Source organism: Triticum urartu, chromosome 7A (assembly GCF_056163025.1).
Source record: "Triticum urartu cultivar PI428250 chromosome 7A, HENAU_Tu73, whole genome shotgun sequence".
NCBI lineage: Eukaryota > Viridiplantae > Streptophyta > Magnoliopsida > Poales > Poaceae > Triticum > Triticum urartu.
The window spans coordinates 59,617,623-59,689,711 of NC_141879.1; the positions used below are offsets into that span (position 1 = coordinate 59,617,623).

A 72,089-nucleotide genomic window follows, 5' to 3' on the forward strand; every position below is an offset into this window, starting at 1 on the left:
TCTTTGCTGAAAACTTGAATGCTGGCTTTAAATATTTACAACAACAAGAGCAAACAGAGTTTGTAAAAGTTTTTTATTTATCACTTTCAGTTTATCAACTGGATTGCTTGAGGACAAGCAAAGGTTTAAGCTTGGGGGAGTTGATACGTCTCCATCGTATCTACTTTTCCAAACACTTTTGCCCTTGTTTTGGACTCTAACTTGCATGATTTGAATGGAACTAACCCGGACTGACGCTGTTTTCAGCAGAATTGCCATGGTGTTATTTATGTGCAGAAACAAAGGTCTCGGAATGACCTGAAACTTCACGAAACGTCTATTTGGAAATAATAAAAAGTCCTTGCAAAAGATGAAGACCAAGGGGCCCACACGCTAGCCACAAGGGTGGGGGGCGCGCCCCCTACCTATTGGGCCCCCTGGAGCTCCTCTGACCTCAACTCCAACTCTATATATTTGCTTTCGGGGAGAAAAAAATCAGAGAGAAGGATTCATCGTGTTTTACGATACGGAGCCGCCGCCAAGCCCTAAAACCTCTCGGGAGGGCTGATATGGAGTCCGTTCGGGGCTCCGGAGAGGGGAATCCGTCGCCATCGTCATCATCAACCTTCCTCCATCACCAATTTCATGATGCTCACCGCCGTGTGTGAGTAATTACATCGTAGGCTTGCTGGACGGTGATGGGTTGGATGAGATTTATCATGTAATCGAGTTAGTTTTGTTAGGGTTTGATCCCGAGTATCCACTATGTTCTGAGATTGATGTTGCTATGACTTTGCTATGCTTAATGCTTGTCACTAGGGCCCGAGTGCCATGATTTCAGATCTGAACCTATTATGTTTTCATCAATATATGAGAGTTCTTGATCTTATCTTGCAAGTCTATAGTCACCTACTATGTGTTATGATCCGGAAACCCCGAAGTGACAATAATCGGGACCACTCCCGGTGATGACCGTAGTTTGAGGAGTTCATGTATTCACTATGTGTTAATGCTTTGGTCCGATACTCTATTAAAAGGAGGCCTTAATATCCCTTAGTTTCCGCTAGGACCCCGCTGCCACGGGAGGGTAGGACAAAAGATGGCATGCAAGTTCTTTTCCATAAGCATGTATGACTATATTCGGAATACATGCCTACATTACATTGATGAATTGGAGCTAGTTCTGTGTCACCCTATGTTATGACTGTTACATGATGAACCGCATCCAGCATAATTCTCTATCACCGATCCATTGCCTACGAGCTTTCCATATATTGTTCTTCGCTTATTTACTTTTCCGTTGCTATTGCTATCATCACTACAAACTACCAAAACCATTACTTTTGCTATCATTACCTTTTGCTACCGTTACCACTACTATCATATTACTTTGCTACTAGACACTTTGTTGCAGATATTAAGTTTCCAGGTGTGGTTGAATTGACAACTTAGCTGCTAAAACTTGAGAATATTCTTTGGCTCCCCTTGTGTCGAATCAATAAATTTGGGTTGAATACTCTACCCTCGAAAACTGTTGCGATCCCCTATACTTGTGGGTTATCACTCGTCGACGCCAGCTACGGCGTGTGGGCGGTCAAGATGAAGATTATTCTCCGAACCCTTCGAGTGTGGGAGGCCATCACGGATGACGACGTCGACCAGGAGTGCGACAAAGGTGCCATGGCCGCCATAGCCCAGTCTGTGCCGGATTTCGTGCTGGTGACATTGGCGGAGTTCGAGCCGGCAAGAGAGGCATGGAACGCACTCAAAGAGATGAGGATTGGAGAAGATCGCGTCACGAAGGCTCGGGCACAAGTGCTGAAGCGCCAATTTCACAAGTTGCAGATGGATGAACTGAATCGGTAAACGACTATGCCATGCATCTGACTACTTTGGTGGGAGAGATCCGTGCGCTTGGTGCAAAGCTTGACGAGACCGAGATTGTGGAGAAGTTTTTCAGTTCGGTGACTGATAAATTCACGTACATCATCGGCGCGCTCGAGCAGCTTTAAGACATCGATGACATGACCATAACGGAGGCGATCGGACGCTTGCGGACATGGGAAGAGAATGCTCGTGGCTGTCGAAAAGGCAATGGAGGAGGAAGTGACCAACTCATGTACTCACGCGCAGATTGGGAGTCCCCAAGTAGCAAAGGAAGGCGCAACGTTGGTGAAGGCTCAAGCAACGCGAAGCGCGGCGGACAAACCGAAGAAGGCAAAGGAAAAGGCAAGCTACAAGGTCGTGGTAAGGCGGACCGATCTAAAGAGCGGAAGCCATGGAACTTGGATATGTCCGAGGTCAAGTGCTATAACTACAACGAGATGGGTCACTTTGCGAAGGATTGTCCGGAGCCTAACAGGCGGGAGATGAAGGAAAATTTATCGAAGCAGGAAGACGAACGTCCAGGTCTTCTAATGGCCGAAGTTTGTGATCTCGTCCAAACAGCGGTTGTGAAACCAAACCGGAAGGTGCTACTTCATGAGAAGAAAGTAATACCGAAGTTATCCGGAAACCAGAATGTGTCATGGTATCTAGACACGGGTGCCAGTAACCACATGACGGGGTGCAAGGAGAAGTTCCTCGAGCTAGAATATGTTGTTTAAGGCTCGGTCAAGTTCGGTGATGGTTCAAATGTGGAGATTTGCGGGCACGGCTCTGTCCTCTTCGAGGGTCTCACAGGAGAACATCGCATACTCACTGGAGTGTACTACATCCCAAGGCTACGCAACAACATCATCTCTGTCGGGAAACTTGACGAGAATGCATGCAAGGTGGATATTGAGAACGGAGTGATGACGATCTTCGACAACCTCCAGAACGTGCCAGCCTGTGTAAATCGCACACGGAACAGGCTCTATATCCTCAACCTTGATCAATCTCAACCGGAGTGTTGGCTCGCCAAGAGTGATGATGATTCGTGGTTATGGCATGCTAGATTTGGACATGTCAACTTCTACGCCTTGAAGAAGATGTCGAAGATGGAGATGGTATCGGGGATGTCGTTTATCGACCATGTTGATCGAGTATGTGATGGGTGCTTGGTTGGAAAACAGCACCATAGGCCATTCCCTGCTCAGTCTACCTATCGCGCAAGTGATGCACTCGAGCTGCTTCATGGTGATCTTTGTGGCCCTATCACCCCTGCAACTCACGGAGGAAAGAAGTACTTCTCTCTTGTGGTAGATGACTACTCAAGATACATGTTGGTTGTTCTCCTACGATCTAAAGATGAGGCGTTTGAAGCGTTTAAGAAGCTGAAGGCTGCAGCGGAGATGGAACACAAGCTGAAGGTTCGCGCTCTACGGACAGATAACGGCGGAGAGTTTACGTCGAACGAGTTCAACGACTACTGCGAGAAGATTGGCATAAAGAGGTTCCTCACGGCACCTTATACGCCGCAGCAGAACGGGGTTGTTGAAAGGCGCAATCGAACCATCGTTGACATGGCAAGGAGTTTACTCAAGAGCAAGAACCTGTCGGGGAGTTTTTGGGGAGAAGCTGTCTCGACGGCGGTCTATCTTCTCAATCGGGCTCCAACGAAGGTAGTGATCGGTAAGACTCCATATGAAGCAATTTACGGACGGAAGCCGAATGTGTCTCATCTACAGACGTTCGGGTGCGTGGCGCATGTGAAAACGGCGGAGCCGCATCTCTCAAAGCTTGCTGATCGTAGCACCAAGATAGTGTTCATCGGATACGAGAGGAGTTCCGGCACCAAGGCATACCGCTTCTACGATCCACGAACCAAGCGTCTACGGATTTCACGCGGCGTCGTGTTTGAAGAAAACCAAGCGTGGAATTGGAGCGCAGCAGCCGACGATGCTCCAAACAGTAACATATTCACAGTTGAATTTCCAACTAATGATGATGCAGGGGAGGACGTCCAGGTGGTTGGTAAGGCGCCCAACCAAGGTGACCACAATGGTAGTGATCATCATGGTGCCGACACCAATGACGACTCGCATGGGTCGCAAGGTGATAGTGACAACGACGCGCAAGACACGGGTAGAGATCTCGACAACGAGGCGCATAGTGACGACGACAATCAAGATGATAGTCACGGTGACAACGACTATGTCAACGAAGTGGATGTCGACGACGCGGATGCCAACGACCCGGCATCTACCACGGCCGAGACTCAACCGTCTTCCTCAAGTGCATCGACGCTGACACAATTTGTGTCGCCTCCTTCGCAAGCCACAATGGATTCTTCCGGGCCTCGTCGCTACAAGACCTTCAGGAAAGTCTACAAGTACGCAAAGCCAGTTACGATTGAGTACTCCGATTTGTATTTACTCAGAGTTGAGGAGCCAGCGAACTTCGTAGAGGCGAGCAAAAATTCAAGTTGGATGCACGCCATGGATGAGGAGATGAAGGCGATCGAGAGCAATGGCACGTGGACTTTGGTAACCCGACCTCTGAACCAAAAGGCCATAGGTTTGAAGTGGGTTAACAAGTTAAAGACGGACACGAAGGGTGCCATTGTGAAGTACAAGGCAAGACTCGTTCCAAAGGGCTATGTACAACGTCAAGGAGTTGACTATGAGGAGGTGTTTGCACCGGTTGCTCGAATCGAGACGGTGAGAGTGCTCCTAGCTTTGGCAGCACAAGAGGATTGGAAGGTTCATCATATGGATGTGAAATCCGCTTTCCTCAACGGCGATCTCACAGAAGAAGTGTACGTGGAACAACACCTCAGCTACGAGAAGAAATGCGAAGAAGGGAAAATTTACAAACTCAAGAAGGCATTTTACGGGCTGAAGCAAGCGCTAAGAGCTTGGAACTCAAAGTTAGACAGAAGTTTGGTCTCGCTCAGATTCAAAAGATGTCTTCAAGAGAATCCAAAAGACAGTCTATCAAGCATGGAAGAACAAATGAAGGTTGAAAAAGACACAACCAAGGAGGAGCACTAGCGTCAAGCTACGGATGAGCCGACAATAGCAAAGTCGGTGACTGGAATGCTACAAGAAATGGCAGAAGCAATGCCGAAGCTAAAGACTACGAGTAGCAGCAGTCGCATTTGGGATCCATGTCGAGGAAGTAAGGACATCATGATTAGAGGGTGAATATTAGAGTAATCACGTGTCTGTCATGTAAGTATACGTGTCCATGTGGTATACGTGTTCCTACTCGGTTTGGGTTAGGTATAGCCTAGCAGTTCCTCTGGTAGTATATATACGTGTATACCCCCGTGTAAACGATAACGAGTTCAGAGCAATAAAGAGAATATCAGGCTCGAGACGAGCCTGTAGCGATCCACCGATTTGGTGCCTCGTATCTGTTTCGTCGAGACTGTTGAAGTTAGCTGTCTACGTATACGTGCATGTGCTGTGGTTAAGGAATTGATCAAGCTGCTTGCATGGTCGGTTGGCTAGCTTTGCACATACGTACGTGTATTTGTCCTTGGCAATTTGGTCTAGCGATCAAAAGCCAACAGCGGCATGGCGCCCCTCCCCTACTCCGGCGGAGGGTCTAGGCTAGAAGGAAGCCTGGCCCATCATAGACCTCACCAAGGAAGGCATTTAGGCCAGCCGGAGATGCTTCGATTCGGCGGCGGCCGAAAGTGTCGGCGGCTATGGATGAAGATCCGACAAGGCAGGTAGTGGGGGAGGGGGGGGGGGGGGTGGGGGGGAGGCGAAGTCGTGGCGGGGCCGGCGGCCTTTGGGCGGGTGGCAACGGTGAGTGCTAGTGGTGGCGACTGCCTGACACAGGAGATGGCCACAAGTTGGCAGAGAAGGCGGGAGGTCAGTGCAGGCGGGCGGGCGGCTTTGCACGGCCGAGGTTCGCGGCCTTCGGACGGGCGGCATGGTGCGCCTCAGCTACTCCGGCCGGGGAGGGGGGGGTCTAGGCTAGGAAGAAGCCTAGCTCATCGCAGACCTCGCCAGGGAAGGCATTGCCGCTGCCGCCGGAGATGCTTCGATTCGGCGGCGGCCAAAAGTGAATCGACGGCTGCGGGTGGCGAGGGACAGGGGACCGGTAGGGGGGAGGGGGGGGAAGTCGTGGCGGGCCTGATGGCTGTCGGGCGGGCGGGCGGTGGCGGTGATTTGGTGCGAATACGACCGGCGACGGCTGGTCGCGTGGAAGACAAATGAACGACAGTTGGGCAATTGGCGGACGGTTGCGTTTTTATATCTTCTAGAGGTGAAGATGCAAATTTGCACCATGAAGTATGGTAGTTTACATTTCTCGGAGGGGCGTGGAATTTCTACACCCAGGAGCAAATGCTCCTGGTGTGAACGGTAAAATCAAATAAATTAAAAAATAATTCAAAAAAATTTCAAATTTATTTGTGCCATACTTTTACAAATGTTTGTTGTGCCTGCAAAATTTCATTGCAAAATCACATTGGTGGAAGGCGTGGTAAAAAAACAAAATTAATGGTCTGAAAATGTTACTTATAAAAGCATTTTGGAGCTTTGATTTTGTTTTTCTTGGCACAGCTTTCATCAATGTGATTTCACAATGAAATTTTACGTGCAAAACAAACATTTGCGAAAGTATGTCACAAAAAAAATTCAGAATTTTTTAAACATTTTTCCTATTTTTTTCTATTTTACTATTCATACCAGGAGCATTTGCTCCTGGGTGTAGAAAGGTACTTCCGCTCTCGGAGGTGAAGATGTAACTTTTTTACATCTACGCCATCTATTATGAAGGTGTTTTTGGGCCTGTTTTTGCATATACATTTTCTATTGAAGATGTTCTAAACGGATCAGCTTTTGTTAAAGAGCACATGAAACTAATGCATGCATGGCAATCACCATACAGTTTTTGTATAGTATGGGAAGCAGATTAAGAGCACTTGGCGACGCATCTCTTCGAAATCACGTCGGCCCACCCGCTCTCTTGGGATCTGTGTAACTGAGGAGCAAATGATTGTTGCGTGTGAATACGCAACCCAGACGTACAAGGCAACAGTAGGTACCTGTGCTTCGGCATTTATTATCTCTATTCCTAATGAAGCAGTTGGTAGTCTTCGCCGGTCAATTTTCGTCCCACCTCCCTTAACTTTTTTAATACTTCGTCCCACCTCCGGCTTTCCACCGTTCCCCCGCATCTTACCTCCCAACCGATAAAAAAAACGTTAAGATACAACTACGTCAATCTGAACCGCGCCGGTTCACAGCTAGAAAAAAGACCTAAAACGAACTAACACAGTTAACCTACGAAATTACGCCAGACGCTCGCACCCTCGTGCCCTCGATGCACTTGCCCGCACGAGTCGCCGCCTTCATTCGTTCCTACGTCGCTCAATCCCCTCGCAGCCAACGCCGATCCCCTCCCCCATCTCCCTCCCTCAAACGCCGCCGCCCGTCGCTGCCGCCCCCGCCACCTCCAGCCGCGGCCCCCACCCCACCTCCAGCTCGACTCCACGATCCCCTTCCTATCGATCGCCCACGCCCCCACCGCTTCGCATCTGATCGCCACCAGCGCCCGTGCTCTTCTGGCCGCCGGCCGCCATGCAGTCCTCCGTGCCGGACCTTTGCGTTGTGTTCTTCCGCGCGAGACCGCCGCCGCTGCAGCAGTCTCTCGGATCCAACACGAAGCTTGCAACGAAGGGCTTGGAGTTGGCCGTGAGTGCTCGAGGTGAAGTGGCGGCATGCGTTTCTGTAGGGGGGGAGGGGCGCACATTAGGAAAGTCAGCGGCCGGATCCGAGCGCGGATGAGGCCAGGTTGCCACTTGGGGCCCATGTCGGTCAGATCCAGGCAACACATGGGAGTCGGCGTGGCGGCAGCGTAGTGCCGAGGCAGGAAGGAGGCACGGGACGACACATCGGCGGGTCGTGATGCACTGCACGAGATGAGTGACATGATGTAAACAACGCTGTAGGCATTGATGCCACACATGCGTCATTTTCTACTGCCGATACTGATTCTTGAGGGCTACTGGCACTGCCGCCGGGTATGAGCAGGAACTGCCTCCATTGAGAACTCTGGGTACTGCCGCTGCCGACGACCATCGAGCACCGAGTTGGAACTGCCACCATCAAGGATGACAGGCCGCCATTGAGGTTGATTGTTTTGGCGGCGCCTTCCCACTACCAGTCTGCACCATCACTGTTGTATTCTGAGCAGCCGGAGAACCCCTACGGTTGCAAGATTCCTGTAACTTGTATTTGAGATGCATGTCCTAATCGTCTTGGTTGTGGTCAGGTGTGGTATGCAGGAATCCGTCAGAAGAATGTGGCACATAATAATAGTTTCATCATCTCATCTTCATGCTACTTCCAGTTAAGTAAGCTTACTTCTCCTTTTGATCTGTAGTTCATTTCTATTATCGGAAGCGATCTTAACTAAAATAAAATTCATGTGGTTTCTTAGCATTTTCTATCTCAAACTTTGCATCATTATGTCAGGTGCTAGAAAAATAAATGCCCGAGACATGTTTTAAGGAATTCAAAGACGAGTTCCCTTTGAAGAGCAAGCAATCATAGTACGGAGCAAGATGATTCGAAATAGAGGTTCCCATAATTAGAGGCAATTGAATCATATATGATGATTAGCCTAATGTGCTGCTATAACATTTAAAACATTTTTTTGACCTGGGAGCAATCAGCAAACTCTGACCTCTTTGTAATGTTTGATTACCATTTATGTAGGGCTCTGTACTGCAGGACAACATATTCACTATCAATATATGGTCTATTTCCAATATAAGGTGTATGTCAAGTTATACACTGACTACAGAAAGTGAGTGTGAGTGGTAATGTCACTCTATCATGGTAGACTGGAAATTAAAGATTGTAACTTGATAGCATCTGGATAAATGTTAATAAAAATTGTAGCAAAATAAAAAGGTTAAGTCTGCTGGTTCGAATAAGCAGTCACCTGGTTCGAACAGGTGATGCTCGACGACGAACATCTGCTCGAGGACACCCTGCTCGACGATGCTCCTCTTCGCTAGCATCTCCATTGCATGGTGAGCTCCCCCTGTCTCCTCCCTTTAAATTTAGAGTACTGCTTGGGTACAGATTAGGAGTAGGGTTCAGTTTATTTGTATGAGTATGGGTACAGATTATGAGTACGAGATGTAGTCGTAGGCACAGTTTTAGTAAAATTTCAGTAACTTCAATTATCCTGCTTGAAGTACTTTGAAAATATACTCAAAAAATGTACTGTTTGTACTGCTGATCTTGCAGATAGGGGGAGAGTTCTTGTACTCAGAGCAGCTGTTGATCTGCAGCAACTCTAGAAGTAGGATTTAGGATAATCATAGGTTCAGTTTGCCAAGCAGGGAGTATAATTTAACTGGAAATCAACCAACTATTGCTTTGAACTGGAGTATAATTACCGAAGCGGGTCGAAGTGGGACGATGTGGTTCGGTGGTCAACGGCGGCTGCGCGGGATGCAGTATGGTATGGCTTGAGCATCTCGAGGAGGGGCTCTCTCCGCAAGGCATCCTCTACGCCAGTACGTTCTCTGATCCGAACCTTCTTCTCTTCGCTCATGCACGCACCAACGCAGCTGACCTGTCGTTGACCAGCGGCGGAGGTGTTCGAGTAGTCTGTCCCGGGGCTGCGCGTGGAGCATGTCGACGTCTCCGTCTTGCCATTGCTCAGCACCGCCCTGCCGGCTGGGGTTCTTATTTGCCATCGAGGCCTTCCGCAACTGGGACCATGGTGCCTGATAGCTTCCTCTCCGGCTGGATCGGCAGTCTATCCACCCAGTAAATTTTTTCTCTTCTCTTAAATTTCTATGTTTCTTTGTCTGATTCTCAATAAAGAGCTCAAACTCGAGATGAGTTTTTGGTTATGACCTGGCCTATTTTGTTGATCTGCCGCTGGTTAACATGTTCAAGAACAAGAGGATCCTCATGGAGAGTATCCACAAGTCCGAGGCTGAGAAGGAAAGAGAGAAGACCCTCTCTGACCAGTTTGAGGCTTCAGTTTGAGGCCAAGCGTGCTAAGAGCAAGGCTAGCTAGCAGGGAGAGGAATATTGCGAGGAGGCAGGAGAGATTGGCTCAGGTAAGATGACTTTCACTTGAGCCCTGTCTATTTCCTCACATAGTTTGATTTGTGCTGCATTATATTGGTACTGAAATACATAATGCGTGCACATGTCTTCTGTTGGATGTTTCAGAGATGCTTATGCAGGGTTTCTTTAATCATTTTGGTTCATGGTACCAGCTAATGAAATTTACGTGCTCTGATGATGAATTCGTGCCATGTCGAGTTGGATTGGCGGTGGCGTATTTTTCCTCTTGGTAGTCAAATTAGTGAGATGCTTCGTTCTCTTCTTTATGTGAACGTACATGTATGACCAGTGTAATTAGGTGCAGTAGTTTTGGTCAATGTCAAAGCAGAAGAGAGCTACATGTATGACCAGTATTGAATCACGGCGAGAGAGTAATGTAGCTTCGTCCCTCCCTGATGCTGCTAATGCAAGATGCATAGAATCTTATTCAATATCAAAAATTGACATACCGTGCAATCATGATGTCTTTCATTAAATCTCCGCGGAGGTGCCGGCCGGCTGGTACATATGTCAGTGCATCATCTATCTCAGACTCTCAGTCACAGCTATCTAATTGGTGTATATTCATCTCCAATTACAGCCTCATAATTTTTTGGACATTCATTTACAGCCCGATCTACTTGGATGTGCAGACCTGGGAGTTGGAACAATTCACCAAGAGAAGCCAGTTCGTGTATAACAGAATGGGTGAGGAGTAAAGGCGTGTCATATTCCATATTTTCATTCAGATTTCAGAGAACGCGACAGTAATTTTTGATATTTTACTCTATAGGTGGAATTTATCATGAGATCCTACCCAAATCCGAGTACTTCTCCAAGGCACTGTACACCTTCCATTTCGCTCAAAACAATCTCTTTGTAGGCTACTTCACCAATAAGACTACCAAACATATTGAGGCCTATGACCCCAATCCGAAGGAGCGGTTCACTGTGGCAATGCAGGTACAATTCAAGCTAATTTGCTGACAATCTCGCTCACAACCAAGGAAAATTTAGTTCTTGACACAATTAACATTACATGATCTGTGCTGGCTATAGTTTATTCCTGCTTGCTTCGAAGTCTTGGTTCATGGAAAGAATTTATAATTTTATCTCTGTCCAGTCATCTGTCTAATTTCCTGAAAGTTGTTAGTCTGTCGGATGCATTTATTTTCCTAGATGCCCCGAGAAGAGGTAGTAGTGGTGGTGCGGGCGCGCCGTGGGCGAGGTGGGCTTCGGGTGTAGCGGCGGGTGCGGCTGCCCCATCGATGGCAGCGCGATGCCCCCCGCCGTCGGGCCCACACCGCCGGACATTGGCGGTGACCGGAGACTGTCGCGATGATTGTTGGTCGGTTGCGGAGCTTGCAACACGAGCTGGTAGCGCCAGCGTTGGCGAGAGAGTGAGGTGTCCCCAGTGCAGTAGGCGGGGGAAAGCTTAAGGCAACCAGTGCCCTCCGGTCCTCGTCGCTGCACGTCGAGGTCAAGTCTGAGGCTGCAAGCTGATGCATCCACAGACATCATCGTCGACTGCATCTTCAACCTCCGGATGCCGCTTCCGTACACTGCTTCGTCAACCTCAGCCGTGACCCTTCCTCCCGGTCGCCGTGTTTAATATCCTATTCGTCGGCCGCCTATCTCGAGCACCGCGAGCGAAGGTGGATGCCCTGACTGCCAATCACCAAGGTGAGCTCCAATTTTTGTTGATGTGCAGTTTGTTTGTCGGACGCCACCTAAGCTGTGAAGTTCTACACAATGTGAACTGTTTGTTGTGAGCTTTGTAGTGTTGTGTCCTTTAAAAATGGGCATGTTAGGCTTGTTGTAGACAGTGCTATGCTTGTTGCTAGCGATTGATTGCTAGATGTGCTATGATTGTTACAGACAGTGGGAATGGTAAGTACTGACGAATTTTGATTCAGTTGGTTAGTTACTATAAGCAAGAACACGCTATAAGCGCCAAAATGCTAGAGAGAAAAGTTCAAGAGCCAAGAACACAACAGGGTCGTTGACTTGGTAAGCCTCTTTGATGTAATAAATTGGTGTTGGTGGGTCCATGTGGCTGGAGAACCCTTTTTCTCCAAAACGTCGGCACTGCCGTGCTCATCGTACACGCCGGCATGGTGGTGCTCAACTTATGGGAGTAGCCCACGCAACCACCGCCTCTTGGGACATCTAAATAATCACATTTTGCTGATATTTTTCTTCTAATTGATGATTGATTCAATTTGCACGGAGCAATTCTGGAGGAAATAGTACAAGCTAACTCTAAATCATTTCTTAGCTGGTCAACCATGTAATTAGAAAGCACAAATAAGCTACCAAAATGATATAGCTTGGTAGAGAAGTTTGGAATATTAACCTCCTGGTTTAGTTACCCAGGCAATGGAGATCCCACACAATTTTTTGAACTCCCATGCAAATTATTATGACAAGTTGCTTGGTATCTGACAATCTGCTTGTCCTTCTGCTATGCATTTTCAGAAACTCTGCGGAAAGCTGCTGCAGATAGGTGTTATGCTGGTATATTCTTTCTGTAGCCTTTGTTCAGGTAAATCAGACCAAGACTTGGAGACTATAGATAGCCACTCTTTTTTTACCAACCTTTGTTTTTGTTAATAATGAGTCTGACAATGAAGTGACTACATCTCCATCTTTTCACCTTTGTTTCTACTGGGCTTCTCAAAGGTCCATTCCTGTAATATTTTGGAGGACATCTCCCATTACAATCGTTGGGGGTTTTCAATTTATGAGTAAGGCACGCGAAGCTCCCTTACAAACCCGACAAATCGTACTTCGGAATCATTGCATTTTTCTTCATCGGCTTCGTCACATCAAACACGTAAGCAAAAGGCAATATATATACTACTGGACCCTGAAGCCCCAAATCATCTTCTGTTTTCTATGTACTCCCATGATTATTTAGCAAATGCCAAAAATAGTGTTTCTTTCATGCGTACATCGTTTCGTTTGGAGTTTTGCCCACTTGATCTGAATATGAGGAAGGACAAATATCTTGTAGCAGATCAGATTCAGGTCATGTCATGATTCCTTAAGGGCGTCATTACTGATGGTGTTTCTTTCTTCCATGGTGATTCCTATTTTTCATAGTTGTACTAGCAGGATTATCATAACAACTAAGCAAATGCCTAGCTGGAAATTTGAGAGGCGTGTGATCAGGTGTCAATACTTAAAGAAAGAGCCTTTAGTTTTTCTTAATCAGAATGCAGAAATTTAAGCATGTAGATCTTTGATGAAAACATAATTAAGATATTGCTGAGGTAATCTCATGTTACCTTTGTATTATGTTAGCCTACTAATTTACTATATCCAGGTCATAATATTGTTGCTATTTTCATGAACTACGTAATGGTTAATGACACAACTCAATGAACTAAGTATTGAGAGCATGGGCTGTTGCGGTGGACCGGTGGTAACGACAAGCTCAGAGGGTTTTGCCACTGTGATCATGTTGGTCGTGCTAGCACTGACAACGTATAGTATACAATATACTGCTGGGACCAGTGACACTTATTCTACTTCCTTAACAGCGGGCAAATTGGTAATTTTTGGTCGATATAGCAAGTTTGAGAAGACCCAATTTTGTTATACTATGTACGTTGATACACTTTTTATATGTTCGATTGGTGATATTGGAAATAGCTAAGCTTACTGGTGTGATCCATCTAAGAAAATCTCACACAATGACATAAACCTATATCTAGAATGATACGAGGACTGTGAAATAAGAAGGATGTGATGCTACTATGTTCTGGTGGATTGTAAGATGGCATTTGAGGATTTACTAAGTATTTAATGATTGGAAACATTACTCTTGGTATGTTTATAGGCGAGGCTGCTGGCGCCTTGCATGGATTTCTTTCTTCTTTCTTTCCAGCTCCCTGTAACTGTTTTCTTCTACCGCTTCATAAGTGAAAATCAGCAATCTGCTGCTTTTTCATCAAGAAAAACTCTTGATATGTTTTATTTTTCAGGTCTTGCATACTGTTGTCGGTAATATGTTAGCAAAAGTTCAATGATATTTGTTTAAAGCGAGAATTCTTCACCGTGTTTTAACTTTTACATGCCCTAAAGATAGAAACATCTAATCTTATGAATTTGAATTTGCGCTTCAAGAAAACTTGAATTGACTTGTCCACGACGATTATTTCCAAGTACATCAGTTCAAGGCAGGGGGTTGGCGGGTTCAACTAGGGGCTGCGAGGGCCATCAGATCAGTATGTTCGTGGGTATGGGACGGGCCCACACCAACATCGGCGTTGCAGTGGCGAGCGACAAGGGGCGAAGCTGAGCAGGAGCTGTTGCCCGTGTCAACCCGCGACCGCTATAGCGCGATGTGGAGGGCAACTCCTCCTTGTCCCCCTCCACCTCGAGAACGAAGGCATCCCAGTCATCCTCTTTGCCGGATCTGTCACCTCTGGCATCGTCGATGTCGACATTGGGACAGAGAGGGGGAGGGGAATGGACGTGGAGTGGAGGTGAATCGATGGAGTGCGGATTGAAAGTGAAGTGGACTTAGGGTTTTCTTCGGGTGGGGATTTTAGTGGGGACAAAGTGGGGTCGACGCGGGCTAGCATGGGCTAGGCTAATGTGGCGGATGCGGCCTTCCTATATCTGCCCCAGATTTTGGTTAGATATGATGGGTGCGTGACAACCCATGCCTATAGGGTTGTTATGAGTCATCGGTCTGCGTCGGTTTTTCTGACCGGTTAGTGACTGGGCCTTTCGACCGGGCGTATAGGGGCGGTTTTTGGTGCTCGGATGTCGATGCTCTCTATCGTGGCGTAGTGAAGGTGGTTGGATCGACGGGTGAAGAAAAAGACAAACATTTGGAGGAAGACCAGCGACAATCGAGCTCGACTAAAACACACATTTCTTTTTAGTTAATTGCAAAGGCACTCCCTTCAAATTTCCATGCATTGTGACCATACGAATATATTTTACTTCTATTATATATCACTATATTCAAAATAATATTAATTTAGGAACCGAGATTTGTCTGGCTATTATTTCTTTATGCTCTGGTGGAATGGTAAAGAATTACTTCATCCGATTTGTATGATGGGTATTCTCTGTTAGACATTTTAATCCCTTTGACGTGAAGTATTTTTGCTAACTGCATATATTGCTTGTGCATAATGGGTATGAGTTCAGGTCCTTCAGGAAGATGTTTTTATTATACTTGCTCGAATTTCATGCCAGTGAAGATAAAAACAAAATTTCTGATATTGTGCGAGATTTCTTAAGTACATAAAATAGTAGATCTTAATTTGTAACAATTTTTTAGAAGGTCAAATTTCCTTTTTGCTATCAATTAACATTGCAAGTGAAGTGGATTTAAATTGTTACTCGATTGGGCCCATGATATCTATTCTCTACACATGAAATTTAACATGCTTTATATTTACATAGCTCCAGCAAAATATTTCAAAAGCCCATGGCAACGCACGGGCATTCTATTATAATAACAGAGGATGGTGCTTGCAGTTGTTGTGGGTGCTGATGGTTCCCCTGTCTTGGTTTCTTGGAATGGTGATTCAAGAAGGGACACCATCGTGTGGATGGACCATAGGGCTCTTGACCAAGTCGAGTGAATTAATTCTCACAGTTCACCGGTATTGCAATTTTATGGTGGGAGTGTCTCCCCAGAATACAGATAAATAGTTTTGAATTATTTCGTAAGATCGGTAGACAACATTTGCTGTGTATTTTATAGTTACCGGCGTTGATTGTATCGTATTGATTTACCTTTTAAAACATTTATGGGTAAATGAAAATATACAAAAATCTTGGTTTAGTTATATAGGTGAGTTTCAACTCACAACCTCTCTAAGCCTGTAATAAGCTATGAGCTGAATTTCTAACAAGTTTACTTTCTAACAGCTAAATTAACTACAGCCCAAAGGCAGCAGCCTGTTACTATTTTATATCATTTGTTGTTGATTTGTTTTTTTTCAGAATTGCATTGGCACACTAGTAGAAAACAGGGCTATGGTCCAGGCCGGCTCAGCCCATTAGTCTCGGTTCAGTGTAGAACCGGGACTAATGTGGGCATTGGTCCCGGTTCGTGAACCCAGGGGGGCGGCCGGGCCACGTGGGCCATTGGTCCCGGTTCGTCTGGACCTTTTGGTCCCGGTTGGTGGGACGAACCGGGACCAATGGGCCTCGCTCCTGGCCCACCACCATTGGTCCCGGTTGGTGGCCTGAACCGGGACCAAAGGCTCCCCTTTAGTCCCGGTTCTTGCCACAAACCGGGACCAATGAGGTGCCTATATATACCCTCGCCCGCGAGCAGAGCACTCCAGTGCTCTGTTTTTCTCTGGCCGGCGAGGGGAGGGGTTTGTGGTGCTCTAGCTCACCTCCTATGCACATGAGGTGTTCGATGGAATGCCCGAGCCATACTACTTAAACTTTCTCCTCTCGAAGCTCGACCTCCAAGCTTCATTTTCCTCGAGATTTGTCTAGATTTAGCGGTCCGTCACGCCCCGTCCCCGTCTTCATCGCCGTCGATCACCCGCGCTGATCTCATCACCGACACCACCGTGGTGAGCCTCTTGTTCTTATCTTCTTTCTGAAAGGAAAAATATTCTTACTTGTCTGTTTAGATAGATACTTGTATCATTTTCTTACATTTATTATTGCATCTTATATAGTGCGATGGTTTTGGTATCCGCCCCCGTCGGCCCTCGTCCTGTCTATGATTCGGATTTGGTATGTATATTATCTTCATAACTATTGGTTCATTTATTGTTTATGAAAATTATGCCGACCAACGTGACATAGATTTTATTTATCTAGGATGTATGTGAATCGGAAATGCCAACCGACCCTATTGTCGAGAAGTTAAATTTAGTTGAAGAAGAAAACAATTTGTTGAAGGAAAAAATAAAAAAAATTGAGGAGGAGAAGATGATATTGGAGTTGCATGTTGCGGATGTCGTCGATGATCACAAGATCAAGATGGATGCAATGCGCTTGAAGATTAGAAAGATTAGAAAATATGCCATTCATACCGAGGCTTGGTATCATTATGCCGTTGGATCAATTGTTACCTTGGTTGCGATTATGATCGCATTTGTTTTCGCATTGAAATGTTTTACATAGTTTCAATGTATGGTTTAATTAATTAGATGCTCTGGAGAGCTATATGTTGTTAGATGAGAACTATGTATGCACTTTGGTTTTAATGTGATGATGAACTTCTATTAATTTGGACACTTAATTATATATAATGCACGCAGATGAACCGGCAATGGATGTACGGTGACAGACACACCCGCGAGTACATTAAGGGCGTGCATGAGTTTCTCGATGCGGCTGAGGCAAACAAGCAGAATGGTTTTATGTGTTGTCCATGCACTGAATGTGGGAATACGAGGTCTTACTCTAACCGGAAAATCCTTCACTCCCACCTGCTTTACAAGGGTTTCATGCCACACTATAATGTTTGGACGAGGCACGGAGAAATAGGGGTTATGATGGAAGACGGCGAAGAAGAAGAGTACGATGACAACTATGTGCCCCCTGAATACGGTGATGCTGCAACGGGGGGAGCTGGTGAAGATCAAGAGGAACCAGACGATGTGCCCAATGATGCTGCCACGGGTGAAGCTGCTGAAGATCAAGAGGAACCAGACGATGTGCCCGATGATGATGATCTCCGCCGGGTCATTGTCGATGCAAGGACGCAATGCATTAGTCAAAAGGAGAAGCTGAAGTTCGATCGCATGTTAGAGGATCACAAAAAAGGGTTATACCCCAATTGCGAAGATGGCAACACAAAGCTCGGTACCGTACTGGAATTGCTGCAGTGGAAGGCAGAGAATGCTGTGGCTGACAAAGGATTTGAGAAGCTACTGAAAATATTGAAGAAGAAGCTTCCAAACGATAACGAATTGCCCGACAGTACATACGCAGCAAAGAAGGTCATATGCCCTCTAGGATTGGAGGTGGAGAAGAAACATGCATGCCCTAATGACTGCATCCTCTACCGCGGTGCATACAAGGATCTGAACGCATGCCCGGTATGCGGTGCGTTGCGGTATAAGATCAGACGAGATGACCCTGGTGATGTTGATGGCGAGCCCCTCAGGAAGAGGGTTCCTGCGAAGGTGATGTGGTATGCTCCTATAATACCACGGTTGAAACGTCTGTTCAGAAACGAAGAGCATGCCAAGTTGATGCGATGGCACAGTGAGAACCGAAAGAAAGATGGGAAGTTGAGAGCACCCGCTGACGGGTCGCAGTGGAGAAAAATCGAGAGAAAGTACTGGGATGAGTTTGCAAAGGACCCAAGGAATGTATGGTTTGCTTTAAGCGCGGATGGCATTAATCCTTTCGGGGAGCAGAGCAGCAATCACAGCACCTGGCCCGTGACTCTATGTATGTATAACCTTCCTCCTTGGATGTGCATGAAGCGGAAGTTCATTATGATGCCAGTTCTCATCCAAGGCCCTAAGCAACCCGGCAACGAAATTGATGTGTACCTAAGGCCATTAGTTGAAGAACTTTTACAGCTGTGGAATGGAAACGGTGTACGTACGTGGGATGAGCACAGACAGGAGGAATTTAACCTTAAGGCGTTGCTGTTCGTGACCATCAACGATTGGCCCGCTCTCAGTAACCTTTCAGGACAGACAAACAAAGGATACCACGCATGCACGCACTGTTTAGATGACACTGAAAGTATATACCTGGACAAATGCAGGAAGAATGTGTACCTGGGCCATCGTCGATTTCTTCCGACCAACCATCAATGTCGAAAGAAAGGCAAGCATTTCAAAGGCGAGGCAGATCACCGGAAGAAGCCCGCCATGCGCACCGGTGTTCACGTGCTTGCTATGGTCAATGATTTACACTACGTAATCTTTGGAAAGGGTCCCGGTGGACTAGTTGTTCCGAATGACGCTGAGGGACACGCACCCATGTGGAAGAAGAAATCTATATTTTGGGACCTACCCTACTGGAAAGACCTAGAGGTCCGCTCCTCAATCGACGTGATGCACGTGACGAAGAACCTTTGCGTGAACCTGCTAGGCTTCTTGGGCATGTATGGGAAGACAAAAGATACACCCGAGGCACGAGAGGACCTGCAATGTTTGCACGAAAAAGACGGCATGCCTCCGAAGCAGTATAAAGGTCCTGCCAGCTACGCTCTTACGAAAGAAGAGAAAGAAATCTTCTTTGAATGCCTGCTCAGTATGAAGGTCACGACTGGCTTCTCGTCGAATATAAAGGGAATAATAAATATGCCAGAGAAAAAGTTTCAGAACCTAAAGTCTCATGACTGCCACGTGATTATGACACAACTGCTTTCGGTTGCATTGAGGGGGCTTCTACCGGAAAACGTTCGATTAGCCATTGTGAAGCTATGTGCATTCCTCAATGGAATCTCTCAGAAGGTGATCGATCCAGAAATCGTACCAAGGCTAAGGAGTGATGTGGCGCAATGTCTTGTCAGTTTCGTGCTGGTGTTCCCACCATCCTTCTTCAATATCATGACGCACGTCCTAGTTCATCTAGTCGACGAGATTGTCATCCTGGGGCCCGTATTTCTACACAATATGTTCCCTTTTGAGAGGTTCATGGGAGTCCTAAAGAAATATGTCCGTAACCGCGCTAGGCCAGAAGGAAGCATCTCCATGGGCCATCAAACAGAGGATGTTATCGGGTTTTGTGTTGACTTCATTCCTGGCCTTAACAAGATAGGTCTCCCTAAATCGCGGTATGAGGGGAGACTGACTGGAAAAGGCACTCTAGGAAGAGACTCAATAATATGCAGGGACGGATATTCTTGGTCTCAAGCACACTACACAGTTCTACAGAACTCTACCTTGGTGACCCCGTATGTCGATGAACACAAGAACAGTCTGCGCTCCAAACACCCGGAGCAGTGCGACGACTGGATTACATGTGAACACATCAGGACTTTCAGCAGTTGGTTGGAAACACGTCTCAGAGGTGACAACACTGTTTGTGATGAGTTGTACTTGTTGTCCAGGGGACCATCTTTGACTGTATTGACTTACAAAGGATACGAGATAAATGGGAATACATTTTACACGATCGCCCAGGATCAAAAGAGCACCAACCAAAACAGTGGTGTCCGCTTTGATGCAGCAACCGAGAGCGGAAAGGACACATATTATGGTTACATAGTGGACATATGGGAACTTGACTACGGACCTGATTTTAAGGTCCCTTTGTTTAAGTGCAAATGGGTCAATCTGTTAGGCGGCGGGGTACAGGTAGACCCACAGTACGGAATGACAACAGTGGATCTGAAAAATCTTGGGTACACTGATGAACCGTTCGTCCTAGCCAATGATGTGGCACAGGTTATCTATGTGAAGGACATGTCTACCAAACCGAGAAAAAGAAAAGATAAGGAAGCGAATACATCATACGATGAGCCAAAGCGCCACATAGTTCTTTCAGGAAAAAGGGACATCCTGGGAGTGGACGGCAAGACAGACATGTCTGAAGATTATGAAAAGTTTCATGAAATTCCTCCCTTCAATGTCAAGGCTGACCCAAGCATCCTAATAAACAATGAAGATTATCCATGGTTACGGCGCAATAAGCAAATGATACAAGCGAAGAAAAAGTGAAGACTTTCTCCCGCAATAAGCAAATGCTATGTGGGTGAAATTATGATACCATCCCAACTTTCAACTTTTTTAGAGTTCATTTGAAATGCTTTCATGTCTTATGGTTCGAAACTTTGATACTTCGAAAGTGATTGTCCATTTTGTACACGAAGTGCATCAAGTTTTTGTCGTAACCCTCTCTACTTTTTGGAACATGCTATGTGGGTGAAATGATGAGACCATGCCAACTTTCAACCTTTTCAGAGTTCATTTTGAAATGCTTTCCAATTTCAGAGTCATTTAGCTCAAAGAATGAATTAATAGCAAACATAATGAACTACAAAACTATAAGTATTTAATTGTAAGTATAAATAAAAAATAAATAGCAAAGAAGAAAAAAATTCTAATTTTATAGTAAAGTTATTCATAAACTAGTGATTCACACAAATTTTAAAAATTCAAATTTAAACTATTTAAAATTTAAAACTAATGGCACTAACAGAAAGTTTATAATTTTTGTGACCTAAAAGCAAAAAGAAATCACTAAAAAACTATAAGTATTTAGTTTTAAGTAGAAATAAAAAATAAATAGAAAAAAAATTCTAATTTTATAGTAAAGTTATTCATAAACTAGTGATTCACACAAATTTTTAAAAATTCAAATTTAAACTATTTAAAATTTAAAACTAATGGCACTAACATAAAGTTTATAATTTTTGTGACCTAAAAGCAAAAAGAAATCACTAAAAAACTGTAAGTATTTAGTTTTAAGTAGAAATAAAAAAATAAAAAACCAAAAAAATATAGAAATAAAAAAGAAAAAACCAAAAAAAATGCCACCTACTGGGCCTCCACGGCCTGAATACGACTAGAAACCCTACATGGGCCAGGATTCAGGCCCGCAGAAGGCCCAATAGGCCCACAGGCAAAGCAGTGTCAAATTAGGCCCATAGGCCTGCTGTTCAGAGAAGTTCGAGAGGGAGGAGGCAGCAGAGCTTATAAACTGGTGTTGGGCGCTGTCAACTAGCGATGTGGGACTAAACTTATGGGCGCGGGGCAGCACAAGGGTATTGGTCCCATTGGTGGCACCAACCGGGACTAAAGGTGGCATTGGTCCCGGTTGGTGGCACCAGCCGTGACCATTGCCCCCCTTTAGTCCCGGTTGGTGCCACCAACCGGGACCAATGGGCTTCGCTTCCCGCCCTTTGGGCTGCTGAAAAGAGGCCTTTGGTCCCGGTTCGTGTCACCAACTGGGACTAAAGGGTGGCATTAGTCCCGGTTGGTGCCACGAACCGGGACCAATGCCCTTGCTATATAACCAGGACTTGTGAAAATTTCACATCTCCCTCGCCTCCCTAGCCAGTTGCCCCCGCCGCCAGGCTGCCCAAATCGCTCGCGCGCTCCTCGTCGCCGTCGCCGCCGCCGGCCGCCATCCCCGTCTCCCCGTGCCCCTGCCCCGCGCCCGAGCCCACGCCGGCCGCCGCCCCGTGCCCCTGCCCCGTCCCCGAGCACGCACGGCCGCACCCCTGCGCCCCGGCCCGCCCCCACCATTGTCGTCGTCGCCGGCGCCCGCCCCCACTGCCGCCCCTGCCTCGACGCCGCCCCTCCTCCCCGTTCGGTCCGGCTCCGGCGACCCCCTTTCCTCCCTGTCCCCTCGATCCTCTTCATATAATTTTTTTTCATATAATTTTTTTTCATATGCATATGTTGATTATATGGATGGATGGATGATGTATATGTTCATTATATGGATGGATGGATGATGTATGCTTTTTTCATATAATTTTTTTAGGCAGATTTTTAGATTTTTTTGTGTATGTATGTTATGTTTATATGTATGTATGTATGTTCATATGTATGTATGTTTATATGCAAAGCATATGCAAAGAAAATGTATGAATGGTCATATGCAAAGAAAAATGTATGTATGGTCATATGCAAAGAAAATGTATGTATGTATGTTCATATGAAAGAAAAATGTATGTATGTATGTTCATATGCATATGCAAAGAAAATGTATGTTCATATATATGATGATATGTTCATATAAAAAGGAAAATAAGAAGAGGAAGAAAGGAGAAGAAGAGGAGAGGAAGAAGAGGAGAAATAAATAAGAAGATAGATTTTAAAAAAAATAGTATTTTTTTTCTGTTCATAGATTTTTTTGGTGATATTAATTATTGTAAATATGCAAATGTTTGTATATTCATATGAACAATGAATTAGGCAAAACCTTTACTTTTTTCTAAAATTTATATTTGATCATTATTTAAAAAAAACCAAGCAATACTACTTCATGTATTTTTAAGAAAGGAAGAAGAAGAAAAAGAATGAGAAGAAAAAGGAAATAAGAAGAGGAAGAAAGGAGAAGAAGAGGGGAGAGGACAAAGAGGAGAAATAAATAAGAAGAAGAAAAAAGAAGAAAAAGAAGAGGAGAAGAAGAAAGGAATAGAGGAGAAGAAGAGAAAAAGGAATAGAGGGAGAAGAAGAGGAGAGGAAGAAGAGGAAGTCTTCTCCTCTATTCTTTCTTCTCTTCTTTTTTCTTCTTCTTCTTCCTCTTTATTTTATCGGGAACGAGGGTCGTCGAGAGGTCGAGGAGCGGTAGAGGAGAAACCCTAAATAGAAAGTATCGTCGGTGTGAGATACATGTACCGTCGGTGTCGGACACTACACCCACATCCCACAAGTGGCGCGGGCTTCGACGCCCACGTCACTTGTGGGACGTGGATGTAGTGTCCGACACCGAAGGCCACATGTATCTCACACCCACGATATTCTATTTTCTCTTCTTCTCCACTATTCCTTTCTTCTTCTCCTCTTCTTTTTCTTCTTTCTTCTTCTTCTTCTTCTTCTTCTTCTTATTCTTATTAGCCGGAAGTAGAGAGAGGTTTCCTAGTGTCAAAGTATTGAAGAAATCCATGCCTTCATCATTAGCCGGAAGTAACCAGGGCATGTTGGTACGAAGTTCTGCAAAGTTGTTTTGGAATGGAGTCCCGGATAGAATAATCCGCCTTTTGGTATGAATTCAGCAAAGGCCTTCCAAATAGCGATATTCGGAAGGCTCTTTCTGAACTTTGTACCAAAAAGCGAATTATCCTATCCGGGACTCCGTTCCAGAACAACTTTGAAGAGCTTCGTACCATCTTGCACATGTTACTTTCGCCTAATGATGAAGACATGGTTTTGTTGAATCCTTTGACACTAGGCAACCTCCCGACCCCTCGGCGATCCTCTCGAACATGATGTAGTGTCGTCGTTGTCGATATATACCCCCTCCCGATAGCTTACTATGATTAGGTAGCTAGTTCTACGTTTGGCACTAATATATCCATCTGTCATGTTTGAATAATAATTGCCATGTTGTAAATATTTGTAGAAACTATGGACACCGCCCTAGACGAAGCAACAAAAGAAGCGTTGTTGAGGGACATAATCGCAGAAGGAAGTGATGCCATCTCGTTGTTTCTCAACGAAACCGATGGTCTGGAAGGAGAGGGTGAACAAGCTGGCTACGGTGACCTAATGCCGGTGCAAGAAGAAGAACATGAGGATAGCTCCGGTGACCCAATGCCGGTGCAAGAAGGAGACCGTGATGACGGCTCCGGTGACCGAACCGAGTCCGGCCAGGTATATATATTAGTTAAGCCTATGCTGACTAGCTGATTGATGCATTCATTGTTTTGGTATGTACACATATTAATTAAGTCTTTGTTCTTTTTTCTAGCCCTCCGAATCGAGCACAACTTCGGTAAAGAGACGAGGCCCGAAGAAAAAGTTGAGCTCGGATGAAAAGTTTGAGATCATAGCAATCGCGCCCGACGGCCAACCTATTGAACCCCTCTGGACAAAGAGCGCATTTGTTGCTCAGTGCGGGGTTCTGGTTAGGGACAAGATCCCGATAAGCATCCAGCAATGGTTTAAGCCAGCTACAGAAGACCCTGAGGTGTCTTACGTCAATGATATGCAGAAAAATGATCTTTGGACTGAGCTGAAGTCAAATTTCACCCTACCGCCTGAGGAAAATCCAGAGAACCCAGTTAAAGAGAAATTAATCAAGTCTTTTGCTCTGAAGAGGATGGCAGAACTATTCAGGAGGTGGAAGAAAGAGCTGAATAAGTTTGTCGAAAATAATGAAACACCAGAATTCAAGGGCAGATATGAGAAGATCAGAGATCACTGGCCCGCATTTGTGGCCCACAAGACATCAGAAAAGAGTAAGAAGATGTCGGCGACAAACAAGCAAAATGCTGCGAAGAAGAAGCTTCACCATCGCACGGGGTCAGGTGGCTACCTCGTAGCCCGGCCTAAGTGGTCCAAGAGTGAGAATGATCTGGTTCATAAAGGGATTGAACCAGAGAAAAATAACTGGCCAGACCGTTGCCGGACTTGGTTCTTCGGGGCTGGCGGAACCCTGGACCCTGAAACAGGGAAGTGCATTTGGACGAACGATCAAATGGACATACCAGTCAGTAAGCTTAAGCAGTATATCGAAGTAGCGCAGGAAGGGACGTTCTTTCCAGACAGAGAGAACGACGAGCTCACAATGGCCCTCGGGAATCCTGAGCACCCTGGACGGACACGAGGCACGCCAGGCTCCGTTCCGTGGAAGGTTGGGTTTCCGGACGCAGGCGGTTACAAATCCCATGAGAGGAGGAAAAAAGTGCAGCAGACCCAAATGCAGGCGCTGCAAGCAAGGGTGGACGCGATAGAGGAACGAGAAGCAAATCGCAGCAAACGTACTGCCGAAGCCTCCCCCGAAGCTACCCCGCCATCTCAGCGCAGAAGCAGCGTGGCTTCCACCGAGCTGCTTCAGCCAGAGCATGCCTTGACGGCTCCTGCCAGCTATCCCGTGGATGCTATCACGGAGTCTCAAAATTGCCACCTTATGACGCAATGGATGAATTTGAAGGTCAAGGCGGCTGTTGGCTCTGTTTATCCTACTGAACCCGGCGCAACTTTTCACTGCCGGCCGATTCCAGAAGGATATGCTAGGGTGATGGTGGATGAGATAACGGAGGGATTTGAGGACCTCCAGCTTGACCACCCTACCGGTGAAGGGGAGACTCGGCTGGGGTCTGCTTTGAAGATTGCATGCCTATGGCGGAAGGAGCTCATCAACCTTCCGAACTGGACGCCTCCGCCTCCTCCTCCTCCTCCGGCGAGTCAGGGCACTCCGCCTCCACCGCCTCCTCCTCCTCCGGCGAGTGACGATCAGGGCCCTCGGCCGGCTCCTTCTCCGGCGCGCGGCGGCACTCCGCCTCCTTCTCCGCCTGCGCCGACGCGCCCGAGCAGCCAGCCTCCTCCTTCTCCGCCTCGTCAGCAAGGGCGGAAGAGACCTGCCGCCGCTCCAGCTGCTCCGGCGCGTTGTAGTCCTTCTCCTCTGCCGCTTAAGCAAGTAAAGAAGACAACCGCTACGTCTGCTCGGTCGACGTCTAGCAGTACAACCAGAGGCGGGAGGACATACAGATTCGGTCCTTCTCTGAAGACTCCAGAGAAGTTACCATACGAGAGGACCCAGGAGGAGAACGCCGAGATCGCGCAAGAAGAAGTGAAGAAATTCTTTGAAGGGGTGAAAGCAAAGAAACATCCACCTCCGGAGGAGAAGGTAGATCGGGTGAAAGTGAAGCGCACTCTGGCTGCCCTGAAAAAACCACCGAAGTCTGATCCGCCGAAAGGAAACTATGACCGCATTATTGGAAAGGAATTTGCCGAAGCGGAGCGGTCGGGAAGTACTGTCAGTGATCAAAGGCTGAAAGAACGACGAGCTGGGAAACAAATTGCCCAGCTCGGCGAACAAGCGAAGCAATCGTGCCCCCCGCTCAAGGTGCCTAGCCACAACGTCGATAATGATCCGAGGATGGTGCCCGGTTATAGCAATCTTGCAGATTACCTGCCCGACGAAGTACATTATGAACCCATGGACGTGCAGATACAAAGATACGAGTACGGGAAGCCTCTCGTCAAAGATGAAAGATCTCTATCAACGATGATGCGAAGATTGCATGATTGGTACTTGAAAATCTGTAGAGACTCTGGGGGGAGGAGTACTTTGTATTTGAAAGTTAAAAAGGAGCATGACCTCATTGGAATTGATCTGTTGCCTGTTCCATTTGAGGAGTTCTATCAGTTTTTCAATCAATTGGCCCTCGATAAAGCAACGGTCACCTGCTACTGTCTGTAAGTACTACTACTTCTGTCATTAAGTCTCTCCATATAGCTCAGCTCTTTCATTGCATGTATTTATAATCATCCGCACTATATTATGCAGATTGAAGATCGTCGAATTGAAGAAAAGACAAGTCGGTGATATTGGGTTCATTAACACATATCTCATAGATGCAACTCAGGTTAAATTTCATGCGCAGAAACCGAGGCCAGCATGTTAGAATCGTTGATAATAAATCAAAACAAAGATATAATACTCTTTCCTTACAACTTCAAGTGAGTGTTACTGTCTTGTGCGTATTCGGTTTCCCTTATATATTAGTCAAGGTTATAGTAATGTAATTGATGAGTTATGCATGCGTGTGCAGTTTCCACTATATTCTCCTACATATTAAGCTTGGGCAGGGACTAGTAACCGTCTTAGACTCAAGACGAAAAGATCCCAAGGACTATGCAGACATGACTCAAATACTCGAGAAGTAAGTTAAATCGATCATTATCCACCATATCAGCAACTTTGTTCATTTCCTGATATATCAAGTAATTGTTTTCTTTGTACGGCAGGGTTTGGAGAAAATTCACCAAAAAAGCTCCGAGACTGCCGAAGGAGCTGCAATTTAGACACCCGAAAGTAAGTACTAGCTATAGTAGCATTTTAAGCGCATCTACTAGTCATTCAAGCGCTAGTTTCATCAATACCATTTGGCATTCTTGCTTATCAGTTTGATTAACCTCTATTTCTTGTAAAGTGGTTGTGGCAGCAACAAGGGAATGATTTCTGTGGATACTATGTTTGCGAGTCCATCCGCCACACGACCTGTGAGCGGGGCTACACTGACGAACAATATGAAGTACGTAAATAACAACATTCACAATTTTATTTTATTACCATCATTTGTGTTGAGTTTCATTCATTCATATATATATATATATATATATATATATATATATGTATTGACCCCCTTCTTTAAATTAGATGTTTCAGAAGCGGGATGAACTCCTAGCACCAGCTCGCATGCGAGGAATTCAAGAGGAATTGGCGGCATTCTTTCTTGACCACGTGATCCCTGAAGACGGAGAATTCTATGTGGACCCTGAGTCCATATGATTATATTTGTAAGAGATAATTATTGTATATATGTAGCCGGTAGTGTCAGATAGATATACGAGAACTTGTTGTTCGACCAATCTCTCGGAGAAGGAGAGGTGGTCGATATCACTTCTCTCTGTATATATGCATATATGTTCATGACGATCTTTCTGTTTCCTTCGTTTGCTTAATTACTAGCTAGCTAGCGTGTCTAGTCCTCTCTATATACGTATGTATAGTACGTAGCGTCGACCAAGCACGGACATAACAGAGGACACTTCTCTCTATTAATTATAACTAGCTAACACAATATATGAAACACCTAAATTAACCCCCCAAAACCCCCAACCCCCCCCCCCCTTTCAAAAAAAAAAACAAAAACCCCAGCCACAGAAGTGCTGACGCGTGGATGCCTATTGGTCCCGGTTGGTGCCACCAACCGGGACCAAAGGGTCTCCTGGCTGGGCTCTGCACACTGCCCACGTGGAGGGCCTTTAGTCCCGGTTCTGGATTGAACCGGGACTAAAGGGGGGAGGTATTAGTACCGACACTTTAGTCCCGGTTCCTGAACCGGGACTAAAGGCCCTTACGAACCGGGACTATAGGCCCTTTTTCTACCAGTGGCAAATCATGAAAGGTGTAATGTTCATGGATTTTTGTTAGATGATCTATTGGTCCGGTTTAATTTTAGCGGGCATGAGGCATCTGGGTACTGTTTACGAATTGATAGCGCACCTTGCTTAAATCCTACTAACATTTTTCTCAAGAATTCATACTAACAAGTGTCTTTGCTTTTTGTTTGATGCATTTAACATGTTCAGGAAACATGTTTCAAGGGCCTTGTTTGTCGATCTGGAGCCCACTGTTAGTAGATTATGGCAGTAAATCATAGTCAGTTTCCTTGTCTACACTTCATCATAGCCTCATATGTACTATTATATGACTGTTGCATTTCATTTTTTTGCAGATAGGTCATGTTGTTGGACGAGGGCGGGCTGGCGGAGGGCGTGTCGGCGGACGACGTGGAGGTCGTGTTCGGCTCCATCGGCCGCATCTCCGGCATCGAGTTCGTGCGCACCAGCGGCCCTAGCTTCGCCTACGTCGGCTTCCACTGCCCCTCCCACAAGGTCATGACCAAGTTCTCCACCGTAAGCATCCACCAGCCCATCAACAATCTCATTGTAACTATGTTTCTACACTTCGGCAGCACTTGATAGTAGCAGATTAGGGTTTTGTTGATTCTCCACATTAGCCGTGTGTATTCAGTAATTTGAATGTAGAATTTTGTGTTATGCGAGTAGAGCTTTACCAACTTAATAACAGAGGATGGTGCTTGCAGTTGTTGTGGGTGCTGATGGTTCCCCTGTCTTGGTTTCTTGGAATGGCGATTCAAGAAGGGGCATCATCGTGTGGATGGACCATAGGGCTCTTGACCAAGTCGAGTGAATTAATTCTCACAGTTCACCGGTATTGCAATTTTATGGTGCGAGTTTCTCCCTAGAATACAGATAAATAGTTTTGAATTATTTCGTAAGATCGGTAGACAACATTTGCTGTGTATTTTACATTTATTGGCGCTGATTGTATCGTATTGATTTACCTTTTAAAACATTTATGGGTAAAGGAAAATCTACAAAAATCTTGGTTTATGTTATATAGGTGAGTTTCAACTCACAACCTCTCTAAGCTTGTAATAAGCTATGAGCTGAATTTCTAACAAGTTTGCTTCATTCTTTTTTTTCTAGGGAAACTGGTGATGAAACCCGCAGCTTATCACACATGAGCAGCGGAGGGAGTTAAAATCGTGTGGTATGGAACCATGTGGAAGGGGTGAAGTCTTTTGGGCAGAAAGTTTGGGAGACCTTTATGAAGAGAGCTACGCAAAAACAGGTTGAATGCTTATCCATTTCTCCTTTTTTTCACTAAAGGTGATGTATCATTTGTAGTTCTTAATTTTCTAATACGCCATTCTATGCAACTCAAATAGGACACTCGATTGTGTTTCCTCGTCATCCTCTATGTTCTAGTTTGACACCTACTTCTGCAAAGGCAAGCAAATCAGTTTTGCAGTTCATTTAATGTGACACTATTTAAGCTATTAATGCAAAGTGTTTTCATGAGTGAACAAAGATACAATCGATTACCTAAGTGCTTTCTTTGTAGTTTTTTATGTTAGAAGTAAGAGAATAAATGTCTGTGCTGTTAATTTCCGGTATTTCATTTTGTAATGGCGTTTACCTCCAATGTTTAGGAGTTAGGCTTGCTTCCCGGGACTCTTGTTGGGACTTCCCTTATGATGCTTATGCCGGGTGTCTTGGAGTCATGGAAAGTGTGCCAAATGCAGAGTTTAAAGTTGAAAGTAGGTGCCGGTTCCCCTATGTTTTTCTAAAGAAACTATGACTCCTTCTAAAGCTTCACATTTATTTATGTGAAACATTTGTCCCAAAAAAAGACGTAAAAACTTGTGTATTGATGCATTGATAGAGAAAAATAATATGTACAAGCCTAAGATAGGTACACAATGCACAAGATTATGTGGAGCATTTTTTTCTGCGGTATTTGAGGAAGAAGCAATATTCCATTGCATGGTCTTGGTTTGCGGAACATTTACATGCCACATGGCTTTTTCAAAGAAGAAGCTATTTATCCCTGGTGTTGGGGAACTATTTTTGTCTGGTGTAGTTTCCTTCATATATTTTACTTCCTTGCCAACGTCTCTATTAATTTTTGTATGTGGTTTGCTCTCCGCGATCATATGTTGGCTATGTTAAGTTAATGCTTTTATTTCTTGAAATTTTAGTGCTTATCTTTTCATTGCACATCCAGCGATGATACCTGAGTTTTGGCTCAAGGAATGTGGCCAAAGTGCAACTGACGCTTTACTTGATTACATTGCTCAAAACCATATTGCGGCTCCCTTTTCTTGCATGCTAATCATGCTGCTTCTGAAAGTAAGTTGCATGTTTCTCCCAATGTAGATTGCCTTTTTTCTGACATGATGTAGATTACCTTTGAGGGTGTACCGTGTAAAGGTGTATACTATTCATCTCAAATTATCCAGGTGTGTCCATTTATGAGTTGATGAAGAAGACATTGCTTTTGATGTCACATGAACAAAGTATGCCTTTTTCTTTCTGCCTTGAGTCAAAACACCCATGTCCTTCCAGATTTTCATGGAAATCGGTTAGAGTTAATCTATGCTTAACCAAGAATGTTGGCTATCTAGATCTTTTTTCTTTGTACATTATGTGATACCAAAAATGGTATGTCTGTTTTAATTAGATTATACAGCTATGAGCGCACACCACGCCCTCCGTTTCTAAATATTTGTCTTTTTAGAGATTTCAAATGGACTACCACATACGGATGTATATAGACATATTTTAGAGTGTAGATTCACTCATTTTTCTCCGTATGTAGTCACTTGTTGAAATCTCTAGAAAGACAAATATTTAGGAACAGAGATAGTATAACACAAAGATCTCAGAACTGTTCAACCAGACTTCTTTTCCTGTCATGAATCTCAACCGTCATTTATGTAAAATTAACATGCCCTTGACATATACATTGTGGTCCGAGTGATTATAGCCAGTTTCACCATTGTTCAATTTACAACATTATGATATTGCAGATAATTATGGTGATGTTGTCCATAGGATTTCTTGTGCTTCAAATTTTGTTGATCGAAAGCGGAGTAAGGAGCCCATCTTTCATGGAATCATCTACAACGATGCACGACTGGATCGAATTGAAGAGCAAATATATTTTGGCGAGGAAGGACAAATGTTGATTAGGTTTCATTTTAATTAGGCTTCATCTTTGTTGCAGTCAGTTGATTTCAGAAAGTATTACATTCAGATTACTTGAAGATAGACAAAAGCCTGAATTCTTATTAGCTGGTGGTTGAGCCATACAAACGTTGTTCTAATTTCTACAAGGCAAGTCGAGATTGACTTTCAAAACTAAGGATTATGCAGCCATAATCTGACATTAAATTAATTGAATGAGAGAATTGGAGGCTGGAGAAGTCGGTTGCACAGGGCAAAAAAGAAACAGAATTGGCTCATAGTCTGGGGAAATATGATGGGCGAGCAGGTGTGTTGGGCACTCGTCAATGCGAGGCATCGCTGATCAACATACTAACACCCTGCTTTAGACCTGGCGTATCCAACTAGATGTGCATGCTTAGCAACCTCAAAGAGTCTGTTGGAGACACATTTGTGCATACCGGCGATGGCTCATGCATCCTTTCACTTAATTAGAATTTTCTTCTTAATGATACGACTGCTGTTAGTTATTTTTGGATTCGAATTTAATTTGTGTGGAGTTCCTTAATGCACAATATGACAGATTAACTTGTTGTTTCAGTTCAGGCGTAGCTTTCTCATTTGGTATGTGGTATACAATGTACTTTATCAATATGGTGACTTTTTGATAGTTGTGATGTTACCACTTCTGCATTTAGTATGTCGTATATAATCTATCTGTATGATAATGGTTGTCATCTTGATTCTTGGATCCAAATCAAACGACACATGTGACAGCCGTGGCAGCCTCGGCCCGTGGTGGTCGAAAGGGTGCGCAACATGGAGGCATGGAGGTGAGGCAGGAGAGGTCGTGGTCAGACTGGTACTGCACTGAGTGTAGAGGAGTTTGGTGTATACGGTAATTCTTCCTACGTTGTTGTTATTGATTGATGGTGAATCTAAAAGGATGGAGAAGAAACCCCTAAAAATTTGCGTGTGGATGTGGAAGGTTGGGTTTGTGAGCTAGATGTGCCATTGATGTCAGTGGCGAAGTTGGATCAGGAAAGAAGAAGAACATGAGTGATTTAACGGTAAATAAGAAATCAATAATGCTGCTTGATGTGCATGATGATGTTCATATGATTGATGTTGAGCCTATACAATATGTACCACACCCGTTGCAACGCACGGGCAAATTGAATCTATTATGCTAACTTTTATGCCATGTTATTATAAGTATTTATGCCATCTTCTTTAGAAAACAGGTTAGTAGAAATTCTCTTTTCTCGCCTTTCTTATTACATGGACTCAACTAACAATGTGGCAATAGGTTCTATCACTCGGGTAAAGAGCGCACACAGCTGGACGTCGTATATTCCTTTAATCTAGGTAACCTACAACTTGGTCAATTCCAATTCCAATTCCAATTTATTTTTTTTATCACTACATTTTTTATATTATTAATTGAAATTATTGCAGGAATATGTCTAGCTATTTTGTTTTTCATTTTATGCTCTGGTGGAATGGTAAAGAATTGGTTAAGCCGGTTTGCGCGGTGAGTATTGTCCGTTAGATGTTTTAAGACCTTCGGCGTGAAATTTTCATATTAACTACATATATTGTTTGTGCAGGATGAGTATGAGTTGAGGAAGCAATTTTTTATTATACTTGCTAAAACATCATGGAAATGAAACTAAAGGCAACTTTCATGATATTGATAGTTTTGTAATAGATGTTAAGGTCGAACATCGTTACATGGACATGTCGTTAATCTTTTTTTATCAATTTACATTGCAAAAATGAATTTCAATTATTCAATAATTGTGTTTGTGTTATATTATTTGTATGTGTGGTATTCAATATGTAACTCTTGCAAACTATTTCAAAAGCCCGTGGCAACGCACGGGCACTCTACTAGTATACAGTGTATGGCTGTTGTCTCACATGTGAGCTTGCTCGCCTGAAGCGGAGTGGAGCAAGTTCATGGCCGTGGTAGGGACCGGGTCAGGGCAGGCGCTGGCCATACGCAAGCCGAGATCAAGGACGATGGCCACGGCCATGACGCAAGCCCAGGTCAAGGACGCCGGCCACGGCCATGACGCAAGCCCAGGTCAAGGACGCCGGCCACGGCTAGGATGCACAGGACCTCAAACATGGATAGCACGACCTACACGACACTGTTTGAGGAGAAGCACGACCATGCCGAGCTTGGCGGCGACCGGGATGACCAGGACGTGAACGACGATTATGCAAGCTTGATGACGACGGGACGACTAGGATGGAACGATGTACAGGCGGCCACCTCATGTCGTGCTAGGAAGTGATGCCGGCGGCGATATTGTCGCTGGCCGTGGTCACGAAGAACATGTAGTCGGCGCCCAAAGTAGACGCGGTGCGCAGAACGTGGCAAACACATACGAGAGCTACCTTGATTTCCTCGTCATGGTGGCATAGGTTTCCTCCTGGTTTTCTTCTCACAGGTTGTGGCTGGCCGCTAGAACGCATGAGATGATGTCGGTGGCCAGGGCCAACATGGTGTCACCGGCAGTGGCTGCGGAGGACCCGGCAAGCTCGGACGACGGTCAGGGCTGACATGGTCTTCCTAATTCCTATGGGCTTGGTTCCAAGTAGCAAGAATAAGTGGGGAAGAAGTAGAAGGGGTAGGAGCTGTACAAGAGGATTCAGGGGAAGAACAGATGGGAAGAATGGGTGTCGTGGGAAGGTCAGTGGTGGAGAGAAGACATGTGTGGGTGGGTGGGAGGCTCAGACGCATTAATTAGATTATGGGGACACCCGATGCATCTCAACAACCAGCATCCAACAAGACTATAGTCTGACAATGTCAGTACATTTAATATCAGCATAGATACATGAAAGCTTATGAGAGATACATGTCGCACAAATTTGTAATACAGACTGGCTACTATAGAAGATGCGACTCCCGATGCCAGTGAATGAGTTAGAGGGTGCTTGGATCCAAGGGACTATTTTTAGTTTGACTAAAAATAGTCTCTTTTAGAGGCTAAAGTTCCAAGCACCTCTGATTAAAGAGAGGCTAGAACTAGTCTTGAGGCTAAAAATTTTTAGTCATAGGAAACCTACTAAAATATGTATTAGCCTTCTCTCATCATTTAATGCCTCTCCTTTAACACATGCGAGTTCTGGATTGAAGGGTTTGAAGGATAATAAATGCTCAATAATTTGATTTTAGTCTTTTTAGTATTTGGACCCAAGCATGAGTGAGGCTAGCAAGTTTTAATCCCACTATTTTTAATCATGGGACTAAAACGTATCTAAGCACCCTCTTAGATTTCGGTGAATGGAGTCGCCGAGTGCTCCTATGCACTTTCGTACAGTATGTCTCTATTGTGCACAGGGTAGGTGAGATGTGCCGAGAGGCGCGTGCTCCACGTGCGCTGTCTAGCTAGATGCTCCTTTATCTATTTGTATAGGCTCTCACTGAACGAATGCAAGAACATATAGCAGGCATAGTGCTGCTGCTGCTGCTGTCCACTCCATACTCCAGACTCCAGACTCTTCTTATCAACATCATCGTCAATGGCGAAGGCGCCTGGTGCCCCGCTCGGGCCCGTCCCTTTCGCGGACGTCGAAGCCGACTCGGGCTTGGTCTCCGGCGTGCCGGAGCAGCTCCCGGAGGAGCACGCCGACCCCGACGACCTTGTTTCCGCCCTGCCAAGCGCGCCGAGGCCCAAGGGCCTGTCGAGCCTCCGTCTCTACGACGGCTTCTGGCTGCCGGAGTGGTCCGTCCCGGCGGCCGTCGCCCTACAGCGCCGCTTCGAGCCCCGCCCGGACGACGTCGTCGTCGCCAGCTTCCCCAAGTGCGGCACCACGTGGGTCAACGCCCTCACGTTCGCCACCATGGCGCGGCGCGCCCACCCCGCCGCCGGCGCCGGGCACCCGCTGCTACGCCTCAACCCGCACCAGTGCGTCCCTTTCCTGGAGGCCCTCTTCGGCAGCCGCCGCGGCACTGCCGTCCCCGCGCCTCATGAACACGCACATGCCGCTGGCCATGATGCCCGGCGGGGGCGGGTGCAAGGTCGTGTACGTCTGCAGGGAGCCCAAGGACATGGTCGTCTCGCTGTGGCACTTCCACCGGCGGCTGCATCCGGAGCTGCCGCTAGCCGACGTCTTCGAGGCCGTGTGCGGCGGCGCGGTGGGGTACGGGCCGGTGTGGGACCACATCGCCGGCTACTGGAGCGCCAGCGCGGCCAGGCCGGACGGCGTGCTCTTCCTGCGGTACGAGGAGCTGCTGCGCGACCCCGCCGGGCACGTCCGGGAGGTGGCGCGGTTCGTGGGGCTGCCTTTCTCCGGCGCGGAGGAGGATGCCGGCGTCGTTCACGACATCGTCAACCTCTGCAGCTTCGGGCACCTCAAGACCCTGGAAGCCAACAAGACGGGCCACATGAATGCCGGACTCCCGATCCCGCGTGACGCGCTGTTCAGGAAGGGCGTGGCCGGCGACTGGGTGAACCACATGACGCCGGAGATGGCGCGACGCCTAGACGACATCGTCGCCGACAAGCTCCATGCGGCAGGCCTCACCTTCCTCCACGCCGCGAGTGACTGACTCGACCGAGCACACTTGTTCTGTCGATACTATGAGTGCACTTTCCTACTTCGTCATATTGAAATAATAGTAGAGGGAGTGATCTTTCTAGCGATCCGGGTTTCTACCGGGTACGCTGATATGCATCAATCGATGGCTGTGCATCATATTGAAATAATAATAGATGGCTGTGCATCAATGATCAATCGATGCAGGAAGCAGGAGACGGGAGGGTTTTCCTGATTTTTTTACAATCTTGCTAAGTCCCAGTCGAAGTCTCAGTCGATGATATATCCGTAAGATTTTACACTGAGATCCGCACAAAAAAAATTAATTTTTTTCTCTCTTGCATATTATGTTACTTGACTGTGAAACTTGGTTAATTCTCAGTCAACTGAGACCTAGTTACACCCTTTTTTTTAATAAGAAATCCATTTTTTGTGTGAAATAAATCTTGTATTGCTCAATCAAAGAATATAATCAAGCTCGACAGTGTCCAGAACGTCCTTTGGTCCAGACCCAAGCCATAACATAGTTCGGCCTTGAACTCTACCAAAGTTTGCCAAAGTATGACTAGAAAAGTTACAAGTTACAACTACGACAAATATGAATAATACAAGAATTACATTAGGACATGCTAGCTTTAATCTCTCGAATGAGAAAAGCATACTTTAATCTGTTTGTATCTCCGCTTCTCACCATGGTGACTGCCTCCAAACTATCACTTTCAATGTCATCAATTGGCAGGCTACTCCATTGCAAAGCTAAAATGAGGCCCTCTCGAATTGCTAAGATATCACGTTCCAGCACATCATTGCATAAGAAAAGATGCCTGCACGAGCTGAAGATGTTGGCACCAAATGATCTCGAAGCAGCATACCTGTCCCTCCAACACCATCTTGGATAGAACCTTCAGTATTTTATAGTTTAACCCGACCATCAATCGGGGGTCTCCAAATGGTGCCAACAGTAAGCATATTATTGCATGCATGAGCTGTGTGAGGAAAACAATACAAATCATTATAGTTTTTAAAGAGGCCAAATAGCTTGAGAGGAATCTGACAGAAACTTCAATTGGAGGTGCATGTTTATAATGAACCAGCTCATTACGTACATACCAGATTCTCCAAAAGAGCATCAGTACTCGCACCTTGTAGGTTCGTCAAACTAGCAGACAAGCTGAATGAACCAATCATCCTTGGACCGTTTGATGGAGGAGACATCCGATAGCGTCCATTTATTCGCCATTGCCCGCCAAAAAACTCTCGCATTTATGCATGTGCAGAAAGCATGATAAATTTACTGAATATAAATATTTAGGATTGCCTAATGACTAATCAAACACCAACATTTGTTTTTCATTTCGGTTTAGGTTGATTTTTTGTCCAATGACTTATTGACACGTGTATCTATTGGTTTGGATCTATTATATCGTTTGTAAAAGAAATTCATTTGATTTCACTTGGGTTTTAGGTCAAATCAAGGAAAAGCATTTTTTATGGGATTTTTTTTGGCCAGTACTGGCCCACCAAAGTTTCCGAAATTTCATTGATTTTTTTCCATGGGTCATATTCCACTTGGTCTCACTACTCAACCCAGCTGGATGGGGGAGGGGACATTCTTGGAGACCAACCTCCACAGCACCCACAGAGCCCTAGCCCCAGTGTGAGTTCTGACAAAGAGAGGGACTCCATTGGGAGGTCGAGAGAACCAAGATATCCACCGAGTTCTGACAGAGAAAGGGACTTCGTCAAGAGACCGAGAGACCCAAGATATTTGCATGATGCGGCATTTCATGGTGAGGATCTCAGAGATCGGCTGAACAAGCTACCTCATGAGAGGACGCCTGGCAGCGGCGTGTTCTTCTTCAACAATGACGCGAAATCTCAAACCGGGGGGCAGCGGATGGAGCACAAGCAACTACAGAAGATCAACCGCACCATCAACGACGACATGAACTCCCTCTCAATCGGGAGCCACGAGTCCTCCGACCAGCCCCACGTGAGTGTGTATGGACCATACACGACCGATGACCAGAATAAATCTGGGCTGGTAGCTGATACGTCTCCGTCGTATCTACTTTTCCAAACACTTTTGCCCTTGTTTTGGACTCTAACTTGCATGATTTGAATGGAAGTAACCCGGGTTGACGCTGTTTTCAGCAGAATTGCCATGGTGTTATTTTTGTGCAGAAATAAAAGTTCTCGGAATGACCTGAAAATCAACGGGGAATTCTTTTGGAATATATAAAAAAATACTGGAAGAAGAACCCACGTCAGTGGGGCCTTCACCTGTCCACGAGGGTGGGGGCGCGCCCTACCCCCCTGGGCGTGCCCCCCTGCCTCATGGGCCCCCTGACGCTCCACCGACCTCAACCTTGACTCCATATATTCACTTTCGGGGAGAAAAAAAATTAGGGAGAAGGATTCATCGCGTTTTACGATACGGAGCCGCCGTCAAGCCCTAAACTCTCTCGGGAGGGCTGATCTGGAGTCCGTTCGGGGCTCCGGAGAGGGGAATCCGCCGCCATCATCATCATCAACCTTCCTCCATCACCAATTTCATGATGCTCACCGCCATGCGTGAGTAATTCCATCGTAGGCTTGCTGGACGGTGATGGGTTGGATGAGATTTATCATGTAACCGAGTTAGTTTTGTTAGGGTTTGATCCCTAGTATCCACTATGTTCTGAGATTGATGTTGCTATGACTTTGCTATGCTTAATGCTTGTCACTAGGGCCCGAGTGCCATGATTTCAGATCAGAACCTATTATGTTTTCATCAATATATGAGAGTTATTGATCCTATCTTGCAAGTCTATAGTCACCTATTATGTGTTATGATCCGGCAACCCCGAAGTGACAATAATCGGGACCACTCCCGGTGATGATCGTAGTTTGAGGAGTTCATGTATTCACTATGTGTTAACACTTTGGTCCGGTACTCTACTATAAGGAGGCCTTAATATCCCTTAGTTTCCGCTAGGACCCCGCTGCCACGGGAGGGTAGGACAAAAGATGTCATGCAAGTTCTTTTTCATAATCACGTATGACTATATTCGGAATATATGCCTACATTACATTGATGAATTGGAGCTAGTTCTGTGTCACCCTATGTTATGACTGTTACATGATGAACCGCATCTGGCATAATTCTCCATCACCTATCCATTGCCTACGAGCTTTCCATATATTATTCTTTGCTTATTTACTTCTCCGTTGCTATTGTTATAATCACTATAAAACACCAAAAAATATTATTTTTGCTGCCGTTAGCTTTTACCACCGTTACCACTACTGTCATATTACTTTGCTACTAAACACTTTGCTGCAGATATTAAGTTTCTAGGTGTGGTTGAATTGACAACTCAGCTGCTAATACTTGATAATATTCTTTGGCTCCCCTTGTGTCGAATCAATAAATTTGGGTTGAATACTCTACCCTCAAAACTGTTGCGACCCCCTATACTTGTGGGTTATCAAGACTATTTTCTGGCACCGTTGTCGGGGAGCATAGCTCTATTCTTTGAGTCACTTAGGATTTATATCTACTTATCTTATGAAGAACTTGAAAGATCCAAGTACCAACATTTATCCCTCAACTACGAGGGGAGGTAAGGAACTGCCATCTAGCTCTGCACTTGATTCACCTTATGTTTTGAGTAAGCTTGCGACACCTAAATCCGCTTCTGCTATTAATTCTGATATGCCGCATGCTATTGATGATGCCACTTCTGCTATGCATGATACTTATGATGAAACTACTTCTATGCTTGATACTACTGTGCCACTTGGTGAATTTCTTGATGAACAACTTGCTAGGGCTAGAGAGAATGAAATTATTGAAACTGATAATATTGATGAAAGTGATGATGAAGATTCTCCCACTAGATATGAATTACCTGTTGTGCTTGAGGGCTATGTTATGGATGAAGAAACTTCTAGAGATTTTCTTGCTTGCAATGATAGGAGTGATCTTAAGAAATTATTAGCTAAGCTGAAACAAAAAACTCTGAATGCTAGATGAAATATGATCCTCCTTATGCTACTTCACCTATCTTTATTACTGATAAGGATTATGAATTCTCTGTCGACCCTGATATAATTACTTTGGTTGAATCTGATCCTTTCTATGGCTATGAATCTGAAACTGTTGTGGCACATCTTACTAAATTAAATGATATAGCCACCATGTTCACTAATGATGAGAAAACTCGGTACTTTTATATACTTAAGATATTTCCGTTCTCATTAAAGGGTGATGCTAAGATATGGTTTAATTCTCTTGATCATGGTTGTGTGCGTAATCCCCAGAATATGATTTATTACTTCTCTGCTAAATATTTCCTTGCTCATAAGAAACAAGCTGCTTTAAGGGAAATATATAATTTTGTGCAAATTGAAGAAGAGAGTCTCCCACAAACTTGGGGGAGGCTTCTCCAATTACTTAATGCTTTGCCTGATCATCCTCTTAAGAAAAATGAAATACTTGATATCTTTTATAATGGACTAACCGATGCTTCCAGAGACCACCTGGATAGTTGTGTTTTCAGGGAAAGAACACCAGATGAAGCTGAAATTTTATTGAATAATATGTTGACCAATGAAAATAATTGGACACTTCCTGAACCAACTCCTGAGCCAACTCCGAAGAAAAGGGGTATTCTATTTCTCAGTCCTGAAGATATGCAAGAGGCAAAGAAATCTATGAAAGAAAAAGGTATTAAAGCTGAAGATGTTAAGAATTTACCTCTTATTGAAGAAATACATGGTCTTAATTTAACGCCTGTTGAAGAAATACATGGTCTTGATAACCCGACACAGGTAGTAAAGGTAAATTCTCTCTATAGATATGATAAAGCTAAAATCCCCCCTACTAAGTTTGCTAGCCAATGCTTAGATGAGTTTGATAACTTTATGGTTAAACAAGAAGATTTTAATGCTTATGTTGGTAGACAATTGAAACATAATGCTTATATGATTGAACACTTGAGTGATTATATGGCTAATGGTAAAGGTGAACTAAAACTTATTAGTAAAACATGCTTCTATGGTTACCACTCAAGTAGAAGAAGTACTTAAAGCTCAGAATGATTTGCTCAATGAATTAAATAGTAAGAAAAATGATAACGCCGTTAGAGGTATGACTAGAGGTGGTAAAATGACTCTGGAACCTTTGTATCCTGAGGGCCATCCTAAGAGAATTGAGCAAGATTCTCAGAGAAATAATATTGATGCACCTAGTCCTTCTAAGAGGAAGAAAAAGAAAAATGATAGGACTTTGCATGCTTCTAGTGAACATGTTGATGACACACGTGAGAATCCCAATGATATTTCTATTTCTGATGGTGAAACACAATCTGGTAATGAGCATGAACCTAGTGATAATGTTAATAATGATGTTCATGTTGATGCTCAACCTAGTAATGACAATGAAGTAGAGATTGAACCTGCTGTTGATCTTGATAACCCACAATCAAAGAATCAATGTTATGATAAGAGAGACTTTGTTGCTAGGAAGCATGGTAAAGAAAGAGAACCATGGGTTCAGAAACCCGTGCCTTTTCCTCCTAAATCATCCAAGAAAAAGGATGATGAGGATTTTGAGCACTTTGCTGAAATGATTAGGCCTATCTTCTTGCGTATGCGTTTGGCTGATATGCTTAAAATGAATCCTTATGCTAAGTACATGAAAGATATTGTTACTAATAAAAGAAAGATACCGGAAGCTGAAATTTCCACCATGCTTGCTAATTATACTTTTAAGGGTGGAATACCTAAGAAACTGGGAGATCCCGGAGTACCAACTATACCATACTCCATTAAAAGAAACTGTGTTAAAACTGTTTTATGTGATCTTGGAGCCGGTGTTAGTGTTATGCCTCTCTCTTTATATCGTAGACTTGATTTGAATAAGTTGACACCTACTGAAATATCTTTGCAAATGGCTGACAAATCAACTGCTATACCTGTCGGTATTTGTGAGGATGTGCCTGTTGTGGTTGCAAACGTTACCATTTTAACGGACTTTGTTATTCTTGATATCCCCAGGACAATAGTATGTCTATTATTCTTGGAAGACCCTTTTTGAATACTGCAGGGGCTGTTATTGATTGCACCAAAAGCAATGTCACTTTTCATGTTAATGGTAATGAGCATACGGTACACTTTCTGAGGAAACAACCTCAAGTTCATAGTATAAACTCTATTGGGAAAATCCCATCGATTATTTTTGGAGGTTTTGAATTTCCTCTTCCTACTGTCAAGAAGAAATATGATATCCTTATTGTTGGGGACATGCATATCCCCGTTGAGGTAACCTAGTGTTATTCGAAAATTATCCGGTTCCATGTTATTCGGAATGAGTTTGTTAACAAGACCTGATCAACGCCTTGTTAGTGGATTCCTTTTGATGAGCATGAGATGGATGAATTTAGAAAACACAACTCTCTGTACCCTATTTTTACTTTCTGTTATTTATATTAAATAAAGCAAAAATAGTAATTTCTGTCTGTTTTCTGAATTATCCATGCAATAAAAAAATACCCGAAAATAAAAGTTCTCCAAATGCCCTGAAATTTAAATATGTTTTTTTCTGGAATATTTGAGAATATATGGCACTGAGAACACAACAGGGGGAGCAAGCACCTGGCCATGAGGGTGGAGGGCGCGCCCTACCCCCTGGGCGCGCCCCCTGCCTTGTGGGCCCACGGTGGCTCCCCTCCACTTATTCCAGCTACCACACACTCCTTCTTCCTCCCACAAACATCACTAGCCAGCTCAAACCCGAGTCCAAGTTCATCTTGCTGCCATTTTCGATCTCCTAGCTCAAAGCTCCATTCACAAAACTGCTTTGGGGGATTGTTCTTTGGTATGTGACTCCTCCAATGGTCCAATTAGTTTTTGTTCTAGTGATTTATTCATTGACCATGTTCTTGAGCATGCATGTCAAATTTATATGGTCAAAAGTAGGTTTAATGCATGATATATCCTCTAGGCACTTGTGGGAGTAGTTGCTATCAATTTTGTTGAGTTTGGTTCACTTTTATTTTGAAGTTACTAAAAAATTTAGAAATTTTTCAGAGGAAGAAATATGTTTAGGAAAATGTACCAAGGTGGTCCTTCAAGGAAGCAAGGACCCAGTCTCGCAATACGCGATGCCGGCGACGAACCACCGAGGGAAGCCCAGGTGCGGGCTTGTGAATGGCTGTCAGAGGACTTTATGAATCGAGCAGGAATCAAGGAAGAATTTAACGCGTATGTGCGTAATGCCGATCTTGAAATCTTCGAGGCAGATAAGTGCCGCCAATACCACTATCTCACTGATTCCTTTGTGAGAAGGTTTGAATTTTCATCATCACACAATTCTCAAACTGTCCTATTTGATCTTTATGAAAAATCTTATACTATGGACTTAGAGGATTTTAATACTGCTTGCAAACTTCCACAATGGGGCAGCACTAGTGAGCCTCACAAATCTGAGTTTAGAGATTTTCTTGCTAGTATAACTGTGGGGGAATCTAGAGATATAACACAAGCTACCATATGGAGCATTCATTTTCCTACTATACATTATTTTTCTCTCTTCATAGGTAGGTGCATAAATGGTAAGGATGAAGCATGTCACATGTGTGTCCCTGACCTCAGTGTTCTTAGGAGTGCTGTATTAGGAGATAAACATTATAATTTGGGAGCCATTGTTGCACGTAGGTTGCATAATAATATATTCAATGGAGATTTCTTTGGTGGAATTTATGCAACCCGTCTAGCTAATTTTCTTGATATACCCATATGTGGGTATGATATTGAGTTGCCTCCTGTTTATTTAGATTATGAGGCTATGGTTCGTCATCAGTTTGTTGAGAGGAATGATTAGTTTCTCCAGTACTGACTAATCTTTGACAGACGACGCATCTATCACGTCGCTCTCCCTGCTCCTACTTTCTTTGACTTTCAAGCAAAAGGGAGATATGTTATAACGAGGGAGGAGGCGACCGAGTACGAGAGGAGGGTGGAGACAACTCACCTCCACGCTGCAGCCCAAGATGCAATAGCTGCTGCATCTCAGTACGACCCCAACTATTACTTTGGATATCCGCCAGGCCAGCCGTGGCCATAGACCAACTTAATTAGGCCAAAAGTCGAAGCTTGGGGGAGTGCGTATTTCTCACCGACATTACATTCATGTTCACACACTCATTGCTAGTTGTCGGTGCTCATACTTTTTCATTGTATCATCCATGCTAGTTTATTTTCCTTTTTATGCTTTCTTCTTGTGTGTTTAATAAACCTTAAGAAAAACAAAAAAATTAGTTGTAGCTTTTAATTAGATTACTTTCCATGCTTGTAGTAGTAATTAAAAAGAAAACCCAAAAATATTTCTCATTCTTCTTTTGCTTGTTGGGAGCTTTCTCGTGTAAATAGTTTTGTTTCTTTTCTTTGGGGGTCGAGAGGAGAAGGCCATGATTAAAATGTTAAAGTAGCTCTTATATGCATTATTGTTGATCTAACAAAGAGCCCATATTACCTTGTCTTCTCTCTTAAATTGAATGCTTGCAGATTCCAGCTTAGTCCAATGCACGTGCACTATTATTATTATCCACACTATTCGGTCGTGCAAATGAAAGGCAATAATGATGATTATATGATGAACTTATTGAGATGAGAAAAGCTGGTATGAACTCGACCTCTCTTGTTTTTGTAAATATGATTAGTTCATCGTTCCTGATTCAGCCTATTATGAATAAACATGTTTGCAATGACAATTAGAGATTATAGTTGCTTATGTCATGCTTAATTAGCTAGGAGCTTATAATGGTTTACCTTGCGTGCCAACATGCTATTAAAATGGTTGTGATGTGGTATGATAGGGTGGTATCCTATTTTGAATGATTCGAGTGGCTTGACTTGGCACATGTTCACGCATCTAGTTGAAACAAAATCAACATAGCCTCTATGATATTTATGTTCATGGTGCATTATATCCTACTAATGCTTGCATTCGGTGTTGATTAATTCTATGTGTGTTCATGACTGTTGTCGCTCTCTAGCAGGTCGCTTCCCAGCCTTTTTCTAGCCTTCACATGTACTAAGCGGGAATACTGCTTGTGCGTCCAATTCCATAAACTCCAAAGTTATTCCATATGAGTCCAGCTGTCGGTGTCAAAACCGGCGGATCTCGGGTAGGGGGTCCCGAACTGTGCGTCTAGGCCGGATGGTAACAGGAGGCAGGGGACACGATGTTTTACCCAGGTTCGGGCCCTCCTGATGGAGGTAAAACCCTACGTCCTGCTTGATTAATATTATTGATATGGGTAGTACAAAAGTAGATCTACCACGAGATCAAAGAGGCTAAACCCTAGAAGCTAGCCTATGGTATGATTGTATGTTATGGTTGTTGTCCTACGGACTAAAACCCTTCGGTTTATATAGACACCGGAGAGGGTTAGGGTTACACAAGGTCGGTTACAAAGGAGGAGATATTCATATCCGTATTGCCTAGCTTGCCTTCCACGCCAAGTAGAGTCCCATCCGGACACGAAACGAAGTCTTCAATCTTGTATCTTCATAGTCTAACAGTCCGGCCAATGGAGATAGTCCGGCTGTCCGGAGACCCCCTAATCCAGGACTCCCTCAGTAGCCCCCGAACCAGGCTTCAATGACGATGAGTCCAGCGCGCAGTATTGTCTTCGGCATTGCAAGGCGGGTTCCTCTCCAAATTCTGTGTACCTGTCGAAATAGTGTCCGGTCTCTTGTGAATGTTGCACTCCTTGGCTTCCATGCCTAATAATGGCCACTTTCCACGTGTCGAGCGAATGTGAAGAGCCAGGGCGTTTTCACATTTACCCCCCTAGCTATATGAATGAGCCGCCTATTAAAAAGACAAGGATTCAGATCCAAATCACACCATCCTCCCTCGGCGAGCCTTCATCGGAGCGCACCCGACAGAGATCCATTCCATCATGGCCGGTTGACGCAGCTCCTCCTCTCGCCCCCTAGCTCCAAGCCTGGAGATTGGGAGAGATGTTCCGTCCCGCGCAGCAAATTAGTGATGCTTCCGACCAAGAGATTTCTTCCCCCAGCGTACATGGTCCCGGTTCGAGCCGGGCTTGCCACCAATAATGGCGGAGAGCAAGCGGAGAGCCTTCCCAATCCCTCCAAGGGAGAACGGGTATACCTTGTCCCTTATTTGGTAAGAGGGCTTGGATTCCCAATTCATCCGTTTCTCCAGGGGCTCCTGGAGTTCTACGGCCTCTAGTTGCACAACCTTACGCCTGCCTCCCTGCTGCATATCGCGGGATTCGTAGCCCTTTGCGAGTTGTTTTTGGGCTGTGAGGCTCATTTCGCTCTGTGGAAGAAGTTGTTCTGCCTTGTGCCCCATTCTCAGAAGGGGTCAATATATCAAGTGGGCGGAGCCGAAGTGTGGCGTATTGCCGGGACCGGATACCTGTCCGGAACCCCAAAGAAGACGTCCGAAGACTGGCCTTTAGAATGGTTTTATATAGAAGACGTCCCCCTTCCGGATCCTATTCGGATCGTCCTTCCTGAGTTCGACAATGCCCCTTTGAAGAAGCGCCGGAGCTGGCATCCACGGAGCTCCCTGGAGGAAGTTGACAGGGACATTCTTTACCTGATGAGCCGGATAAGTTTTTTAGCTCGATCTGGATTGACCATGATCGAGGTCATGGCCATATGCATCATGCAGGGGGTGCAGCTGCTCCAGTATAGAGGCCACCCCATGTGGGATTTCAACGGGGAGGATGACGCCACCCGCCACAGCCGCAAAGGGCCGGGATCGGCTGTTGATCTAATAAAGATCTTGTCCACTTTGTACAAGGGAGAAGAGGAGGAATTCCTTCGTGTCAACCCGCAGGGCGGATTCTCTATGTACAATCCTCTGAGCTGGGTAAGCAGAGACTTTTTCTTGCCCATCCGTTTCGTATTCCCGTAGTTAAGTATTCAGTCTAGCGATTTCATCGTAGGAGCTGCGCCAGGCTATAAAGGAGATAAACAGCCCTCCTCCACAACCCGAGGACCCTGGACGGTCCCTTGATCCGGCCTCCCAGGAGGATCCGGACATATCTGTGGAGCTGATCGATGGGGTATTTTACCAATCGAGTAATGATAATGCTTTGGTGGCCATTACGGCCGATTACCCTGGGCTAGTTCCAGCCTCACAGGTGACTGAGACCGAAATCCCAGCACTTAAAAAAGGGATCCGTCCTTGCGCTTTTTTGATTGCCGTATAACAGCCGTGTTTTACAGGGGAGGTCCTCGGGGCAGAAGGCCGAGCCTGTGGCAACTAGCCAACAAGGGGCCGCGAGGCCAGGCGGGCTGAAAAGACCCGCAGTCCGGATTGAGACACCGGCGCAGCGGTACAGCGCGCCGTCTTTATTGCAAGCCATTATTCTTAGAGGCATACTAACGCCCATGCCTTCTTTCAGGAAAAAGAGCGCTCGCCGGACTATACCCGGAGAGGCTACCAATCGCGCCTCCACCAGCCAGGCTCCAAGGCCGGATTCGGAGGCGGGAACGAATACGAGGCATGCACCGGGCGCTCCTCCGACAGAGGATGCGGACAAACTGTCCGCCACCAATTCCGAGGTGGAAAGTGCCATGAACCACAGGCGTCGCTGGACTGTTCTTCGTGACACTTGTTTCTCCCAAGAGGCATTGGATGCCTTCAACTCGGGAGACGCGCACCTCCGTGCTGCTCAAAATGGTCTATCCAAAGCCACTGAGCAGTATGTAAAAGACATACGGGTGAGAAAATTTGATGATTATACATATCAGTAGCCCCTGAGACTTGAAACAGTTAGGATAACTGATTTAAGGATCATTTGTTATGCAGGTTCTTACAGAAAAGAATACTCAACTGTCCCAGGAGCTGGAAGAGTGCAAAGCCCAACTTCAGGCCACACTGGCCGCAGCAGGGGAACCCAAAGAGACCCCCTCTGGTAACACATCCTTTGAATGATAAGTATCATATTAGAATGCGGCGTATATGCAGATCTGACAATAAAATTGTAGATGACGCTAGAGTAAATCCGGATAAGCAACAGCTCATACGCCAGCTGAAGGCCGGGGAGAGCGTGCTTACGAGGGTGAGGCAGGAGAAGAATGATCTCCTAGATGCCAACACCAAGCTGGGCGTGGAACTGAAAGATGTTCGTGCCCATCTGTCGGACTCTGTTAAGGAGAATCGGCGGCTTCGACGCGGCATATTTAGTAAGTGCTTGAACAAACTTTGAAAAAGAGTTCGGCGAGGAAGCTGGCTGACAGAGTTATGTCTGTAGGTATGCTAACAGGTCATCCTGCCGAGGAAATGCCTGGTTCAATGGGTGACCTTCTTCCCGAGCTCGCACAGCTGCACGAACGAGTTCGGCAGGTGATGCAAGGCGTCTCCCAGGCCTTGTGGCCATCCGTCTCCATACCCGAAGGCCTTGGAGAGCTTGCAGAAAAGCTAAAGGGAGAGCGGCGGCGCTTCCGATTATGGAAGATATCGGCCTGCCGTCAGGGCGCCAGGGAAGCCTGGGCAATGGTGAAGACACGGTACACGAAGGATGACCCGAACCACATGGCCGAAGTCGGACCTGTGGGGCCCGAGGGGAAGGAGATCACTGTGAGCTTAGTGTACGGCCAAGTAGAATTGGCCGCAAAGTATTCCCAACAGGACTGTAGACTAGACAGCATGTTGGATGGTATTGAAGAGGAATTCAACTAGTCAAATTGACTATGTAATTTTAAAGTGACATGTATAATGCCTTCTAGCTGGATTGTAGATCGTTTGTCGTGGCGGACCTTTTCGCTTCAACCTCGGGACCCGACAGTCCAGAGTGTATCCGAATACCCTCTCGGTTATGTAAGAACCGAGGCATGCGTGGAGACTAGGCGTAGGGGTCATTAGTGCTTTATCAGACAAGTGCCCAACTAGTTATGTTATATTGCATGGGTAGTAAGAAACATCTTCCAGAGAGAATAGTTCCGTTAAGGGTTCCTTTCCCTGGGTAAGCATGCCCTAAACTGCATGTCCGGACTGCAACAAGAAGCGCAGAAAAGGCATTTGGGGGCAGATATGGATAATAAATAAAAGTCATCTTTTGTTCACCGACCGAATATTCCCTTAAGAACGCTAGCTTTCGGCTTCACCCAGTCTGAGGTACACGTCCGGCTGACCCAGCGGTAACAATCGCAGAGGTGCTCCCCTTATGCCCTAGCCGGATTAACGGGAACGTAGGGCATAAATACAAGAGCCAGGCAACCCAGCTTGGCCAAAACTTAAGTCATAGCGATGCATATAATGGTGAAAAAAGGTACATGCGGAAGTATAACACATGTGTTGGGCGTGAGGCCCAGGTAAATAATTTAAGCTTCTGTGAAAGAAGCCCCCGGGTATGAAGAGTGTGGCTAGCGCATCTATGATGTATGAGTGAGGCACAAGGTGACCCTTGAAGGCCTAGAGAAATAAAAGAAAGAAAGGCAAACAAGACAGATGATGCATATGCAGAAAATGGACAAAGGGAGGGGACTAACATAAAGTATGGTGCTAGGCGTAGAATCTTCGGAGCCTGGCTGCGTTCCATGGGTTCGGCTCGAGTCGACTAGTCGATGCATCCCGCAGTCGGTACGCTCCACCGGTCAGAACTTGGTCGATAATGAAGGGACCTTCCCATTTGGGCTCGAGCTTGTTCTTTTTCTTATCCGGCAGCCGTAGAACTAGTTGGCCAACGTTATAAGTTTTGGCCCGTACTTCTCTGCTTTGGTATCTGCGATCCTGTTGCTGGTAAAATGCGGAACGGGCTTTGGCTACGTCGCGCTCTTCCTCCAAGGTGTCCAGACTGTCCTACCGATCGAGCTCGGCTTCTCTTTCTTCGTACATGTGCACTCGAGGTGAGTCATGAATTATGTCACAGGGCAGGACTGCCTCTGCGCCGTACACCATAAAAATGGTGTATATCCAGTACTACGATTCGGCGTGGTCCGCAGCCCCCAGAGTACGGAGTCGAGCTCCTCTACCCAGTGCGTGTCAGACTCTGTTAAGGAGCGCACTAATCTGGGTTTAATGCCGCTCATTATAAGACCATTTGCTCGTTCGACTTGACCGTTGGTTTGTGGGTGATAGACTGAAGCATAATCGAGCTTGATGCCCATTTTGCTCCACCAGATTTTTCCTCGTCGGTTGTGAAGTTCATGCCGTTATCAGTGATGATGCTGTGGGGGACGCCGTAACGGTGTACAACCCCGGATATGAAATCTATCACCGGTCCGGATTCGGCTGTTTTAACCGGTTTAGCCTCTATCCATTTGGTGAATTTATCCACCATGACCAATAAGTATTTTTTTCTTGTGGGTTCCCCCTTTAAGGGGTCCAACCATGTCAAGCCCCCAGACCGCGAAGGGCCATGTAATGGGGATTGTTTGGAGGGCGGTGGGTGGCATGTGGCTTTGATTTGCAAAGAGCTGGCAACCGTCTCAACGTTGGACCAAGTCCTGTGCATCTGCCCGGGCCGTTGGCCAATAGAATCATGTACGGAAGGCCTTGCTTACAAGAGCACGGGCTACGGCGTGATGACCGCCGAGTTCGGCGTGAATTTCTGCCAAAAGGTTCCGCCCCTCCTCTTCGGAGATGCACCTTTGAATGACTCCGGTAGCGCTTTTTTTGTACAATTCTCCCTCAGGGACCCTGTAGGCCTTGGATCGCCGCACTATGCAGCGTGCCTCATTTTGGTCCTCCGGAAATTCCTGTCTAGTTAGGTAGGCCAGGAATGGTTCTATCCACGGGGCAATAATGGCCATTATTTCGTGGGTTGATTGTGTTATTTCGGTGGCGGAGCCTCCGATTGTGTCAGAGAGTTCAGTATCGGGTATTTTGGCCGAGTCTGGACTATTGTTACCGGTGTCCCCTTCCCATGCTACGGATGGCTTGAAAAGCCTTTCCAGAAATATGTTGGGAGGGACCGCGTCGCATTTTGCACCGATGTGGGCGAGGATATCCGCCGCCTGATTGTTTTCCCGAGCCACATGGTGAAATTCGAGCCCCTCGAACTGAGCTGACATTTTTAGGACGGCATTGCGATAAGCTGCCATTTTCGGATCCTTGGCATCGAAGTCTCCATTTATTTGGGATATCGCGAGGTTCGAATCCCCACGCACCTCTAGGCGTTGAATGCCCATGGATACTGCCAACCGGAGACCATGTAAAAGGGCCTCATATTCGGCTGCGTTGTTGGAGTCCATATACATTATCTGTAGTACGTATTGAACAGTGTCTCCTGTTGGGGACGTCAAAACGACGCCAGCCCCCAGACTAGCCAACATTTTGGAGCCGTCGAAGTGCATGATCCAGTTTGAATATGTGTCGTAATCTTTAGGGAGTTCGGCTTCCGTCCATTCAGCGACGAAGTCAGCCAAAACTTGCGACTTAATAGCTCGCCGTGGCTTGTAAGTTATGTCGAACGGGAGGAGCTCAATGGCCCATTTGGCAATCCGGCCCATCGCGTCACGGTTGTTTATAATATCGTTAAGTGGTACTTCCGAGGCTACCGTTATCGAACACTCTTGAAAGTAGTGTCGCAGCTTCTGGGATGCCATAAATACCGCGTACGCTATCTTTTGATAATGCGGGTACCGTGATTTGGATGGAGTAAGGACAGTGGACACATAGTAAACCGGCTTTTGAAGGGGGAATTTGTGTCCGTCCACTTCTCGCTCGACGACGAGCACTGCGCTTACCACTTGATGAGTTGCCGCAATGTATAATAGCATTGGTTCACTAATGTTTGGCGCGGCCAGGTATGGGTTTTTTGCCAATATGGCTTTTATTTCGTTGAGTCCGGCCGTGGCGGCATCCGTCCAATCGAAGTGTTCGGTGCGCCGGAGGAGGCGATAAAGGGGTAATGCATTTTCTCCCAAGCGGGAGATAAAGCGGCTTAGAGCCGCCACGCATCCAGTCAATTTTTGTATTTGTTTGAGGTCTGTTGGGGTATCCAACTATGACAACGCTCAGATTTTGGCCGGATTAGCTTCAATACCTCTACTGGAGACAATGAATCCCAGGAGCTTTCCGGCTGGTACGCCGAAAACGCATTTTTCCGGATTGAGCTTGATGTCATATGTTCGGAGGTTGTCGAATGTGAGCCTCAAGTCATCTACTAGAGTTTCAACATGCTTGGTTTTAATGACCACGTCATCCACGTATGCCTCCACTGTTTTGCCGATCTGGTTTGCCAGACATGTCTGAATCATGCGCTGATATGTTGCGCCGGCGTTTTTTAGCCCGAAGGGCATTGTGTTGAAGCAGAATGGGCCGTATGGTGTGATGAATGCCGTTGCGGCTTGGTCTGGCTCTGCCATTTTAATTTGATGGTAGCTGGAGTATGCGTCGAGGAAACACAATGAATCATGTCCTGCGGTAGCATCGATGATTTGATCGATGCGGGGGAGGGGGAAGGGATCCTTTGGGCAGGCCTTGTTAAGGTCCTTAAAATCGACGCACAAGCGCCAGGATTTGTCCTTCTTTGGTACCATCACCAGGTTTGCTAGCCAGTCCGGATGTTTTATGTCTCTGATGAATCCGGCCTCCAATAGCTTGGCTAGTTCCTCTCCCATGGCTTGTCTTTTAGGCTCGGAGAAACGTCGAAGAGCCTGCTTGACTGGCTTGAATCCTTTTAGGATATTTAGGCTGTGCTCAGCCAGCCTGCGTGGGATTCCTGGCATGTCTGAAGGGTGCCAGGCAAGAATGTCCCAGTTCTCACGTAGGAACTCTCGCAGTGCGGCGTCGACATCAGGGTTTAATTGTGCCCCAAAGCTGTTTTTGTAGGGTCCGTTGGATGGACTTGGAATTTGACATTTCGTCCCCCAGTTTAAAGGAGGTGGATTGGATCTTTTATCGAGTATCACGTCATCCCTGTTCACCGTGGAGCGCCACGTAGTTAGTTCTTCGGCCGCTAGGGCCTCGGATAGTGCCTCAAGGGCCAGTGCAGCTGTCTTATTTTCGGCGCGGAGTGCTATGTCCGGATCACTAGCAAGAGTGATGATTCCGTTGGGCCCGTGCATTTTGAGCTTCATGTACCCGTAACGGGGTATGGCTTGGAAGATTGTAAACGCCTCCCGCCCTAATAGAGCGTGGTATCCGCTGCTGAACGGGGCCACTTGGAATGTAATTTCTTCGGACATGTAATTATCTGGCATGCCGAATACCACGTCTAGTGTGATTTTTCCAGCACAGCGTGCTTCCCGACTGGGGATGATTCCTCTAAAGGTTGTGCTACTTTGCTCAATGCGGCTCCGGTCTATTTCCATCTTTTGAAGAGTTTCCTCATAGATGAGGTTTAATCCGCTGTCGCCGTCCATGAGTACCATGGTGAGTCGAAAGCCGTCCACGATTGGGCTGAGGACCAGTGCGGCTGGTGCTCGGGCTATTTGGAATTTAGGTTTGTCACTGGCATTGAAGGTAATAGCCGTGTCACTCCAAGGATTTATTTCTGCTATGTGGCAGATTTCGGCCATGCTGCGGATGAAGGAAATATGCCCTAGAGGCAATAATAAAGTTATTATTTATTTCCATATATCATGATAAAAGTTTATTATTCATGCTAGAATTGTATTAACCGGAAACAGAATACATGTGTGAATACATAGACAAATAGAGTGTCACTAGTATGCCTCTACTTGACTAGCTCGTTAATCAAAGATGGTTATGTTTCCTAACCATAGACAAAGATTTTTCATTTGATTAACGGGATCACATCATTAGTTGAATGATCTGATTGACATGACCCATTCCATTAGCTTAGCACCCGATCGTTTAGTATGTTGCTATTGCTTTCTTCATGACTTATACATGTTCCTATGACTATGAGATTATGTAACTCCCGTGTGCCGGAGGAACACTTTGTGTGCTACCAAACGTCACAACGTAACTGGGTGATTATAAAGGTGCTCTACAGGTGTCTCCAAAGGTACATGTTGGGTTGACGTATTTCGAGATTAGGATTTGTCACTCCGATCGTCGGAGAGGTATCTCTGGGCCTTCTCGGTAATGCACATCACTTAAAGCCTTGCAAGCATTGCAACTAATTAGTTAGTTGCGGGATGATGTATTACGGAACGAGTAAAGAGACTTGCCGGTAACAATATTGAACTAGGTATTGGAAACCGACGATCGAATCTCGGGCAAGTAACACACCGATGACAAAGGGAACAACGTATGTTGTTATGCGGTCTGACCGATAAAAGATCTTCGTAGAATATGTAGGAACCAATATGGGCATCTAGGTCCCGCTATTGGTTATTGATCGGAGACGTGTCTCGGTCATGTCTACATTGTTCTCGAACCCGTAGGGTCCGCATGCTTAAGGTTTCGATGACAGTTATATTATGAGTTTATGCGTTTTGATGTACCGAAGGTTGTTCGGACTCCCGGATGTGATCATGGACATGACGAGGAGTCTCGAAATGGTCGAGACATAAAGATTGATATATTGGAAGCCTATGTTTGGATATCGGAAGTGTTCCGGGTGAAATCAGGATTTCACCGGAGTACCGGGAGGTTACCGGAATCCCCCGGGAGATATATGGGCCTTAGTGGGCCTTAGTGGAAGAGAGGAGAGGTAGCCAGAGATGGGCCGCGCGCCCCTCCCCTCCCTTGGTCCGAATAGGACATGGAGAGGGGGCCGGCCCCCCTTCCTCCTCTCTCTCCTCCGCGAATCCTATTCCAACTAGGAAAGGGGGGAGTCCTACTCCCGGAGAAGTAGGACTCCTCCTGGCGCGCCTCTCCTGGCCGGCCGCACCCCCCTTTGAGCCTTTATATACGGAGGCAGGGGCACCCCCTAGAGACACAAGTTGATCCACGTGATCATATTCTTAGCCGTGTGCAGTGCCCCCTTCCACCATAGTCCTCGATAATATTGTAGCGGTGCTTAGGCGAAGCCCTGCGACATTAGTACATCAAGATCGTCACCACGCCGTCGTGCTGACGGAACTCTTCCCCGACACTTTGCTGGATCAGAGTCCGGGGATCGTCATCGAGCTGAACGTGTGCTAGAACTCGGAGGTGCCGTAGTGTCGGTGCTTGATCGGTCGGGCCATGAAGACGTATGACTACATCAACCAAGTTAACGCTTCCGTTGTCGATCTACAAGGGTACATAGATCACACTCTCCCCTCTCGTTGCTATGCATCACCATGATCTTGCGTGTGCGTAGGAATTTTTTTGAAATTACTACGTTCCCCAACAGTGGCATCCGAGCATAGGTTTTATGTGTTGATGTTATATGCACGAGTAGAACACAAGTGAGTTGTGGGCAATATAAGTCATACTGCTTACCAGCATGTCATACTTTGGTTCGGCGGTATTGTTGGACGAAGCGGCCCGGACCGACATTACGCGTATGCTTACGCGAGACCGGTTCTCCCGACGTGCTTTGCACATAGGTGGCTTGCGGGTGACAGTTTCTCCAACTTTAGTTGAACCGAGTGTGGCTACTCCCGGTCCTTGCGAAGGTTAAAACAGCACCAACTTGACAAACTATCGTTGTGGTTTTGATGCATTGGTAAGATTGGTTCTTGCTTAAGCCCGTAGCAGCCACGTAAAACTTGCAACAACAAAGTAGAGGACGTCTAACTTGTTTTTGCGGGGCATGTTGTGATGTGATATGGTCAAGACATGATGCTAAATTTTATTGTATCAGATGATCATGTTTTGTAACCGAGTTATTGGCAACTGGCAGGAGCCATATGGTTGTCGCTTTATTGTATGCAATGCAATCGCGCTGTAATGCTTTACTTTATCACTAAGCGGCAGCGATAGTCGTGGAAGCATAAGATTGGCGAGACGACAACGATGCTACTATGGAGATCAAGGTGTCACGCCGGTGACGATGGTGATCATGACGGTGCTTCGGAGATGGAGATCACAGGCACAAGATGATGATGGCCATATCATATCACTTATATTGATTGCATGTGATGTTTATCTTTTATGCATCTTATCTTGCTTTGATTGACGGTAGCATTATAAGATGATCTCTCACTAAATTATCAAGAAGTGTTCTCCCTGAGTATGCACCGTTGCGAAAGTTCTTCGTGCTGAGACACCACGTGATGATCGGGTGTGATAGGCTCTACGTTCAAATACAACGGGTGCAAAATAGTTGCACACGCGGAATACTCAGGTTATACTTGACGAGCCAAGCATATACAGATATGGCCTCGGAACACAGAGACCGAAAGGTCGAGCGTGAATCATATAGTAGATATGATCAACATAGTGATGTTCACCAATCAAACTACTCCATCTCACGTGATGATCGGACATGGTTTAGTTGATTTGGATCACATAATCACTTAGAGGATTAGAGGTATGTCTGTCTAAGTGGGAGTTCTTAAGTAATATGATTAATTGAACCTAAATTTATCATGAACTTAGTACCTAATAGTATCTTGCTTATGTATGTTTGATTGTAGATAGATGGCCCGTGCTGTTGTTCCGTTGAATTTTAATGCGTTCCTTGAGAAAGCAAAGTTGAAAGATGATGGTAGCAATTACACAGACTGGGTCCGTAACTTGAGGATTATCCTCATTGCTGCACAGAAGAATTACGTCCTGGAAGCACCGCTGGGTGCCAGGCCTGCTGCTGGAGCAACACCAGATGTTATGAACGTTCGGCAAAGCAAAGCTGATGACTACTCGATAGTTCAATGTGCCATGCTTTACGGCTTAGAACCGGGACGTCAACGACGTTTTGAACGTCATGGGGCATATGAGATGTTCCAGGAGTTGAAGTTAATATTTCAAGCAAATGCCCAGATTGAGAGATATGAAGTCCCCAATAAGTTCTATAGCTGCAAGATGGAGGAGAACGGTTCTGTCAGTGAGCATATACTCAAAATGTCTGGGTATAATAATCACTTGATTCAAATGGGAGTTAATCTTCTAGATGATTGCGTCATTGACAGAATTCTCCAATCACTGCCACCAAGCTACAAGAGCTTCGTGATGAACTATAATATGCAAGGGATGAATCAGACTATTCCCGAGCTCTTCGCAATGCTGAAAGCTGTGGAGGTAGAAATCAAGAAGGAGCATCAAGTGTTGATGGTCAACAAGACCACTAGTTTCAAGAAAAAGGGCAAAGGGAAGAAGAAGGGAAACTTCAAGAAGAACAGCAAACAAGTTGTTGCTCAAGAGAAGAAACCCAAGTCTGGACCAAAGCCTGAAACTGAGTGCTTCTACTGCAAGCAGACTGGTCACTGTAAGCGGAACTGCCCCAAGTATTTGGCGGATAAGAAGGATGGCAAGGTGAACAAAGGTATATGTGATATATATGTTATTGATGTGTACCTTACTAATGCTCGCAGTAGCACCTGGGTATTTGATACTGGTTCTGTTGCTAATATTTGCAACTCAAAACAGGGACTATGGATTAAGCGAAGATTGGCTAAGGACGAGGTGACGATGCGCGTGGGAAACGGTTCCAAAGTCGATGTGATCGCAGTCGGCACGCTACCTCTACATCTACCTTCGGGATTAATATTAGACGTAAATAATTGTTATTTGGTGCCAGCGTTAAGCATGAACATTATATCTGGATCTTGTTTGATGCGAGACGGTTATTCATTTAAATCAGAGAATAATGGTTGTTCTATTTATATGAGTAATATCTTTTATGGTCATGCACCCTTGAAGAGTGGTCTATTCTTATTGAATCTCGATAGTAGTGACACACATATTCATAATGTTGAAGCCAAAAGATGTAGAGTTGATAATGATGGTACAACTTGTTTGTGGCACTGCCGTTTAGGTCATATAGGTGTAAAGCGCATGAAGAAACTCCATACTGATGGACTTTTGGAACCACTTGATTATGAATCACTTGGTACTTGCGAACCGTGCCTCATGGGCAAGATGACTAAAACACCGTTCTCCGGTACTATGGAGAGAGCAACAGATTTGTTGGAAATCATACATACAGATGTATGTGGTTCGATGAATATTGAGGCTCGTGGCGGATATCGTTATTTTCTCACCTTCACAGATGACTTAAGCAGATATGGGTATATCTACTTAATGAAACATAAGTCTGAAACATTTGAAAAGTTTAAAGAATTTTAGAGTGAAGTTGAAAATCATCATAACAAGAAAATAAAGTTTCTGCGATCTGATCGTGGAGGAAAATATTTGAGTTACGAGTTTGGTGTACATTTGAAACAATGCGGAATAGTTTCGCAACTCACGCCACCCGGAACACCACAGCGTAATGGTGTGTCCGAACGTCGTAATCGTACTTTACTAGATATGGTGCGATCTATGATGTCTCTTACTGATTTACCGCTATCATTTTGGGGTTATGCTTTAGAGACGGCCGCATTCATGTTAAATAGGGCACCATCAAAATCTGTTGAGACGACTCCTTATGAACTATGGTTTGGCAAGAAACCAAAGTTGTCGTTTCTGAAAGTTTGGGGCTGCGATGCTTATGTGAAAAAGCTTCAACCTGATAAGCTCGAACCCAAATCGGAGAAATGTGTCTTCATAGGATATCCAAAGGAGACTATTGGATACACCTTCTATCACAGATCCGAATGCAAGACTTTTGTTGCTAAGTTCGGAAACTTTCTGGAGAAGGAGTTTCTCTCGAAAGATGTGAGTGGGAGGAAAGTACAACTTGACGAGGTAACTGTACCTGCTCCCTTATTAGAAAGTAGTACATCACAGAAACCTGTTTCTGCGACACCTACACCAATTAGTGAGGAAGCTAATGATAATGATCATGAAACTTCAGGACAAGATACTACTGAACCTCGTAGATCAACCAGATTGAGATCCGCGCCAGAGTGGTACGGTAATCCTGTTCTGGAAGTCATGCTGCTAGATCATGATGAACCTACGAACTATGAAGAAGCGATGGTGAGCCCAGATTCCGCAAAATGGCTTGAAGCCATGAAATCTGAGATGGGATCCATGTATGAGAACAAAGTGTGGACTTTGGTTGACTTGCCCGATGATCGGCAAGCAATTGAGAATAAATGGATCTTCAAGAAGAAGACTGACGCTGACGGTAATATTACTGTCTACAAAGCTCGACTTGTCGCAAAAGGGTTTCGGCAAGTTCAAGGGATTGACTACGATGAGACCTTCTCACACGTAGCGATGCTTAAGTCTGTCCGAATCATGTTAGCAATTGCCGCATTTTATGATTATGAAATTTGGCAGATGGATGTCAAAACTGCATTCCTGAATGGATTTCTGGAAGAAGAGTTGTATATGATGCAACCGGAAGGTTTTGTCGATCCAAAGGGAGCTAATAAAGTGTGCAAGCTCCAGCGATCCATTTATGGACTGGTGCAAGCCTCTCGGAGTTGGAATAAACGTTTTGATAGTGTGATCAAAGCATTTGGTTTTATACAGACTTTCGGAGAAGCCTGTATTTACAAGAAAGTGAGTGGGAGCTCTGTAGCATTTATGATATTGTATGTGGATGACATATTACTGATTGGAAATGATATAGAATTTCTGGATAGCATAAAGGGATACTTGAATAAGAGTTTTTCAATGAAAGACCTCGGTGAAGCTGCTTACATATTAGGCATAAAGATCTATAGAGATAGATCAAGACGCTTAATTGGAATTTCACAAAGCACATACCTTGACAAGATTTTGAAGAAGTTCAAAATGGATCAAGCAAAGAAAGGGTTCTTACCTATATTACAAGGTGTGAAGTTGAGTCAGACTCAATGCCCGACCACTGTAGAAGATAGAGAGAAAATGAAAGATGTTCCCTATGCTTCAGCCATAGGCTCTATCATGTATGCAATGCTGTGTACCAGACCTGATGTGTGCCTTGCTATAAGTCTAGCAGGGAGGTACCAAAGTAATCCAGGAGTGGATCACTGGACAGCGGTCAAGAACATCCTGAAGTACCTGAAAAGGACTAAGGATATGTTTCTCGTATATGGAGGTGACAAAGAGCTCATCGTAAACGGTTACGTTGATGCAAGCTTTGACACTGATCCAGACGATTCTAAATCGCAAACCGGATACGTGTTTACATTAAACGGTGGAGCTGTCAGTTGGTGCAGTTCTAAACAAAGCGTCGTGGCAGGATCTACATGTGAAGCAGAGTACATAGCTGCTTCAGAAGCAGCAAACGAAGGAGTCTGGATGAAGGAGTTCATATCCGATCTAGGTGTCATACCTAGTGCATCAGGTCCAATGAAAATCTTTTGTGACAATACTGGTGCAATTACCTTGGCGAAGGAATCCAAATTTCACAAAAGAACCAAGCACATCAAAAGACACTTCAATTCCATCTGGGATCTGGTCCAGGTGGGAGACATAGAGATTTGCAAGATACATTCGGATCTGAATGTAGCAGACCCGTTGACTAAGCCTCTTCCACGAGCAAAACATGATCAGCACCAAGGCTCCATGGGTGTTAGAATCATTACTGTGTAATCTAGATTATTGACTCTAGTGCAAGTGGGAGACTGAAGGAAATATGCCCTAGAGGCAATAATAAAGTTATTATTTATTTACTTATATCATGATAAAAGTTTAGTATTCATGCTAGAATTGTATTAACCGGAAACATAATACATGTGTGAATACATAGACAAACAGAGTGTCACTAGTATGCCTCTACTTGACTAGCTCGTTAATCAAAGATGGTTATGTTTCCTAACCATAGACAAAGAGTTGTCATTTGATTAACGGGATCACATCATTAGTTGAATGATCTGATTGACATGACCCATTCCATTAGCTTAGCACCCGATCGTTTAGTATGTTGCTATTGCTTTCTTCATGACTTATACATGTTCCTATGACTATGAGATTATGTAACTTCCGTGTGCCGGAGGAACACTTTGTGTGCTACCAAACGTCACAACGTAACTGGGTGATTATAAAGGTGCTCTACAGGTGTCTCCAAAGGTACATGTTGGGTTGACGTATTTCGAGATTAGGATTTGTCACTCCGATCGTCGGAGAGGTATCTCTGGGCCTTCTCGGTAATGCACATCACTTAAAGCCTTGCAAGCATTGCAACTAATGAGTTAGTTGCGGGATGATGTATTACGGAACGAGTAAAGAGACTTGCCGGTAACGAGATTGAACTAGGTATTGGATACCGACGATCGAGTCTCGGGCAAGTAACATACCGATGACAAAGGGAACAACGTATGTTTTTATGCGGTCTGACCGATAAAAGATCTTCGTAGAATATGTAGGAACCAATATGGGCATCCAGGTCCCGCTATTGGTTATTGACCGGAGACGTATCTCGGTCATGTCTACATTGTTCTCGAACCCGTAGGGTCCGCACGCTTAAGGTTTCGATGACAGTTATATTATGAGTTTATGCATTTTGATGTACCGAAGGTTGTTCGGAGTCCCGGATGTGATCACGGACATGACGAGGAGTCTCTAAATGGTCAAGACATAAAGATTGATATATTGGAAGCCTATGTTTGGATATCGGAAGTGTTCCGGGTGAAATCGGGATTTTACCGGATACCGGGAGGTTACCGGAACCCCCCGGGAGATATATGGGCCTTAGTGGGCCTTAGTGGAAGAGAGGAGAGGTAGCCAGAGATGGGCCGCGCGCCCCTCCCCTCCCTTGGTCCGAATAGGACATGGAGAGGGGGCCGGCCCCCCTTCCTCCTCTCTCTCCTCCGCGAATCCTATTCCAACTAGGAAAGGGGGGAGTCCTACTCCCGGAGGGAGTAGGACTCCTCCTGGCGCGCCTCTCCTGGCCGGCCGCACCCCCCCTTTGAGCCTTTATATACGGAGGCAGGGGCACCCCCTAGAGACACAAGTTGATCCACGTGATCATATTCTTAGCCGTGTGCGGTGCCCTCTTCCACCATAGTCCTCGATAATATTGTAGCGGTGCTTAGGCGAAGCCCTGCGACATTAGTACATCAAGATCGTCACCACGCCGTCGTGCTGACGGAACTCTTCCCCGACACTTTGCTGGATCGGAGTCCGGGGATCGTCATCGAGCTAAACGTGTGCTAGAACTCGGAGGTGCCGTAGTTTCGGTGCTTGATCGGTCGGGCCGTGAAGACGTACGACTACATCAACCAAGTTAACGCTTCCGTTGTCGATCTACAAGGGTATGTAGATCACACTCTCCCCTCTCGTTGCTATGCATCACCATGATCTTGCGTGTGCGTAGGAATTTTTTTGAAATTACTACGTTCCCCAACAGTGGCATCCGAGCCTAGGTTTTATGTGTTGATGTTATATGGACGAGTAGAATACAAGTGAGTTGTGGGCGATATAAGTCATACTGGTTACCAGCATGTCATACTTTGGTTTGGCGGTATTGTTGGACGAAGCGGCCCGGACCGACATTACGCGTACGCTTACGCGAGACCGGTTCTCCCGACGTGCTTTGCACATAGGTGGCGTGCGGGTGACAGTTTCTCCAACTTTAGTTGAACCGAGTGTGGCTACTCCCGGTCCTTGCGAAGGTTAAAACAGCACCAACTTGACAAACTATCGTTGTGGTTTTGATGCGTAGGTAAGATTGGTTCTTGCTTAAGCCCGTAGCAGCCACGTAAAACTTGCAACAACAAAGTACAGGACGTCTAACTTGTTTTTGCAGGGCATGTTGTGATGTGATATGGTCAAGACATGATGCTAAATTTTATTGTATGAGATGATCATGTTTTGTAACCGAGTTATCGGCAACTGGCAGGAGCCATATGGTTGTCGCTTTATTGTATGCAATGCAATCGCGCTGTAATGGTTTACTTTATCACTAAGCGGGAGCGATAGTCGTGCAAGCATAAGATTGGCGAGACCACAATGATGCTACGATGGAGATCAAGGTGTCGCGCCGGTGACGATGGTGATCATGGCAGTGCTTCGGAGATGGAGATCACAGGCACAAGATGATGATGGCCATATCATATCACTTATATTGATTGCATGTGATGTTTATCTTTTATGCATCTTATCTTGCTTTGATTGACGGTAGCATTATAAGATGATCTCTCACTAAATTATCAAGAAGTGTTCTCCCTGAGTATGCACCGTTGCGAAAGTTCTTCGTGCTGAGACACCACGTGATGATCGGGTGTGATAGGCTCTACGTTCAAATACAACGGGTGCAAAACAGTTGCACACGCGGAATACTCAGGTTATACTTGACGAGCCAAGCATATACAGATATGGCCTCGGAACACAGAGACCGAAAGGTCGAGCGTGAATCATATAGTAGATATGATCAACATAGTGATGTTCACCAATCAAACTACTCCATCTCACGTGATGATCGGACATGGTTTAGTTGATTTGGATCACGTAATCACTTAGAGGATTAGAGGGATGTCTATCTAAGTGGGAGTTCTTAAGTAATATGATTAATTGAACCTAAATTTATCATGAACTTAGTACCTAATAGTATCTTGCTTAGTATGTTTGATTGTAGATAGATGGCCCGTGCTGTTGTTCCGTTGAATTTTAATGCGTTCCTTGAGAAAGCAAAGTTGAAAGATGATGGTAGCAATTACACGGACTGGGTCCGTAACTTGAGGATTATCCTCATTGCTGCACAGAAGAATTACGTCCTGGAAGCACCGCTGGGTGCCAGGCCTGCTGCTGGAGCAACACCAGATGTTATGAACGTCTGGCAGAGCAAAGCTGATGACTACTCGATAGTTCAATGTGCCATGCTTTACGGCTTAGAACCGGGACTTCAACGATGTTTTGAACGTCATGGGGCATATAAGATGTTCCAGGAGTTGAAGTTAATATTTCAAGCAAATGCCCGGATTGAGAGATATGAAGTCTCCAATAAGTTCTATAGCTGCAAGATGGAGGAGAACGGTTCTGTCAGTGAGCATATACTCAAAATGTCTGGGTATAATAATCACTTGATTCAAATGGGAGTTAATCTTCCAGATGATTGCGTCATTGACAGAATTATCCAATCACTGCCACCAAGCTACAAGAGCTTCGTGATGAACTATAATATGCAAGGGATGAATAAGACTATTCCCGAGCTCTTCGCAATGCTGAAAGCTGCGGAGGTAGAAATCAAGAAGGAGCATCAAGTGTTGATGGTCAACAAGACCACTAGTTTCAAGAAAAAGGGCAAAGGGAAGAAGAAGGGGAACTTCAAGAAGAACAGCAAACAAGTTGATGCTCAAGAGAAGAAACCCAAGTCTGGACCTAAGCCTGAAACTGAGTTTGGCCGATAGCCAAAGCTCCCTCAGCGATAGTGCCGTCTTTAAAGACGGGATGAGACATGCTTCCTAGTGGCGACGGCACAGCGGAACTCTCAATGAAAGCACCAATGTCGGTGTCAAAACCGGCGGATCTCGGGTAGGGGGTCCTGAACTGTGCGTCTAGGCCGGATGGTAACAGGAGGCAGGGGACACGATGTTTTACCCAGGTTCGGGCCCTCTTGATGGAGGTAAAACCCTACGTCCTGCTTGATTAATATTGATGATATGGGTAGTACAAGAGTAGATCTACCACGAGATCAGAGAGGCTAAACCCTAGAAGCTAGCCTATGGTATGATTGTATGTTCTGGTTGTTGTCCTACGGACTAAAACCCTTCGGTTTATATAGACACTGGAGAGGGTTAGGGTTACACAAGGTCGGTTACAAAGGAGGAGATATTCATATCCGTATTGCATAGCTTGCCTTCCACGCCAAGTAGAGTCCCATCCGGACATGAAACGAAGTCTTCAATCTTGTATCTTCATAGTCTAACAGTCCGGCCAATGGAGATAGTCTGGCTGTCTGGAGACCCCCTAATCCAGGACTCCCTCACCTCCATATCTACCTATATACGGTATCTACCTGCCATCCCAAGTAAATTTGTATGTGCCAAACTCTAAACCTTCAAATAAACATTCTATTTTGTATGCTCGAATAGCTCATGTATCAACTAGGGCTGTTCGTATCTTCCATGTTAGGCGGGTTATTCTCAAGAGGAGTGGACTCCGCTCCTCACTCACATGAAAATGGCTGGTCACCGGGATGCCCAGTCCCATGCTTTATGCAAATCAAATCAAAATAATTGAAAACAAAACTCCCCCAGGACTGTTGTTAGTTGGAGGCACTCGTTGTTTTGAGCAAGCCATGGATTGATGCTTGTTGGTGGAGGGGGAGTGTAAACTTTACCAGTCTGTTTGGGAACCGCCTATAATGTGTGTAGCATGGAAGATATCGCCATCTCTTGGTTGTTATGTTGACAATGAAAGTATACCGCTCAAAATAGTATTCATATCTATTTCAAAACCGAGCTCTGGCACCTCTGCAAATCCCTGCTTCCCTCTATGAAGGGCCTATCTATTTACTTTTATGTTGAGTCATCATCCTCTTATTAAAAAGCACCAGTTGGAGAGCACCGCTGTCATTTGCATCCATTACTGTTAGTTTACATTGAGTATGACTTGACTGGATCTCTTTTACCATGAATTACAATGTCTAGTCTGTCCTTGATCTTTAAAGGTGCTCTGCATTTATGTTTTGCGGTCTCGGAAAGGGCTAGCGAGATACCATCCTGTTATATCGTATCAGGATTGTTTTGAGAAAGTGTTGTCATCCGAGATTTATTATTATTGCTCGCCTAGTTTATTATGCCATTGATATGAGTAAACATGAGACCTAAATGTTATTGTGAATATGGTTAGTTCATAATCTTTGCTGAAAACTTGAATGCTAGCTTTACATATTTACAACAACAAGAGCAAACAGAGTTTGTAAAAGTTTTTCTTTATCACTTTCAGTTTATCAACTAAATTGCTTGAGGACAAGCTGTTGGGGAACGTAGTAATTTCAAAAAAAATCCTACGCACACGCAGGATCATGGTGATGCATAGCAACGAGAGGGGAGAGTGTTGTCTACATACCCTCATAGACTGTTCGCGGAAGCGTTATATCAACGCGGTCGATGTAGTCGTACGTCTTCACGATCCGACCGATCCAAGTACCGAAAGCACGGCACCTCCGAGTTCTGCACACGTTCTTGCCCATGAGGCATGGTTCGCAAGTATAAACTGATTCATGATCAAGTGATTCCAAAAGCCCATCAGTATGGATCTTCATGCGCTTTACACCAATATGACCTAAACGGCAGTGCCACAAATAAGTTGCACTATCATTATTAACTTTGCATCTTTTGGCTTCAATATTATGAAAATGTGTATCACCACGATCGAGATCCAACAAACCATTTTCATTGGTGTATGACCATAGAAGGTTTTATTCATGTAAACAGAACAATAATTATTCTCTAACTTATATGAATAACCTGAAGGAAATATGCCCTAGAGGCAATAATAAAGTTATTATTTATTTCCTTATATCATGATAAAAGTTTATTATTCATGCTAGAATTGTATTAATCGGAAACATAATACATGTGTGAATACATAGACAAACAGAGTGTCACTAGTATGCCTCTACTTGACTAGCTCGTTAATCAAAGATGGTTATGTTTCCTGACCATTGACAAAGAGTTGTCATTTGATTAACGGGATCACATCATTAGTTGAATGATCTGATTGACATGACCCATTCCATTAGCTTAGCATCCGATCGTTTAGTATGTTGCTATTGCTTTCTTCATGACTTATACATGTTCCTATGACTATGAGATTATGTAACTCCCGTGTGCTGGAGGAACACTTTGTGTGCTACCAAACGTCACAACGTAACTGGGTGATTATAAAGGTGCTCTACAGGTGTCTCCAAAGGTACATGTTGGGTTGACGTATTTCGAGATTAGAATTTGTCACTCCGATCGTCGGAGAGGTATCTCTGGGCCCTCTCGGTAATGCACATCACTTAAGCCTTGCAAGTAATGCAACTAATGAGTTAGTTGCGAGATGATGTATTACAGAACGAGTAAAGAGACTTGCCGGTAACGAGATTGAACTAGGTATTGCATACCGACGATCGAATCTCGGGCAAGTAACATACCGATGACAAAGGGAACAACGTATGTTGTTATGCGGTCTAACCGATAAAGATCTTCGTAGAATATGTAGGAGCCAATATGGGCATCCAGGTCCCGCTATTGGTTATTGACCGGAGACATGTCTCGGTCATGTCTACATCGTTCTCGAACCCGTAGGGTCCGCACACTTATGGTTTCGATGACAGTTATATTATGAGTTTATACGTTTTGATGTACCGAAGGTTGTTCGGAGTCCCGGATCTGATCACGGACATGACGAGGAGTCTCGAAATGGTCGAGACATAAAGATTGATTTATTGGACGGCTATATTCGGACACCAGAAGTGTTCCGGGTGATTTCAGAGAAAACCGGAAAGCCGGAGGGTTACCAGAACCCCCCCCCCCCCACGGGAGAAGTAATGGGCCATATGGGCCTTAGTGGAGAGAGAGAGGGGCAGCCAAAGGTGGGCCGCGCGCCTCCTCCCCCCCCCCCTAGCCGAATTGGACTAGGAGAGGGGGGCGGCGCCCCCCTTTCCCTCTCCCTCCCCACTTCTTTCCCCCTCCTAGTAGGAGTCCTACTCCTACTAGGAGGAGGACTCCTCCTTGGTGCGCCATAGGGGCCGGCCGGCCTCCTCCTCTCTTGAACCTTTATATACGGAGGCAGGGGCACCCCAGAAACACACAAGTTGATCCACGTGATCATATTCTTAGCCGTGTGCGGCACCCCCTGCCACCATAGTCCTCGATAATATTGTAGCGGTGCTTAGGCGAAGCCCTGCGACGGTAGTACATCAAGATCGTCACCACGCCGTCATGCTGACGAAACTCTTCCCCGACACTTTGCTGGATCGGAGTCCGGGGATCGTCATCGAGCTGAACGTGTGCTAAAACTCGGAGGTGTCGTAGTTTCGGCGCTTGATCGGTCGGGCCGTGAAGACGTACGACTACATCAACCGCGTTGTCATAACGCTTCCGCTATCGGTCTACAAGGGTACGTAGATCACACTCTCCCCACGTTGCTATGCATCACCATGATCTTGCATGTGCGTAGGAATTTTTTTGAAATTACTGCGTTCCCCAACAGTGGCATCCGAGCCTAGGTTTTTATGGTTTGATGTTATATGCACGAGTAGAACACAAGTGAGTTGTGGGCGATATAAGTCATACTGCCTACCAGCATGTCATACTTTGGTTCGGCGGTATTGTTGGATGAAGCGGCCCGGACCAACATTACGCGTACGCTTACGCGAGACCGGTTCTCCCGACGTGCTTTGCACATAGGTGGCTTGCGGGTGACTGTTTCTCCAACTTTAGTTAAACCGAGTGTGGCTACGCCCGGTCCTTGCGAAGGTTAAAATGGCATCAACTTGACAAACTATCGTTGTGGTTTTGATGCGTAGGTAAGATTGGTTCTTGCTTAAGCCCGTAGCAGCCACGTAAAACTTGCAACAAACAAAGTAGAGGACGTCTAACTTGTTTTTGCAGGGCATGTTGTGATGTGATATGGTCAAGACATGATGCTGATTTTATTGTATGAGATGATCATGTTTTGTAACCGGGTTATCGGCAACTGGCAGGAGCCATATGGTTGTCGCTTTATTGTATGCAATGCAATCGAGCTGTAATGCTTTACTTTATCACTAAGCGGTAGAGATAGTCGTGGAAGCATAAAATTGGCGAGACGACAACGATGCTACGATGGAGATCAAGGTGTCGCGCTGGTGACGATGGTGATCGTGACGGTGCTTCGGAGATGGAGATCACAGGCACAAGATGATGATGGCCATATCATATCACTTATTTTGATTGCATGTGATGTTTATCTTTTATGCATCTTATCTTGCTTTGATTGACGGTAGCATTATAAGATGATCTCTCACTAAAATTATCAAGAAGTGTTCTCCCTGAGTATGCACCGTTGCGAAAGTTCTTCATGCTGAGACACCACGTGATGATCGGGTGTGATAGGCTCTACGTTCAAATACAACGGGTGCAAAACAATTGCACACGCAGAATACTCAGGTTATACTTGATGAGCCAAGCATATACAGATATGGCCTCGGAACACGGAGACCGAAAGGTCGAGCGTGAATCATATAGTAGATATGATCAACATAGTGATGTTCACCAATGAAACTACTCCATCCCACGTGATGATCGGACATGGTTTAGTTGATTTGGATCACGTGATCACTTAGAGGATTGGAGGGATGTCTATCTAAGTGGGAGTTCTTAAGTAATTTGATTAATTGAACTTAAATTTATCATGAACTTAGTACCTGATAGTATCTTGCTTATGTATGTTTGATTGTAGATAGATGGCCCGTGCTGTTATTCCGTTGAATTTTAATGCGTTCCTTGAGAAAGCAAAGTTGAAAGATGATGGTAGCAATTACACGGACTGGGTCCGTAACTTGAGGATTATCCTCATTGCTGCACAGAAGAATTACGTCCTGGAAGCACCGCTGGGTGCCAGGCCTGCTGCTGGAGCAACACCAGATGTTATGAACGTCTGGCAGAGCAAAGCTGATGACTACTCTATAGTTCAGTGTGCCATGCTTTACGGCTTAGAATCGGGACTTCAACGACGTTTTGAACGTCATGGAGCATATGAGATGTTCCAGGAGTTGAAGTTAATATTTCAAGCAAATGCCCGGATTGAGAGATATGAAGTCTCCTATAAGTTCTATAGCTGCAAGATGGAGGAGTACAGTTCTGTCAGTGAGCATATATTCAAAATGTCTGGGTATAATAATCACTTGATTCAGATGGGAGTTAATCTTCCAGATGATTGCGTCATTGACAGAATTCTCCAATCACTGCCACCAAGCTACAAGAGCTTCATGATGAACTATAATATGCAACGGATGAATAAGACTATTCCCGAGCTCATCGCAATGCTGAAAGCTGCGGAGGTAGAAATGAAAAAGGAGCATCAAGTGTTGATGGTCAACAAGACCACTAGTTTCAAGAAAAAGGGCAAAGGGAAGAAGAAGGGGAACTTCAAAAAGAACAGCAAGCAAGTTGCTGCTCAAGTGAAGAAACCCAAGTCTGGACCTAAGCCTGAAACTGAGTGCTTCTACTGCAAGCAGACTGGTCACTGGAAGCGGAACTGCCCCAAGTATTTGGCGGATAAAAAGGATGGCAAGGTGAAGAAAGGTATATGTGATATACATGTTATTGATGTGTACCTTACTAATGCTCGCAGTAGCACCTGGGTATTTGATACTGGTTCTGTTGCTAATATTTGCAACTCGAAACAGGGACTACGGATTAAGCGAAGATCGGCTAAGGACGAGGTGACGATGTGCGTGGGAAACGGTTCCAAAGTCGATGTGATCGCGGTCGGCACGCTACCTCTACATCTACCTTCGGGATTAGTATTAGACCTAAATAATTGTTATTTGGTGCTAGCGTTGAGCATGAACATTATATCTGGATCTTTTTTAATGTGAGACGGTTATTCATTTAAATCAGAGAATAATGGTTGTTCTATTTATATGAGTAATATCTTTTATGGTCATGCACCCTTGAAGAGTGGTCTATTCTTATTGAATCTTGATAGTAGTGATACACATATTCATAATGTTGAAGCCAAAAGATGCAGAGTTGATAATGATGGTGCAACTTATTTGTGGCACTGCCGTTTAGGTCATATCGGTGTAAAACGCATGAAGAAACTCCATACTGATGGACTTTTGGAACCACTTGATTATGAATCACTTGGTACTTGCGAACCGTGCCTCATGGGCAAGATGACTAAAACACCGTTCTCCGGTACTATGGAGAGAGCGACAGATTTGTTGGAAATCATACATACAGATGTATGTGGTCCGATGAATATTGAGGCTCGTGGCGGATATCGTTATTTTCTCACCTTCACAGATGTCTTAAGCATATATGGGTATATCTACTTAATGAAACATAAGTCTGAAACATTTGAAAAGTTCAAAGAATTTCAGAGTGAAGTTGAAAATCATCATAACAAGAAAATAAAGTTTCTATGATCTGATCATGGAGGAGAATATTTGAGTTACGAGTTCGGTATACATTTGAAGCAATGCGGAATAGTTTCGCAACTCACGCCACCTGGAACACCACAGCGTAATGGTGTGTCCGAACGTCGTAATCGTACTTTACTAGATATGGTGCGATCTATGATGTCTCTTACTGATTTACCGCTATCGTTTTGGGGTTATGCTTTAGAGACGGCCGCATTCACGTTGAATAGGGCACCATCGAAATCCGTTGAGACGACGCCTTATGAACTATGGTTTGGCAAGAAACCAAAGTTGTCGTTTCTGAAAGTTTGGGGCTGCGATGCTTATGTGAAAAAGCTTCAACCTGATAAGCTCGAACCCAAATCGGAGAAATGTGTCTTCATAGGATATCCAAAGGAAACTATTGGATACACCTTCTATCACAGATCCAAAGGCAAGACTTTTGTTGCTAAATTCGGAAACTTTCTGGAGAAGGAGTTTCTCTCGAAAGATGTGAGTGGGAGGAAAGTAGAGCTTGATGAGGTAACTGTACCTACTCCCTTATTGGAAAGTAGTACATCACAGAAAACTGTTTCTGCGACACCTACACCAATTAGTGAGGAAGCTAATGATAATGATCATGAAACTTCAGGACAAGATACTACTGAACCTCGTAGATCAACCAGAGTGAGAACCGCGCCAGAATGGTACGGTAATCCTGTTCTGGAAATCATGCTGCTAGATCATGATGAACCTACGAACTATGAAGAAGCGATGGTGAGCCCAGATTCCGCAAAATGGCTTGAAGCCATGAAATCTGAGATGGGATCCATGTATGAGAACAAAGTATGGACTTTGGTTGACTTGCCCGATGATCGGCAAGCAATTGAGAATAAATGGATCTTCAAGAAGAAGACTGACGCTGACGGTAATATTACTGTCTACAAAGCTCGACTTGTTGCAAAAGGTTTTCGACAAGTTCAAGGGGTTGACTATGATGAGACCTTCTCACCCGTAGCGATGCTTAAGTCTGTCCGAATCATGTTAGCAATTGCCGCATTTTATGATTATGAAAT

At 45.2% G+C, this 72,089-nt stretch overlaps 1 protein-coding gene, 2 long non-coding RNA genes and 1 pseudogene across 23 annotated transcripts; all 4 read left to right on the forward strand.

Moving 5' to 3' along the window:
• The first annotated feature begins 7,089 nt into the window (after positions 1-7,089).
• LOC125521505 (GDSL esterase/lipase ACHE-like) lies at positions 7,090-30,723 on the forward strand. Of its 21 annotated transcripts, none has more exons than XR_015609777.1 (18): positions 7,090-7,994; positions 8,137-8,213; positions 8,340-8,444; positions 8,583-8,673; positions 8,825-8,902; positions 9,123-9,394; positions 9,468-9,650; positions 9,783-10,468; positions 10,570-10,646; positions 10,732-10,901; positions 11,118-11,621; positions 12,417-12,774; positions 28,619-28,688; positions 28,765-28,945; positions 29,137-29,234; positions 29,543-29,687; positions 30,049-30,156; positions 30,624-30,723. XR_015609777.1 is itself a non-coding variant. In XM_087532165.1 (9 exons), the coding sequence occupies exons 6-9, from the start codon at positions 10,418-10,420 to the stop codon at positions 12,632-12,634; spliced, it is 480 nt and encodes a 159-aa protein (XP_087388291.1). In that variant the 5' UTR covers positions 7,090-8,218; positions 8,340-8,673; positions 8,825-8,902; positions 9,123-9,394; positions 9,468-9,650; positions 9,783-10,417; the 3' UTR covers positions 12,635-12,737. The 21 variants fall into 21 exon arrangements, 1 of the variants encoding a protein (XP_087388291.1); XR_015609778.1 differs by having other exon boundaries at positions 7,090-7,797; positions 7,896-7,994; positions 8,137-8,218; positions 8,340-8,673; XR_015609779.1 differs by having other exon boundaries at positions 7,090-7,797; positions 7,896-7,994; positions 8,340-8,673.
• LOC147957732 (uncharacterized) lies at positions 15,961-16,964 on the forward strand. Its single transcript, XR_015609650.1, has 3 exons — positions 15,961-16,498; positions 16,607-16,664; positions 16,752-16,964. It is a non-coding gene; the product is annotated as an uncharacterized LOC147957732 (long non-coding RNA).
• A 1,454-nt stretch (positions 30,724-32,177) lies between the features above and the next one.
• On the forward strand, positions 32,178-33,096 carry LOC125512554 (uncharacterized). Its single transcript, XR_015611896.1, has 3 exons — positions 32,178-32,634; positions 32,874-32,932; positions 33,023-33,096. It is a non-coding gene; the product is annotated as an uncharacterized LOC125512554 (long non-coding RNA).
• Positions 33,097-35,036: 1,940 nt separating this feature from the next.
• Positions 35,037-36,410, forward strand: LOC125514897 (cytosolic sulfotransferase 5 pseudogene; annotated as a pseudogene).
• The last annotated feature ends 35,679 nt before the right edge of the window (positions 36,411-72,089 follow it).

Excerpts from the sequence above, each read along its gene's own strand:
- LOC125521505 (XM_087532165.1), top strand. The coding sequence starts at position 10,418 with ATGATGTCTTTCATTAAATCTCCGCGGAGGTGCCGGCCGGCTGGTACA. Across the intron at positions 10,647-10,731 it reads GTTCGTGTATAACAGAATGG|GTGGAATTTATCATGAGATC; the intron begins GTGAGGAGTAAA and ends TTTACTCTATAG. Across the intron at positions 10,902-12,416 it reads GGTTCACTGTGGCAATGCAG|AAACTCTGCGGAAAGCTGCT; the intron begins GTACAATTCAAG and ends ATGCATTTTCAG.